The sequence below is a fragment of the Hibiscus syriacus genome, unplaced genomic scaffold (assembly GCF_006381635.1).
Source record: "Hibiscus syriacus cultivar Baekdansim isolate YM2019G1 unplaced genomic scaffold, ASM638163v2 tig00110328_pilon, whole genome shotgun sequence".
Lineage (NCBI taxonomy): Eukaryota > Viridiplantae > Streptophyta > Magnoliopsida > Malvales > Malvaceae > Hibiscus > Hibiscus syriacus.
The window spans coordinates 7809241-7870188 of NW_024062685.1; the positions used below are offsets into that span (position 1 = coordinate 7809241).

General features: G+C 35.3%; 3 protein-coding genes, 1 long non-coding RNA gene and 6 pseudogenes across 4 annotated transcripts; 5 read left to right on the forward strand and 5 right to left on the reverse strand.

The window, feature by feature from the left end:
- The first annotated feature begins 5606 nt into the window (after positions 1 to 5606).
- Positions 5607 to 10439, forward strand: LOC120118639 (annotated as a pseudogene).
- Positions 10440 to 10659: 220 nt separating this feature from the next.
- LOC120118640 lies at positions 10660 to 13859 on the reverse strand (annotated as a pseudogene).
- Positions 13860 to 34089: 20230 nt separating this feature from the next.
- On the forward strand, positions 34090 to 36728 carry LOC120118641 (annotated as a pseudogene).
- A 407-nt stretch (positions 36729 to 37135) lies between these two features.
- On the reverse strand, positions 37136 to 38467 carry LOC120118276. Its single transcript, XR_005515742.1, has 4 exons — positions 38356 to 38467; positions 37795 to 38271; positions 37493 to 37708; positions 37136 to 37356 (listed from the first exon to the last, which is right to left on the reverse strand). It is a non-coding gene; the product is annotated as an uncharacterized LOC120118276 (long non-coding RNA).
- Positions 38468 to 39120: 653 nt separating this feature from the next.
- On the reverse strand, positions 39121 to 41528 carry LOC120118261 (annotated as a pseudogene).
- A 506-nt stretch (positions 41529 to 42034) lies between these two features.
- Positions 42035 to 45260, forward strand: LOC120118365 (annotated as a pseudogene).
- Positions 42159 to 50187, reverse strand: LOC120118671. Its single transcript, XM_039138682.1, has 2 exons — positions 49672 to 50187; positions 42159 to 42170 (listed from the first exon to the last, which is right to left on the reverse strand). The coding sequence occupies exon 1, from the start codon at positions 49902 to 49904 to the stop codon at positions 49692 to 49694; it is 213 nt and encodes a 70-aa protein (XP_038994613.1). The 5' UTR covers positions 49905 to 50187; the 3' UTR covers positions 42159 to 42170; positions 49672 to 49691.
- Positions 45850 to 49381, forward strand: LOC120118673. The gene is made up of 2 exons (XM_039138684.1): positions 45850 to 46082; positions 48876 to 49381. Exons 1-2 carry the CDS (start codon positions 45882 to 45884, stop codon positions 49101 to 49103), a joined length of 429 nt encoding a protein of 142 aa, XP_038994615.1. The 5' UTR covers positions 45850 to 45881; the 3' UTR covers positions 49104 to 49381.
- Positions 47853 to 48312, reverse strand: LOC120118672. Its single transcript, XM_039138683.1, has one exon. The coding sequence runs from the start codon at positions 48207 to 48209 to the stop codon at positions 48003 to 48005; it is 207 nt and encodes a 68-aa protein (XP_038994614.1). The 5' UTR covers positions 48210 to 48312; the 3' UTR covers positions 47853 to 48002.
- Positions 50188 to 50296: 109 nt separating the features above from the next.
- LOC120118366 lies at positions 50297 to 53930 on the forward strand (annotated as a pseudogene).
- Positions 53931 to 60948: the final 7018 nt, after the last annotated feature.

The following is a 60948-nucleotide window of genomic DNA, read 5'->3' on the forward strand; positions in this document are numbered from 1 at the left end:
ATTTTCCATGTGTTCTAAATTCAATTATATCACATCTAACTTCTTAATTAACCATTTGACAAGTCAAATCCATCTTTAGAACTTCAAAAACCTTTCTATAACAAAAGTTCATTTCTACACCCTTCATATGATTTCCTTTTTAATTCTTTATTCTTGATGTTTAAAACTTATATAAGTTTTCCTTAAGCTTATATAATACTCAAAGAATCAAAATCAACTTATAAATCCAAGAATTAAACAGCTGAAATTAAACTCACCTTTAACTGAGGCTTACGGGGAGGAGAAGAAGAAGCTGAAGAATAAGACTCTGGATAGATTTCCTCATTTCCCACGTTTTTATATTCCTTAAAAAGAGAGAATAAAAATCTTCTCTTAGAAAAGACCATAATACCCTTGTTACTTTCCAGCTTTACTATTAAATCCATGAACTTTTATCTTGTTTTGAAATCAAGCACATAGTTTTCAAAATTTGCAATTTAGTCACTGACCCTGAATTTCGGGATGTTACAACAATTTTCTTTTGAAAGCAAAAATAGACTTTGAAAATCAAAATGAAATTTTGAAAAAGGATTTAGAGCTTTCAAAAATAAAAATTAAAAACTTTGAAAAAGAAAGTTTTGATTTAAAAGTTAAGCTTGAAGGCTAACAAAAGAAAAAGAAATCATTTTAAATAATTCATATAGTTTCATAATGGCAAAATGCTCACATTGACATTATCATGGTAATATGGAACACACTTGTCATTTAAAGAAAGTAAAACATTTTAAAATTAGACAAGTATGTGTTCCTAAGAGAACAAGGGGCATTAAAACTAATAATCAAAGATCCAAAGCAATTTGGATACCAAAATCCACATAAATGTCTCTTGTAGGTGTGAGAGAGCAATGGTGATGAAAGTGAGGATATTCAAATGCTCTAGCCACACTTGAAAATGAATGGGTAACCTCTATGCTTAATGTTTTTGTTTTGATTAATTGGTTGCCTATTTGTTGCACGCATACATGAGTTTTGAACTTAAATGATTTTGTGTTGATTTTCTATCTCATGTATATTAAAAAGTGTTGTGATGAACATTTTCTAAAGTTTTAATGATTTTTCATAAATGTTTGTTCATCAAAATTAATTTTGGTCAAAATTGGTATTAATGCTTTGTTTTTACAAATTTTAAGTTTTAACATTAATTTAAATGTTTATGCATGTGATTTATTGCAAATGATATCTCTCTAACAATTAATATCAATTTTTCAAATGCATAACATTTTTGGATAGCTTTATGCACATGGACTTAAATACAATAATTGGTATTGCATAAATTATATTAGACTTGGATATATTGAATTTCATGTACTACTAACATGGTTGTTCATCTTTGTTGAAATTCAATGTCTTTTAAGTGTTAAGCTTTTAAAGTCAATTTTTTGTTTGTAATGCATTTGTTGAGGGGAGTTTTTGATTTTTCAAATGATTTTAATGTTAAAATTACTACTTACTCTCCATTGTTATTTTGTAACTTGAAAGTTTGAATTATTTTTGATATAACAAAAAGTGGGAAGAAGTATAGGTTTGAAAAATTCAATTTCAAGAATGAAAAAGGGGGAGCTTTAATATTTTCCTAATAATTCTCTTTTTCATTAAATGTTTTATTAAGGAGAGTTTTTGCCAAAAACTATTTTTCAAAGGTTTTGTTATATCAAAAAGGGGAGATTGTATAACTTATATTTTGATATAACATATAAGGGCAAAATGTATGTTGGACTAAATTGAATATATTCAAAGTTTTCAAAAATAGTTTAAAGTCCAACTAAATTTGAAAGATATGTGTTCAATGTTTCTAAACTTTATCAAAACTTTAAAATGAGTCTTTTAAGTTCAAATTATGTTAAAAATGTCTTTCAAATACTTTAGAGTGTTTTTCAAAGTCTTGTATTTCTCAAAATGTCAAAAACTATCTTTTTAAACAAGCTTTGACCAGAAGTTTTGAAACTTTCCAAGATAGTAGTCCAAAAAGTTTGGATACTTTTCAAGAGTTTCGAAACTATCTCAAGAGTTTTGAAAATTTCCCTAAAGTTTCGATATTTTGGCTCCGATGGTCATATTTTTCCAACGGCTCTTTCAAAGAGTTTCGAAACTTTCCTAGATTTTTGAAACTTTGTGTGCAAAAAGTCTTCCAACAGCTCCAAACCTTCCCAAATGGCTAATAACTCATTCCAATATATAAAAACAAGTTCAAGACACTTGAAGAAGGTGAACAACACTTATCCAAGCAATCAAACACAAGAGAAGAGTTATTCAATCAAACACCTACCTTGTATGTGTTTTCTTGTTTACATCTCTTATCCTTTGTAAAGGGGTTTTGGTTATAGTTTAGCCAAGTGAAAAACTAGGGAGTTTTAAAGGTTACTTTTGATCTTTGAAAAAGGAAGAACAAATTAATGGATTTCTTGGAAAATCCTAAGTGAGGAGCTTAGTTAATGAATGTAGACTTGGTTGATAAGTCAAACCACTATAAATCATTGTGCAAATTTCCCTATCTTTATACTCCTTACTCCCTAAACTTTAAATTGTAATTCACCCCCTCTTGGCACATTTTCGGTTGATCAATCGAGCTTCATCGAACCCTACAAAAGGTTTGAAACTTTCCAAGACAGTAGTCTAAAAAGTTACGATACTTTTCAAGAGTTTCGAAACTATCTCAAGAGTTTCGAAACTATCTCAAGAGTTTCGAAACTTCCACTAAAGTTTCGATACTTTGGCTCTAACGGTCATATTTTTCCAACGGCTCTTTCGAAGAGTTTCAAAACTTTCCCAGAGTTTCGAAACTTTGTATGCAGAAAGTCTTCCAATGGCTCCAAACATTCCCAAACGGCTAGTAACTCATTCCATCATATAAAAACAAGTTCAAGACACTTGAAGAATGTGAACAACACTTATCCAAGTAATCAAACACAAGAGAAGAATTCTTTAATCTTATTTTTTTTTCTCTTGTAAATATTAGTGTTTTAGTGAGCTTAAACTTTGTAAACATTTACATTGTAAGGGTTTTCTTGTTTACATCTCTTATCATTTGTAAAGGGGTTATGGTTATATTTTAGCCAAGTGAAAAACTAGAGAGTTGTAAAGGTTACTCTTGATCCTTGAAAAATAAAGAACAAATTAGTGGATTTGTTAGAAAATCCTAAGTGATGAGCTTAGGTAGTGGATGCAGACTTGGTTGATAAGTCGAACCACTATAAAACATTGTGCAAATTTTCCTATCTTTATACTCTTTACTCCCTAAACTTTAAATTGTCAATTCACCCACTCTTGGCACATTTTCGGTTGATCAATCGAGCTTCATCGGACCCAACAATTTCTGTTATAGTTTGGGGCATAAGATTAGTGTATCCAAAACAACTATTTGTTTTTCTCAAAATGTAACCCCTCATGTTCGGTTGGATATTAGTGTTGGATTCCAGTACACTTGTGTAGATGAGCTTGAAAGTATTTAGGGGTTCCGTTATTACATAATCGGATCACTAAAGCCACCTATTATTATATTGTGCAGAAGGTTAGAGATAGACTGAGTGGTTGGAACTTGGAAGACTCATACTCTTTAATTTGTGGGTCGTGTTACTCTGGAAAAAGTTGTGCTTTCGGCGCGACCATGCAAACATGTTATCTTCCCAAAGGCATCTGTAATGAAATTGAGCATTTAATTCGGCAATTTATATGGAGTGGTACGGATGAGAAGATGAAGGTTCATTTGGTCCGATGGGAGGAAGTGTGTTCCCCGACTAAAATAGGAGACCTTGGATTCAAATACATGCACATGCCAAACGAGGCTTTCCTCATGAAAATTGGTTTCCATCTTATTTTCGATAGATCTCGTTTATGGGCACGAATGCTCCGAGCAAAATACAAACTGGAAGATATTGTACATTTAAACATTAAACACACGGATTGTTCACGGCTCTGGTTCGGTTTGACATTAGTGTGGGAGGATGTGCGAATGGGCATGGGCTGGAGCATTCGGAATGGCTCATGTGTGGACTTCTGGAATGACGTATGGATAGAAGAGCTAGGACCGTTGAGGCATTGGGGTTTGGACTCGAGTATATACAACGGGACTTCTTGTAGGGTTAAGGACATGGCAGTGCATGGGGAATGGAAGTGGAATATACTCGAGACTTTATTCCCTCCTACGATCCTATCCTATTTCGAGGCAATGAAGGCGTCTATTTTAGGTGAAATGGATGATGTCCGATCTGGAATGGGGGACCAAATAAAAGGTTTACTGTCGGTAGTGCGTATGAAATTCAAAAGCAAGCGATGTCAGTTAGCACTCGGGCAGTGGACTGGGGGCCGATTGGGCGGTATCAAGGTACTCCCACAATCAAGTTGTTTCTTTGGATTTTGTTTCGTGACAAGTTACTCACGAATTAGGAGCGAGGAAGACGACATATCACGATGGATACCCATTTTAATGTCTGTGGTCGGGGACTGAATCGAGTTTGCATATTGTTCGGGATTGTTTCGCTGCGCCCATGGTTTGGCAGGTAGTGATTAAACCGAGCAGGATCGGGGAGTTTAATACACTGCCTTAGCAGGATTGGATTATAAAGAATATTGCTCAACCAAAGTTTTGCATATGCTATACTACAATTTGCTTTCTAATTTAATACTTTTAGAAAATAATCCTGAAAGAGTATAAATCCCTGGGGGTTAAATTTTTACCTACATATGCAACACAGTTTTGCTTTTACTTGGTTTTTTCAAGCATTTTAATACTTAGTTTCAAGCATTTTGATTATGTAGGTAAAAACCAGATTGAAGGATGAGATGGTTAATGCATTGGCTAATCAACTGAAGATCGTAGGAGAAGTAGCACAGCCACTGATCGTGCCACTCCCTGAAGTTGCCCGCCGGTGGGAATAGTGAAACTAAACACGGATGGGGCGTGTAGGACCGATGATGGGATCGCTCCTTGCGGGGAAGTCATTCGAGACCATGAGGGATCTTGGCGAATTGACAATCCTCAATATCATATTGTTACTGTGAGCCTTAAATAAAAAAGTATAGTAGTTGAGAAAGAAGAGTAATGATATTATATCATGAAGAATCTATACTACTGTTAAAAGTAATATCGACACTGTATAGGATATTAATACTAAAATTGCATACTAAAACAAATAAAAAGAAAATATCGGTACTACTACGTGAAGTATCGATATTACTACTATAAATAATATTGATATTACATGTAGTATCGATATTGCCTTGAACAATATAGATGCTATTATATATTTTTAAGCTTTTAGCATCGATACTACATGAATAATATTAATATTATTTTCGTAATATCGATACTATGTTTAAAAATAATTTTGATTTGAAAAATTATTTCTATTATTTGACAATATTTTTCAAGAATGTAACGAGAATAATGGAGTTGTTTACTTTAGAAAAAAAATATATGCGAATAACTTGTATTAGAGTAATTAAAACTTAATTTGTTCACACATAGTTCTCGAATCTATCCTTAAATAAAATCATAGTGCTCGAATTTATCCTTAAATAAAATAAGTGTAATAATGAAAAAACGAAATTTCAATTCAAAGGAGAAAAGAAATCGTTAAGAAGTTGTAGCAGTTTGACCGAGAGGGAAAATTGAGTTAGCGGAGCGCAGCCTCTCTACCTTACTGTATATCTGTTTCAGCTGTTGAATTGAAATGTCAAATCTCTCTTTTCCATTTTCGATTTCTATAAGCATATATTTTTAAAGATGCCGGAGGAATCGATCTCCATAGATTGCGATATGGAGAAGGCATCGGGACCTCACTTCTCCGGCCTCCTTAATCCGACCGTCACCTCTGCTTCCTCCCCCGCCTTCTCCGACGACAACGCTCCTCGTCAGCCTTTCGTCATCGGTAGCCTCATTTCTTTTTGAAGCAAATAAAGAAAAAAAAAAGAGAAAAGAAAACTATTTTTCTTTAGCTCCTTCAAATAATGTTTCCACAAGTAAATGAATTTCGCGCTTTTTCCTTTTTATTTTTAGAAACTCAGTAGATCTGCTGTTTTTTGTTTGTCTGCCTCTAATTTTTCTTCCAATTCTTAAAATTAAATAAAAAGAACATTGTTTTTTCTTTACAAAAATAGCAAATTTTTTTTGACATTTTCTGGTAAATAAGCAGGGGTTTCAGGAGGCACAGCTTCTGGTAAAACGACAGTCTGTGATATGATCATCCAACAGCTTCACGATCACCGCGTTGTTCTAGTAAATCAGATTCAGATTCAAGTTTATTTGTTGCTGTGATTACCTGAAATTTATCGAACTCTTAGCTTACCTTTCTTTTCTATGAATGCAGGATTACTTTTATCGTGGTTTAAATTCTGAAGAGTTAAAACGTGTTCAAGAGTATAATTTTGATCATCCTGGTACGTAAATTTGATGTTGTTTGCTGATTTTGTTGTCTTATGTTATATTCAATGGCATTTTTTTATTGTGCATCGTTTTCTTTGTTTGTATAGATGCATTTGATACTGAACAGTTACTGGATTGTGTCCAGAAGCTTAAAAGTGGGCAATCCGTTCAAGTCCCTATTTATGATTTTAAGCTGCATCGTCGATCTTCTGATAGTTTCCGTCAGGTTGTTAGTTTGTTTATTGGTGAAATTTGTTTAATAATTCTAGGAGAAGCACCTTGAATTCAGTTAAGAACTAATGATCATTGTTTCGGGCACATGTATTATGCATTTTCTTTCTCCTTTCAGTTATTCAGTTCTTTACCTATTTGCAGAATATCTATGAAAGTTCATTGATGATAATTCAATAGTTGTCATTTTGCAAACTTATTAGGATCTGTCCGTGTTTAATACATTATCAGGTGAATGCCTCTGATGTCATAATTTTGGAAGGAATTCTTATTTTCCATGACCAGCATGTCAGGAACCTTATGAATATGAAGATCTTTGTCGACGCAGGTTTGACTTCTTTTATCTAGTTCTTACCATTGTAGCATCTCCAGTGATTGATCTAGACATTGGTACATTTACATTCCTAAAAATCTATTATCATGAATAGCTATCAAGGTTAAACAACTTGCAGCTGGTACCAACCGCTAAAGACAAAAGTCGTGACTAAGTTTCAATCACATGAAATATAAGACTGATAGAAAGTAGAAACAAAAGTATAATTAAATGTATATCTAGAAAAGGGTACTGATCTGGAAGCCCATCTATAAAACATGCTCAAAGTCAAATTGTGAATTAATTACTCACTATAGACAGCTTTGCGTTTTAAATAGCCTATGGACTTCCAGCCAGCAAAAGAGGAATTCTTAGCTACAGTTGTTTTCTGAAAGCCAACCAAATCAGTTTTAGGAATTTCAATTTTGGGTTCTTCTATCCTGGGGGATTGTCACTGACAAATTACTCTAAGAATATTATGGTTGGCTGCACACTTAGACAAGCTGAATGAGTTTGCTTGCAGTTGTGTGTGGCTTGAGCTTGTATTTCAGTGCATCTGTTGCCCCCCCCCCCTTTTTTTTTTAACTCTGAGCATGTTTTCTTCTTTCTTGCTTTCATGGCTTGTAATGCTCACTATTTTAATTGGCAATGTGTTTTAGATGCTGATGTGAGGCTTGCTCGTAGAATAAGACGAGATACAGTTGAGAGGGGGAGAGATGTAAATTCTGTTCTTGAACAAGTAAGCCTAGCTATACTACAATTTGCTTTCTAATTTAATACTTTTAGAAAATAATCCTGAAAGAGTATAAATCCCTGGGGTTAGATTTTACCTACATATGCAACACAGTTTTGCTTTACTTGGTTTTTTCAAGCATTTTGATAATTACATTGCAATACTGTGTTATTTCTGCAGTATGCAAGTTTGTCAAGCCTGCATTTGATGATTTTGTGCTGCCATCGAAGAAGTATGCTGATGTCATTATCCCTCGAGGAGGTGATAATCATGTTGCTATTGATTTAATCGTGCAACATATCCGCACTAAGCTAGGTCAGCATGATCTCTGCCAAATATATCCAACGTAAATGTAATTCAGTCCACATTTCAGGTATGTCTCACGGTCTATCTCTATCTTTTTTCTGCTATAACTTTTTTCATCATGTAGAGTAACTCAGTCTGTTATTTGCTGCCATTGCTCATTAATAGTAAGCGTAGAACTTTTCATCTGTTTTATGTTCATCTCTTAATTTTCATGTGTCGTTTACCCTTGAAATATTTACATCAATTATCAGTTAACCGTGATGACAGAAAGTTGCCACATTTATTGTAGCTAGGTAATGAAGATTGGCACGTCTGGATAGAAAACAAAATAAAAGATTAAAATAAGAAAATTTCCCTCAAATATAGTTTTTCTAATTATTTGTATGATATCCCACTTATATACTCAAACTCATTCCTAGTTTAATGTGTAATTTGTCCGTAGCTTTATATCTGGTTTATTCTTTTTCCGAAACTAAATAAAAATCACGTGTAATACTTATGGTGCAGATTAGAGGAATGCATACGCTGATTAGAGACCAGGACATTTCTAAGCATGATTTTGTCTTCTATTCAGATCGGCTTATTCGTCTGGTACATTTTGCTTTAGTCTTACGAGTAAACCGTGTTTTATTTCTGCAGGTTTTTTTAAAATGAATCATATAATAGTTTGTTGAATTTGATTTAGGTGGTGGAGCATGGTCTTGGACATTTGCCCTTCACTGAAAAGCAAGTAGTAACACCTACAGGTATGATTAATCAAATAACAGTGTCACTTTTTCTGTCATTTATGGAATCTTCCAGTTCTTTCTGAGAACGTACAACTGGGAGATGTCCAACAAGAATGATGGAATTCTGTTAATCTAAGATGTCTTATCATGGAAACAATTAACATTCCGCTTACCTTTGAAACTTGCTACTATTTCTTTTCAGCAACGGTATATACTGGGGTTGATTTTTGCAAAAAGTTGTGTGGCGTTTCCATTGTTAGAAGGTGAGCTTTCAATCAGGTATTGGTTTGGTCAGTATTATTATTTGACAGCAGACCTTGTTTAATCAAAATGGGGTATCGGGCTATCTTCTATTGCATATGATAAAGTTATTACGAATCTTATTTCAGGTTTTCCTATTATCGTCTTTATCTGGATGTTTGTTACATGCTTTGATGTTGAAAATTTTGATTTACTTGTGTACCTTCACACCATTTTTATGTTTTTATTCTTTATTTCTGTGACAGTGGTGAAAGCATGGAAAACGCATTACGCGCGTGTTGCAAAGGAATAAAAATTGGAAAAATTTTGATTCACCGTGAGGGAGATAATGGCAAACAGGCTAGTAACATCTTTGCAATCTTCAAGCTATTAAGTATTACATGTAATTAATTCTCAACCATTAATCTGCTTTCTTGAATTTGCTTAGCTTATATACGAGAAGCTTCCCAAGGATATTTCAGAGCGGCATGTTCTTCTTCTTGATCCAGTTCTCGCTACAGGTAAGCTTGTTTCTTGACCCATTCCTCATGCCTACTGTAGTTAGTATACTATTGCAAGAGTAAGCCAATGAAAATAAAGTCGTCCGATTTGGTTAATGAGTCGGCTCGAGTGGAAAGAATTAGTTGAGATAGATCATAAATAAGCAATTTCTTCTGGCTATCAAATTTAAGAACATTGCTGAATATTTCTGAAACAGGATAGTTGTCAATTTAAGTCCCCAGATATGCAAATAGAGTCTTTGTTTCTCTTCATTTGATAAACTGAATTATGCTTTCCAATTGGAAACCAATTGAATGACTTCTCTTGTAGGGAACTCAGCTAACCATGCCATCGAACTACTCCTACGAAAAGGAGTTCCACAATCTCACATTATATTTCTGAACCTCATCTCTGTGAGTTCATGTTGTTGGCTGCAAAATCATCGGCCAGTCCTTTCGCATTTCTTTCCTCAATTGTACTAGTCCTGATCCTAATTTGCTTTTATCCACAGGCACCTGAAGGAATCCATTGTGTTTGCAAACGGTTCCCATCGCTTAAAATTGTTACTTCAGAAATCGACGTTGCACTAAACGAGGAGTATCATGTTATACCAGGCTTGGGTGAATTCGGCGATCGTTACTTCGGCACTGATGACTAATCCACCATGGTCTGCAAGTTGCAGTTATAACCAGTATCAGATGGACCAACAGCTTGAACAAGTAAATTTCTAAAACATATACATGTGATTAGCTTACCCGGCTCGGATCATTGTACTTCATCAAGCATCTCGAAAGAAGTCGCAATGATCCCGAGATCTTTTATTTTGGTTTCATGCTACCATAATTGCTCAATTTTTGAGCTCGGATTGAAAGAATACTCGGACAAAGTCAAGTCCTAGGAGTTTGTTTAAAAACTGTAAAGCCGTACGAGTACCAATCATATGCAGTTGATTAAGACAGTTACTGCTAATAATTGTTCTTTGAAGCTGTTAAATTGAAGTTCTCAGATCTCCACTAAGCTTCTACCATAAAACATATGTATTCATTTTATTTCAAAATTATTTAATAATAAAAAATATTTAAATTTAATTATCTAAATGGAAATTTACTTATTATTTGACTGTAATTTAATGTAAAAAGAATACATGGTCGTTGCTTCTCTTTTATAAAAAGTGCCTGTGACTTAAATCAAATTACCCCTTTTTTCCCTTTGATAATGAGACATTAATTAATTAATTATGTTTCCCTTGCTCTTTGTGACTTGCCAGATGAGGAAAGGCAGTCAAAATGTTGTATGCCCTTAAGTCCTGCCTTGTCAGGATCCCAACTACAGCAGGCACCTGCAAATGAACCATGCAACTCGTTACAAAAATGGCGTTATAAGCAGATTCCATAAGGTTGTTAAAACGTAAACTCACCCCTGCGCCTTGATATTTCGGCACGATGAGCATATGCCGGAGTCCGACTTGTCGGAATAGAACCATGGCTTTAGCCACTGACATGCTTTCTACAACCGTGTAAGGTGTTGTATTGGTGAGGGGATGTAAATCGACGTACATTTCCATTTCTTGACGAGTCACGGCCACCTGCTCGATTTTCAGTTCCCGTTCCGATAACTCGACCCAGTTGAATTTCTCCCTCACTTCCCATTCCTCGGTTCTCCGTTTCTCAGTTAGGAACCATTTCTTCTTCAGGGCTTGTACCAGGTGAGCTCTGAGGATCAGTCCATGCAGTTCTGTTGCACCAGTGGCCACAGTGCCTGGCACTGGTACATCCTCATCGACAACGGGGAATGCGTTATGCGAAGTGTTTTTCAATACATCGACGATACGGGACACCTTTTCGATCCCACAAAGAGTGATCACTGGTGGCTTGGCATCAGCGAGTTCAGCTACGGTGAGATTTCGCATCCAGGGCTCAGGATTTGCATCCAGGAAAGGAAGACCTTTAAGTTCTAGTATAATCTCATAGATGCTCGGGTTGAAACTGTCGCCGACGGTTTTCGCAATGAGAAGGACTATCATTGTTATTGGTAGCAAAAGAAGGTTGTTTGTGAGTTCGAGGAAGATCACACAAACCGAAACCGTCATTCTCATCGAGCCTGACATTAGAGAGGCTGCACCGAGAACAGCAAAAAGCCCTTGATCTAAGTTTGTATACGATCCCATGAGCATGCCGAGAAGTCGGCCATAACCCGAGCCCATGAGGATGATAGGGAGGAAGAGACCAGAAGGAACTGCAATGCCAAAAGTAATGAGTCCCAGGATGCAATAGAGTACAAAAAAGATCAAAATTGATGTATGGTGGAATTCTGAAGAGGTGTTGCTAGAGAAAATGTTTCGAACAGCGTCGTCATTCGTAGTAAGGAGGAGGGTAGCTAGATCATTGTAGTGACCAGCTGGACAGTTGAACTGCTTGAAGTTCCCAGCTCGATCATTCGTAGGACATGCCTCCGGGAAAGAGGGGTCACAAGGTCTGCATTGGGCTAGGAATGGGAGACAATACTGGCAAACCGAGGTAAACAGAGAGACGCCGAGAGCTAGAAGTAGTTTATGAAATTTCCCTTTCCTGCAACAAAACGAACAAAATATGTCATCGCTAACCAAGAACAAAGATCAGATTATCGGTTTCGAATTTGCTCATGAACTTACTGATTAATGAGATTGTAGAGCCTAAGGACCTTATGGAGAACATGATTGTATAAGCTTCCCAAAAGTCCTCCAATAACTCCAATGATTATCACGGGGATTAAATCCATGGCATGGTAGCTCACTTAACATCACTAACATCAAATATGATCAACCCTCCCGTTCCGAAGAGGCCACATTTCCCGGAATTGCAGATTTCGATGAACGCCCTAAGCACCACAACCACGACCGCCATACTACAGAAAGTTCTCCATAGAAGGGCACTCCTCCACCATGTTGCAACCTCTTCAAGAGCGAATAGGATGCCTCCCACCGGAGCACGGAAAGCTGCACAAACACCCGACGAAGAACCACAGGTGATAATATCCCTGTGGTCACGATCGTTGTTGAAGTAACAAAGCCAATGCCACTTAAGACGGTAGTTGTCGGGTCCGCCTTGCGCAAGTAAGGAAGCGATGCAACTCGCAATGTGCACTAAAGGTCCTTCTTTCCCCAAATCTAGGCCAGCAGAAACAGCTCCAATGCTGCCAACAATCTACAATTTATTCAAAATTCATCAGCACTGCAATTTATAATAAACAAAACAAAGTGAAAACTGTCTCATGCTTTTATTTAACAGCTTGTTTGTCTATGTTCTTGTCTTAATTGTCAACCGGATCCAGTTTTAAAATAAAGGAACTCTTCGGACAAATCAACACAATAACAAAAACACTGCAACTGGAGATAACTCTCAAACATGTCTTCAAATTTCAAACTGGATCATAGAACGAATTTCGAATCCAATTGACCGAACCTATGGCACTCAAATTCAGAGTATAGCCATGCATACATCTCCGAATATGTGTTCGATACCGATATCGGACATAGGGAAAAACAAAGAGTCGGATCAAGCTTTGACCAGGCACATAAATTGAAAAGCTAACCAACCTTTACCGGCAATGTTGTAGCTCCAAACATGTTCGGAGTGTCGACTCCATTGAGATAAGCCTTGATTTCGGGAATTCCGGGACCGGCAGCGGTCGGGGCGAAGAACACACACAATACTGCAGCACTCAAGGTCAACAAAAAATTGACGCAGGTGAAATAAGCTATCCCAGATAAGTACCTGCAAACAATTCAACTACTGAATATCAAAATCCAGTTCAGATTGTCTTCAACATAAGCCAAAAGCTTTGATTTTTGAACTTATTATATCTTCGTCCTCAAGCAAAGGAATTAGAATAAGAAAGCTTTTACCTTTCCTCTTTGATGAAACCGACAATGGCTAGAAGCTTGTAGCCAGCAATGTTCTCAATAGCGAGATTGATGACAGTGGCAATCAATCCGGTTAACAATCCAACAAGGAAAGCCAGTAACTATTTCAAGAATATGTATTGAAGAACTTGTACTCTGGATCTGCTCCTCCAATCATGCTTGAAAAGATCATTCTCATTTATCCTGCATCATCAACCAAACAAAAGATCAAAGAACTCGATCAAAACTCACCATGAAAAATGAAAATAAAAAAGTTGCCTTTTTTCCTTGAAAAATCATTACTCATAATCCAAGCTTTCTATATGGGAAACAGTGGCTCCAACCAATGCTAAAGGACTGGTAGAAAGGGTTCTGTTTCTCTTCAAAAGTGGCTGATTCAGTGAATTGCTTTCGGGGTCTCTTTCTTCTTCGTGAACTACAGAGTCAGCTTCAGCTTCCATGGCGGTGTTGGGAGTTTCTGGTTTTACCAAATGGCTGGAACCATCCTCCATTGTTATACGAAAGAGAGAACTTTTGGAGAGACAAGAAGAAGAATTAATGGAGATTTTGTTGTCAGTTTTGGATTGATTGATAGTTAGTGTTTTATGTTTACATAAAGCTGGGAACTTGGAAATGGCTTTTACTCCATCATCATGCTTGCTGCACCTTAAACGTCTCCGTTACATTTGTCCTACCACATCTATAAGGTAACAATATTTGGTAAACGAAAGTCAAGTCTGTTATTTTCTTTTCCAGTATCTCAATTATTTTACCTTCACCTACTCTTTTTTTATGTGATCATTTTATTTATTTATATGATTTATCATTTCAATTACGAAATAATTAAAAAAAAATCTACTCATATCTTCTAAGCAACTATAATTTTAAATATAGTAACGAATTTAATACAATTCAACTTTAAACATTTAAAGTGAATTCAATGATTTTAGGGATTCAAGCAGTTGCGTTGCATCTTCAAGATATATGAAGATTAAAAAAATTTGAACATGTACTATCTTATATTCATATCAGACTACTAAAAAACACGATTTAACTTCAAACTCAATAAATTTATCTTTTATGTATATATTATATTTTTTTCTATACTTTTGATGGTCTTGCCGACTGCTGTGACATAGGTATTTATAATGACTCTAATTGAGATATCATATATAAAATTATTATGACTACTCATACATCAATATGCTGAATATATCAAATTCTTGAATTTCGTCATGATAAATCACGTGAATTTGTCATGGGTTTTATCCATACACTATATCTGACTTCAGAAGACGTGGACTTCTCGAAGGCTTTAATCGATCCATAGGTGTTTGACTAACAAAGGACCGATAGTTTCTAGAGGTTATTTCCAAATATATAACAAGGTGTTTTATTGGTGGAGGATTAACAATTTTCGAATGCATCTCTAGAGATATAATAATACTAGTATACTTCCTCCGTCTCATAAAAGAGGTCCCTTATTAACTTTTTAAAAGTTAAACTTTTTAAACTTTAACTATAATTATTTTTAATATTTTAAATAATTAAATTGTATAAAATATATATTTGAAAACTATTTGATTATACATTTTTAAAATATACTTTTACATATTTTGTTCAATAATAAATTTTAAACTTTAACAAGGTATGGGACAGGTGGAGTAATATTTTTTATTAAATCTAATGTTAATCAAATATACACAAGAACAAATTAAAATTGAACAAATAAAATATAATTAAGGGTAACAAGGTCTTTTACTCTTTTTGTTGATAATTCTACTCAATAAGAATGTCTATTTGATTTTAAAATGTAGCATTAAGCACGAACCAAATTATTTTGGTGGTTAAAGAAATAAATATTATTTTTAAAAGTTTAGATTCCAGCATCAAAGATTACGATGTATTTAAATATTCTCCGTCAAACAATTGAAAGTTTTTATAACAGGTATCATCACTCGTAAGCACTATAAGTTAATAAAAAAAGACGTAGCTTTCTTTAAACCTATTTTAACTCTCAAATCTTGAGCAAATCTAGAAAAATAATAAAGAAGGAAACTTTAATAGGTTAGATCATCTTTATGCGGAGTAAGTATCAAAGGTGAAAATTTTAATAGTCATTATTGTGGTGTGATGAAGAAAAGGGTTGGTTGTTTTGTCAAATAAATATGTTGAATATTATATATATATATATAAGCTGGACTTTTAGCCGCAAATGATTGAACCCACCGGGGACCAGCAAGAACCAAGGAATTTATGTATATCGTCACATGGTTTTAATCCTATCATTTTCATTCTTTTTATTTTATATATTATATATTCTTATAAATTTTGACATATTATGAATTTATTTTTAATATTTTTATTATATTTATTGTACGCTATTTTTTATAAAAAAAAACGATATAGACAGTGTTAATTTTTTTATTTTATAAAATCATATGGCTAGCGTTATAAATTTATACGATTCAGAGCTAATAATTATTTTAACGTCACGTGTCATATTTAGGATTTAATATTTTATGTTTTATAATTTAGAGTTTATATTCAAGATTTAAAATTTAAGATTAAAATAAATAATTGCGCAAAATAATTTGTATTTTATATCCATGCAATGTCTCGTTAGAGATTGATTAAAAAAAGTCAACGATGTCAAGTAAGCACGAACCTGAAAAGCCATTAGTAATCGGACACGTGTAAAAAAACCGGAAAATATTATAAAAGTCAACGGAGGGGAAAAATCCATTTCAGACAAAGTTAATTCATATTTAATCAGCCAATAAACAAAATCTCTTTGTAAAAGAAACTGTAATATTTTTAATAAATATGAATTTTATTTCATTTTTTCTTCATTTAAACAAAATACGATCTGGATATGGTTTCAATCATGGGTCCAAATAATTCAAAAACGATGCGGTCATAATTATAACTTGGGTTTTCTTTGTCCTTTTGGTCCCCACAGTTTCATTTTGTTGATCATCTGTCTGTTCAACCAAGACTTCATTTTTAAATGCATTAAATTATTAAAAAAAAAAGCTCATTTTTTTAACTTGGTCCCCACAATTAGGGGGGGAAATGAAACAGGATTAATTAAAACGAAAAGCCACGTGGCAAACATCGCATGGGCCACCGGCAGGCAGGTTAAACCCATCAGACCAACTGGACAGTCTCGGACCATGTTTTGTCTTTTGGACATATCCGTGTGTTTTTTATTCATATTTATAGTCTTATTATGTTTTGAAAAAATAACCTCAGTGACAAAAAATACCTTATAATATATGATTTTAATCAACTTTTTAATTAGTTTTCAGATTCGCAACACGATTCTGACCATTGCATTGCGATTTTCCAAATTCGCGTTACGATTTTTTGACTATCGCAATGCGAATATGTAAATTGCAATGCGAATATGTAAATCGCAATGCGATTCTGACTATCGCAATGCGATTCTGACTATCGCAACGCGATTCTGACTGTCGCAACACTGAATTTCAAATTCGCAACAGGTTTTAGTTTCGCAACACAAATATTTTGGGTATATAACTACGCAGCAGAAGCAATTCATAACCTAAATCCCTAAATCGCAACTCATTCCATCTCCATCTATCACTCTCTCCGGCGACATCCGTTCTTATATCCAACGACATCATTCCCCATCCGGCAACAGATTTTAGTTTCGCAGCTCGTTTGTTTAGTAAATTAATTTACAATAATGAAATCATCTAATGTTGATCATGTTTGGATAGATTTGTATTTTGGAGTGTCATGGGAGAATGTTCATGGTGTTTTACAATATATGCCTTTACCCATGAATCTTCAACTAAAACTGTCATTAAAAAAGTTAACTTATGAAACTCTAATGTTACGTGTTGCAAATAAATTGAATTTAGAGCCCTAAAGTGGATTTAGGCTATCTTATCAGAGAAAAGGTAAAGTTTATTTGTTAACCGACAATGAAGATGTTGAACGATTCATTGCTTACATTAGTGTTTCGCAAGATGATGTTACATTGTATATTGTTGAACCTAGAAGTATTGAAGTTGGGTCAGTAGCGGGTAGTAATCAACTAAGTTTTTCAACCCCAGTTTATGGTGCTCAAAATTTAATGGTTCCACAACAATTTCATCACCAAGAAAATTTTGTTTCACCACATTTCCAATACCAAACACAATCTCAAAACCCACAACATTTCCCTAATCCAAATCCCAATCAACTTTCAGCACCAAATTCCGGTTTTCGTATTAACCAGTTAGACGATGATGAGCCAACAGAAAAAAGTGTGAGTACTAGTAGGTATTCGAAATTTGATCTTGGTCAATACCCTGACTTTGATCTTGGTCAATACTCGGATTTTGATGATGTTTCAGAAGAAGAAACAGACCCTACGTGTAATGATTTTGATATTGGTCAATACCCGAATTTTGATGATGAAACAACCGTTACCGAGGAAGATGTTGTTGATGATAATGAGGAGGAAGTTATGACTGTGAATGAACATGTTGAACATCCATTATGTAATTCATATAACCCTGAAGAAGAATAAGAAGAATAAGAAATCCCCGAAGAAAAGTCCCCGAAGAAAATGCCACGGGAATATAACTGGAATATGCTAGAATTACTTCAGATACCGGAAGAAGAGTTGGTAAAAATAACAGTTAATTGTTACACAAAAATTATTCGTATCAAGAAAGATGATTGTTTTGATACAAAGGAAGACTTGAAGATAGCTTTGTATATGAAATGTATGGAAGATGACTATCAACTAAAAGTTAACAAATCAAGCAAAGATCGTTTCGAAACAAGGTGTATGATTGACAAAAATTGTACGTGGCGTATGATTGCAAAGAGGATAAAAGATTGCGAAATGTTTCAAGTTAAGACTTTTATTGATAAACATACATGTTCAAGAACCCAAGTTTTTCCTCACCATAGACAGGCAAACAAAAAGGTGTTGGGTGGTTTTCTGGCTGAGTTAATGTTTTTGAATGGCAGGGTATATCGGGGACATGAAATTATGACTGACATGAATACTCGGTTCAAGATTAGTATCTCATATTCTCAAGCTTGGAGAGCCAAATGTTATGCTTTGGAATTGTTGAGGGGGTCGCCAGAAGCATCGTTTGCCCAACTGTCGGCTTATTGTCACAATTTAAAGATGAAAAATCCTGGATCGGTAACTCATATCAAAACAGATTGAGATGGACGCTTTGAGTTGTTGTTTATCGCCATTGGTGCTGCGGTTAGTAAATCAATATAATTTTGTTGACTCATTTTTGTTAGTTACATGCATTTCACATTTAAATGATTATATTTCTTGTGTATATGATTTTGTAGATTCGTTCGTTTATTACTTGCATGCGCCCAGTTATTATAGTTGACGGAGCACATTTAAAAGGTCGATACCTTGGAGTAAACTTATTAGCAGTAACCATGGATGCTAACAATGGGATACTGCCAATAGCTTACAGGGTTGGCAAATCTGAAACCTCTGATTCATGGACATGGTTTATGGGGCATCTTAGGGATTGCATAGGTCCTATTAGCAATTTGACAATCATATCTGATAGGGCAAACTCAATTGACAATGCTGTTAGAAGGTGTTTCCCAGATGTTTTTCATGGACTTTGTGGTGTTCATTTATATAGAAATCTAAAATCAAGGTCTGCTGGTATAAAAAATCACAAATAGACATACTGGAAGGCTGTAAAAGCTTATCGGGAAGTGGATTTTAATAAGCATATAAATTGTTTAAGACGTGTTTTGCCTCAGTGTGCTCAAATACTAGAAGATGTCGGGTTTGAAAGATGGTCAAGAGTACATCAACTTGGAGCAAGATATGATTTCATGACGTCTAATAGTGCAGAATCAATCAACGCTCTAAGTCATCATTCCCGGAAATTACCCATTACTATGTTAATGGAGTTTTTTCGAGCCTCTATTCAACAGTGGTACTACAAGAAAAGAAACCATGCAGGTATTATTTCTTTAAATTCGTAACTTATCATATATTTTACTAAATATTATTTATTTAAATTTATAGGAACATTGGAACATCGTGTTACACCATGGACTGAAAAAAGATAACGAAACGTTTTTGTGAAGTCAACGTCATGGAGAGTTGAACCATGTTCAAACACTTTGTTTGAAGTACTGGATAATAACTTAAATGGGCTTGTCGATCTAAATGCAAAGACGTGTAGTTGTATGAAATGGCAAACATCTGGTTATTTGTGTGGGCATGTTATAAAAGTTGATCTTCATCTAAACCAAGATGATTCAAGCGCATACTCTATGGATTCCTACACTACAGAAGTATATCGACAGACTTATGCCGAGATTATCTACCTTATTCCACATCCTTCTGAGTGGGACATATCAGATGACTTACAAACAGTTTTACCACCAGCCATGGACAGAAGGTGTAACACCCCCAACCCGTATCCGACCCGGATACGAGTCCGAAGTGTCACATTGACTTTTCAAACCTTGACTCTTAAGAAAAATCCCGGGAAATTTAAAACTTTATTTAGAACAAAATACAGACTTTATCAGAGTGCTCGTACTTAATGACTTATTACATGCCAACACTTTATACATAAACAAATACATACTTTGTCAAATATTTCTGATTTTATCTTTTGGTAAGGAAACTGACCTGTCTTGCTCCGCATCACTCTTTACTCTTCTCGAAACCTACGTGTGAAACAATCACACGCTAAGTCGAAGACTTAGTGAGGCATAACGACTTATAATGCACTTTAAAACATATATCGATACATGCATGTTCTTTTCTATCATGTTATAGCAATTCCATGCATTCTTCGTATCATATAAAATCATATCAGATTAATTACAGTAAATACATACAGACACATAATTCATCATTAACAGTTTATCATGTAATCACATACTTTTATTGTTAACATTTTCAATCAAACACTATACACACACAACATCATATGGTTCACGTAACACATTTCAAACCACTTATAAACCCATCGTATACATATCACATTCAGTATGATTGTTTAATCACTTTATTAGCCCATGTACACTAGTGAGAACTTAAGGTATGCGAGTACATTGAGGTTGTGCACACATATGCTGTCACCACAGCTCGATAAATGTCCCGAAGGACCAGTCCATAGATTCCGAAGAACCTAGGTAATCAGTCCATATGTCCCGAAGACATAGGTAACAGTCCATATGTTCCGAAGAACATAGGTAAACAGTCCATATGTTCCGAAGAACATAGGTAACCCTCGACCCTTGGCTGCCAACTATACCCCTAGCTCTCATATCACATAACATGGGCATATCATTTATAACAGTTCACATTACTTATTCATATTCTTTCTCTTGTAACCACATATCTTTCTTTTCAGTCACGTATCACATGTACGTAATCATTGATCTCATAACCACATGTTCCTTCTTTTCTGTCACATACCACATGTATGTGTAAACATATATCTAATATCATATGTTGCATGCAATCACATAGATCTTATCTCATAACATATACTTGTAGTCACATAGCTTCTTTTCATATTCTCATAGATCACATAGTTCATATCTTATACTTTGTTTTCTCATGTTCACATATATCATGTCATATGGCTCATATCTTTATCATGCAGTCACATAGTTCAGTTTCACATATGTTCATATATATACATTACATAGCACATACTTCTCATAACATTACATTCAAAAGCATGTTAACACATAATCATGCATACATACAATTCATGTCATTCATATACGTATAATCATATATTCATGCATTCTAACAGAGGAAATAGACTTGTCGCAAGTCTTGTTTCCATTTAGCACCATAAACTAATTAATATGCACTCACCTGGCCTCACTAGTCAATTCCAATCTCTTATCTTTCCCCTTGATCGATCTTACTTGCCAAACTTCCGGAATTCTTTATGCGTAGAATCTACATAAATGTACATTTCGAGGTAATCATTAGATACCTACACCTTGTACTTGAATACTAGCAACTTAAACGAACTTATTAAACCAATATTAACATTTTTCTTTAGGGGGAATCGGTTCCCTACCATGGGGGTATCGATTCCCTCAAGACATACTGAAAATTCTTGTTCGTTTGAAGGGGTATCGGTTCCCCTTGAATGGGTACCGATTCCCCTTGCCCAGAAATCATATTTTGAGCTCGAAAATCCTTCATTTTCAGCTCAACACATCAAACTTCATTCCCTTTAATATTCCTAACTTTCATACACATACTTAAACTCATTTCTACTCCATAATCACTTCTTTAAACTCAAAATTCTATCTTCCATATAAGATTCAAAATCATACCAAATTTTCAATGTGTTCTAATTCCAATTCTAACACTTCCTACTTCTTAATTTAACCATTGACAAGTCAAATTTAACTTCAAATTCTACTTATCAATTCTTTTCCAAAGTTTCATATAAAACTCCAATCTTTAATCCCTCATAACCTCTCCATCATTTGTTTTTAAGATGATTTAAGCTTTCCTTAAGCTTAGTTATCATCTAATAATCAAAACCCAACCTTAAAATCAACAATTCATTTACAAACAAAGAACTTACCTTTTGAAGCTAGCCCCACGTGAAGAAGAGAAAGCAAGAAGAAGAAAGCTTCCAGATAGCTCTCTTCCCACGTATATAATTCCTTAAATGATCAAATGACCATTTACCCTTTATTTCCTTTAACAATTACAAAATAATCTTCATCATATGCATCCAATAATCATAGAGCTATTTCATTCTTCTATTTTAGTCATCAAATTATGAAACTTTACGATTTGATCACTAACCCGGTATTGAGGATGTTACAAATCTCCCCTCCTTATAAGAAAATTCGTCCTCGAATTTTCACTGCACATCTTAATAGGAACATATCTTCTAATGTTCTTATGTTGCTTCCCTGACTTATTCTTTCTTGTCATCATCAGAAACTTACTTTTCAATCCCTTAGTTTTTCGACTATCTTTTTCGTTTATACCTTCATCTTCTGTTGTTTATCATATAAGCAATAACCAGTAATACCAATCCATTGTTGTCTTTTCTCTCATTCGATTATGCATTTTTCCTTTGACCTTTCTAAAATTCCATATAATATCACTCATCACGTTGACAGTAACCTTCATCTCATCACTCTATATCAAAACTGTCCTCTGTACTTCCATACTTATCGTATCTGATTCTTTTAAATCAATCCCCTTTCATATTCACATACTCTTGTCTTATCACTTATACTCATCTTTATGTATCAATCTTCATTGCATCCTCATTACTCTGATAACCCTTTTTCTTATACATAACTTCATTCTTTATCATTTCTTATACTTGTATTTTCCTTCCTGAAGGTTCTATGCAAATACTTATCTCTGTTTCTACATCATAGCTATCTTCTCAGAATATACAATTATATTCAAATTCATATCATAATCAATTAACTCAACTTTATCTTTCCTCCAATCTTATAACTCTAGTACCTTTACTCTGACAGCTAGATAATAACTTTGGTTCAGTCTAGGGCACAAGCCCTCTTATACCAATCATATACATTCTTTCCAATCTAAATTATCTCAACATTTGCTTACTCATTTATCAATTCACCTCAATTCTCATACATCCTGAAATTTCTTTTGCTCAAACTCAACATTCGGACTTCCTGTGTCTTATAATCTGATCATTGATATACGCATTCTCAAACTCTTCTTATCAATCCTCAGCTTTACTTAAATATACAAATTCTTACTTCCTTTTCCTTTACTATACCACATTCTATAATCCAAATATGCAACTATATCCAGATCCATTGCAGATCTGGTTATCATATCCTGACAATATCTTATAATCTTATAATCCAGTACATTTTTATCACATACTCTGGTTAGCCAACGCTAACTCTTTCCATCTAAACTGCAAACCCTTATCATAAACATACTCTTGTTTATGCGCAATACTATCACTTCGTTTCAAACTCATAAGCTCTGACTTTATACATCTTATACACTTGTCACTGATGCACTTATCCTTGAGTTCTTCTATACGTACTCATCACGTCGTTAGATCTTTTAACATTCTTATGGTGACACCCGTTCACCATATTCTATCTTATCCACATAATAACTCTATATCGTTTTTCCGATTCCAAACGATGAAAACTTTCTATCATTATTCAGATATGATTTCAGCTTTCTGAAATCAACTTTTGATCTTACTAGGCATTTCCTGAGGTGTCCGCTCTTCATCCTGCCTGGCCAGGGCAAGTGAATAGCTATCACAATCAGGAATATCACCTTTCACTTACTTTGAAATTATCACGATCGGATTTCTACTGTATTAAACTATTCTTATTCTATTAGCAAAACAACGTATTCCTTACACTATCAGATCAGAAATTTTTCAATCTATGTTGGCATGTACACTTTTTATGACACTTTTGACTTCGGTTTATGCCGAGAATCGGCTAAACCTTAGCTCTGATACCATTAAATGTAACACCCCCAACCCGTATCCGACCCGGATACGAGTCCGAAGTGTCACATTGACTTTTCAAACCTTGACTCTTAAGAAAAATCCCGGGAAATTTAAAACTTTATTTAGAACAAAATACAGACTTTATCAGAGTGCTCGTACTTAATGACTTATTACATGCCAACACTTTATACATAAACAAATACATACTTTGTCAAATATTTCTGATCTGATCTTTTGGTAAGGAAACTGACCTGTCTTGCTCCGCATCACTCTTTACTCTTCTCGAAACCTACGTGTGAAACAATCACACGCTAAGTCGAAGACTTAGTGAGGCATAACGACTTATATGCCTTTAAAACATATCGATACATGCATGTTCTTTTCTATCATGTTATAGCAATTCCATGCATTCTTCGTATCATAAAATCATATCAGATTAATTACAGTAAATACATACAGACACATAATTCATCATTAACAGTTTATCATGTAATCACATACTTTTATTGTTAACATTTTCAATCAAACACTATACACACACATCATATGGTTCACGTAACACATTTCAAACCACTTATAAACCCATCGTATACATATCACATTCAGTATGATTGTTTAATCACTTTATTAGCCCATGTACACTAGTGAGAACTTAAGGTATGCGAGTACATTGAGGTTGTGCACACATATGCTGTCACCACAGCTCGATAATGTCCCGAAGGACCAGTCCATAGATTCCGAAGAACCTAGGTAATCAGTCCATATGTCCCGAAGGACATAGGTAAACAGTCCATATGTTCCGAAGAACATAGGTAAACAGTCCATATGTTCCGAAGAACATAGGTAACCCTCGACCCTTGGCATGCCAACTATACCCCTAGCTCTCATATCACATAACATGGGCATTATCATTTTAACAGTTCACATTACTTATTCATATTCTTTCTCTTGTAACCACATATCTTTTCTTTCAGTCACGTATCACATGTACGTGTAATCATTGATCTCATAACCACATGTTCCTTCTTTTCTGTCACATACCACATGTATGTAACATATATCTAATATCATATGTTGCATGCAATCACATAGATCTTATCTCATAACATATACTTGTAGTCACATAGCTTCTTTTCATATTCTCATAGGATCACATAGTTCATATCTTATACTTTGTTTTCTCATGTTCACATATATCATGTCATATGGCTCATATTTATCATGCAGTCACATAGTTCAGTTTCACATATGTTCATATATACATTACATAGCACATACTTCTCATAACATTACATTCAAAAGCATGTTAACACATATAATCATGCATACATACAATTCATGTCATTCATATACGTATAATCATATATTCATGCATTCTAACAGAGGAAATAGACTTGTCGCAAGTCTTGTTTCCATTTAGCACCATAAACTAATTAATATGCACTCACCTGGCCTCACTAGTCAATTCCAATCTCTTATCTTTCCCCTTGATCGATCTTACTTGCCAAACGTTCCGGAATTCTTTATGCGTAGAATCTACATAAATGTACATTTCGAGGTAATCATTAGATACCTACACCTTGTACTTGAATACTAGCAACTTAAACGAACTTATTAAACCAATATTAACATTTTTCTTTAGGGGGAATCGGTTCCCTACCATGGGGGTATCGATTCCCTCAAGACATACTGAAAATTCTTGTTCGTTTGAAGGGGTATCGGTTCCCCTTGAATGGGTACCGATTCCCCTTGCCCAGAAATCATATTTTGAGCTCGAAAATCCTTCATTTTCAGCTCAACACATCAAACTTCATTCCCTTTAATATTCCTAACTTTCATACACATACTTAAACTCATTTCTACTCCATAATCACTTCTTTAAACTCAAAATTCTATCTTCCATATAAGATTCAAAAATCATACCAAATTTTCAATGTGTTCTAATTCCAATTCTAACACTTCCTACTTCTTAATTTAACCATTGACAAGTCAAATTTAACTTCAAATTCTACTTATCAATTCTTTTCCAAAGTTTCATATAAAAACTCCAAATCTTTAATCCCTCATAACCTCTCCATCATTTGTTTTTAAGATGATTTAAGCTTTCCTTAAGCTTAGTTATCATCTAATAATCAAAACCCAACCTTAAAATCAACATTCATTTACAAACAAAGAACTTACCTTTTGAAGCTAGCCCCACGTGAAGAAGAGAAAGCAAGAAGAAGAAAGCTTCCAGATAGCTCTCTTCCCACGTGTATAATTCCTTAAATGATCAAATGACCATTTTACCCTTTATTTCCTTTAACAATTACAAATAACCTTCATCATATGCATCCAATAATCATAGAGCTATTTCATTCTTCTATTTTAGTCATCAAATTATGAAACTTTACGATTTGATCACTAACCCGGTATTGAGGATGTTACAGAAGGCTACCTGGCCGACCAAAAAGTCACGGTCGTAAACCGTCTAAGGGTGAAGAGAAGAAGAGATCGACATGTAGTCGGTGCAAGGAAAATGGTCATACAAGGTTGACATGTGGATCACCAGTGCCATCACAATCATCTTTTCCTCTACCAAAATATGGATCCTCATCAAAATCCAAAGCTCATATGGTGTCAAGAAAAAGGCAATCAAATCGCAATCAAAATCAAATCCCAATCACAACCGGCTTCACCTTTTGGGACTATTAACTTAGGTGATTTTTAAATGCAAACGTTGTATTATGTGTAAACTTTTAACATTTTCAGTTATGCATGTATTAGTAACTTGAGTTTGAACATTGCTATGATATGTTCAGTTGTTATCACTTATTACACATTCATTTGAATATCGCAACGCGAATTTGACTATTATGTGTATTTTATGTGTAAACTTTTAACATTTTCAGTTAGGCATGTATTAGTAACTTGAGTTTGAACATTGCTATGATATGTTCAGTTGTTATCACTTATTACACATTCATTTGAATATTGCAACGCGAATTTGACTATCGCAACGCGAATTTGATTATCGCAACTCAAAAATCGCAACGCGAATTTGACTATTGCAACACGAATATGACTATCGCAACGCGAATTTGACTATCGCAACGCGAATTTGATTATCGCAACGGGTATTTGACTATCGTAACGAGAAAATCGCAAAGCGTATTAGACTATCGCAACGCGAATTGACTTTCGCGTTGCGATTTTGTCTTTCGCATTGCGATTTTGAGTTTAGCGTTGCGAAAGTGTACCTCCAACAGGTCTTTTGCCTTTAATATGATGCAGATTGAAATCAACAAATCAACTTTTACATTTCAATCAATTAAACACGTACAAATAAGAATTATTTACACATCAATATTAAACAAATCAACTTTTACAAATCAATTTTTATAAATCAATTAAACAAGCAAAAAATGATAATAATTCTTATTTTCCTCATCAATTAAACAAATCAGACTTTTAAGAATCAATTAAACAATCAAAAAAAGTGTACCCCAGACAGTTGTTTATGCACCCATACATCAATTTCACGCAGCTCACTTCAGGATTAACCTGCAGAAACCAAACATTTGCTCAAATAACACTTTCTACACATCTAAAACCAACAAACCACAAATTATTATTAAATTCTAGGTACTTAACAACACTTGTATTTGACTTACAAATTGTTTATGGACACTTTCATAACGTGGATGCAGGTAAGCAACGTCTCGCATATATCCCTCTAGCCATAAAATGCCGAAACCACAAGCCTACTGCACCTCTATCTCTATCGGTGGGAGGTAGAAACTGTGTACTTCCTATCGTCAAATGCTCAAAGCACATGCATACGAGAGGACCACAATCCCCTCTGGCTTCCGGCGTTTTTTGTGGCGTGGTCTCGTCTCTGATAACTGTAACATTGAACTTCTTTGGCTTCTTGTTTCCAGAATAAGTCCAATAATTAATTGCATCCAAGAATTTAGTCAAATGAGAGCTCAATCCCTTAATAATATCTCTCAAATCAGACAATGATATGTAATTTATCATGCTGTCATATACTATTGTCTTTAGGGATGTGAGATGAAGCTCGGCGAGAAGCCAATGAGTACGTTCCAAAACAGGAATAAACACCTGCATCTAAATGTAATAATTCAAATTGCGCACTTATTTATGAACACCTTTAAAATATTTAAACAAATAAATACTAACCTTATCGACCTCCCACCATGGATGATAAAGTTTAGCTTGTCCATTAGCCAACACATATGATTCTTGTCGTTGATTCTTCAAGTGAACTACGTGAAAAGACGTCGGCATAATTGTATATCGCGTATTTGTTTTTATTTTTCTTCAATTTCCTTACTATTAGAAGACGTGACACCCATGCATCAATATGATGTTTTACAAAAAAAGACATATATTAGTGAATTACATAAATATAAAAAAAAATTATTCAAAATGAAATATAAGAAGAAATATAAGACTTACCCCCCATCGAAATAGCCATTGTCTTCAACCCCTAATAACACACCCCACCAAGATCGTTCAACTAACAAATGCATATCATCGTTGAGTTTGTATATGTCAGCATAAAACCCTTGGCTCCGCTCATGTAGATAAAAATCAACTGCGGTCTTAGCCCAAAGGGTATTATCCATAATTGTTTCCGGTAGTTGTTTCCTCTCCACTTCATCTGCCGGAATGGTACTGGCCGGTAACTTATATAAAAGCCAACAGTCATCCATCATGTCCGGCACGTGAGGGGGTTTCTCAATAATTCGATATATTACACCGTGTGAATCGAGCTCTAGAATATTAGGAGGGACCTCTTCAACGATTACAGTGGCCTCTTGAATGGTGGGAGGGGACTCTTGAGGGATGATAGGGGTCTCTTGAACGATAGGGGAGGCCTCTTGAACGATGACAGGTGAGTCGGGCTTTTTCTTACAGATTCTTCGCACTATTGGGGTGAACGGAGACGTAATGGCACGTGCATCCACCTTAGCGGGCCGCTAAAAATAAATTAATACATAAATCAGTAAATAAACAGACATGATATTAAACAGTGAAAACAAAGACAAATATATTTCAAACTTGCATGGTATTCACCCAAGTCATTATTCTATCATTGTTCACAAAATGCATCAGATAACATTCCAGAAGTAATCACTTATATAAACATTTAAAAGGACAATATATAGATTTAGTGCAGGTTCAATGACAACATAAAGAGTAGTAGTTTATTCTTGAAACTTAAATTTTCAACACTGTGAAGTTAGTATTTGTCTTTGTCTTTTGGTTGAAGTAATGCAATTCATTCAAGTTTCAATTTGCAGAAGAAGAATATAATCTGAAGAAGAATAAACAGTTTAGCAGTATTGGCAGCAACCGAATGAATTTACTAAGCAATCCATTCAAGTTTCAATTTGTAGAAGAAGAATAGTTTACTTTCGCAACGCGAAAATGACTATCGCAATGCGAAAATGACTATCGCAACACGAATGTGACTATCGCAACGAGAGAATCGCAATGCGATTTTCATTTTGCATTGCGATTCTTTCGTTGCGATAGTCAAATTCGCGTTGCGATAGTCATTTTCGCGTTGCGAAAGTAAACTATTCTTCTTCTGCAAATTGAAACTTGAATGGATTGCATTACTTCAACCAAAAGATAACCAAAAACAAATACTAACTTCACAGGGTTAAAAAATAAACAGTTTAGCGGTATTGACAGCAACCGAATGAATTTACTAAGCAATCCATTTAAGTTTCAATTTGCAGAGGAAGAATAGTTTACTTTCGCAACTCGAAAATGACTATCGCAACGCGAATTGACTATCGCAACGAGAGAATCACAATGCGATTTTCATTTCGCATTACGATTCTTTCGTTGTGATAGTCAAATTCGCGTTGCGATAGTCATTTTCGCGTTGCGATAGTCATTTTCGCGTTGCGAAAGTAAACTATTCTTCTTCTGCAAATTGAAACTTGAATGGATTGCATTACTTCACCAAAAGACAACCAAAACAAATACTAACTTCACAGGGTTAAAGAATAAACAGTTTAGCAGTATTGGCAGCAACCGAATGAATTTACTAAGCAATCTAAGTGAAATGGTTAATCTAAGTGAAATTACGAGTAAATTTATCATCAAGTTAATATGAAAATATTAAACTTACCTCGTTGCTAGAGTATGAACCTCATTCTGCAACGATGCTACCATCTCACGTAGAGCGGCTACCTCACCACGTAAAGTAGACACCTCAACACGCCATGCACCATTGTCATCGCGTAAAGTACCAACCTCCTCACGCAAGGCATTGACCTCATCACGTAACTCCCCTAACTCATCCCGTGGAGGTGGAGGTGGAGAACAGGGAGATAAACGTCGTAGCATCTTTGCCGGTCGCCTATCATGAGGTGATGGTGGAGAAGAGGCTCGATGATGTGACAAAATAGGTGATGGCTCTCGTTGTGGAGGTGTATAGTCGGATCGATCAGGTGATGGCTCTGGGTGAGGTGATGGCTCTTGAAGTGGAGGCTGCTCATCATCCGTGCCATCAAAAAAATGCTTACTAGCTTGCCACCAATCAGTGGCAAGCTCAGCTTCCGTGGGTGTCAGCCTCTGTAATGGAGTGTTGGCCTCCTAACAATATAAAAGCTCAAACAAAGTTAAACGTATACTAGTAATAACTTGTTTATAACATATGTAGTATTTGTGTTAACTTACATTATTTATTGTCGTATACGGTAGTAAATCTTCCCATTGCTGCAAGGTCTATTTCCTCTTCCAGGAAATAGCCATAGGAATATCATTAGAAGTTTTTAATGCATATGTCTGCATGGCGGGAAAGGCCTCAAATATCCAAATCTACAAACAATATAATAACAAACATTAGTAATTGTTAAATAATTAATTATAATTTTAGAAACATTATATAAAAATTCTTACCTTAAAGGCCCAAATAAAGCCTGACAAAGTGTATTTGGAACCATCGCCACGCAAACTTTTTCGATCATCAAAGGCAGACGACAACTTATTCCATGTAGCTTTCCATAGATACGAACCCCATGGAAACAGGTTCCATGCATTTATGTCCTCTACCAATTTAATTAGATCATTAAGAATAGGTTATTTGGCCTCTCTACCTAAAAAGCTGGCATGCAAAAGTATTAGAAGGCATACTCGGACAACATCGACGTCATCCATCCGAGTAAAACCATCTTTCTTATTCAATAATCTCGTCAAGTCTTCCACGTGTAAATTCGTCTTCTCCATTGACAGCTCAGGGAAAACCCGAGATAACCATGATAGGCGGGTAATATGTCTAGTGTACCGACCTACATCATCGTGTCCGAAGCGTAGACCGGTGATTAAGCAAAACTCCTCCTGCCCAAAACACGTATACGCCGGTGGAAAATCAAACCATATCTCTTCATCACGACGTTGTATAGTCTCTGGTAGATCGCTAGTCATGGTTTAAAGAAACAGATGGGTTAACATAGCATCTCCACCTGGATGTTGTACTTTCAGCCATGGCCCGAAGCAAGTATCCTCAAATATTTTTCTTTGTGCAAGTGAAAGCTTCGACGCAATTATTTTGGCCAGGCTTACTTTATTTCTTAAGGTCAATTGAGCTGAATAAAAGTTCTACAAAAATAATAAACATACCAAGTTAGATATACCAAAAACTACACTGTGAAGATATACCAAGAACAATAAACATAAAGAGTAGTAGTTTATTCTTCAAACTTAAATTTGCAACACTGTGAATTTAGTATTTGTCTTTATTTTTTTGTTGAAGTAATCAATTCATTCAAGTTTCAATTTGCAGAAGAAGAATAGTTTCTGAAACTTAAAATCGCAACACGAAAATGAAAATCGCAACACGAAAATGACTATCGCAACGCGAAATGAAAATCGCAACGCGAAACTAAAATCGCATTGCGATTCTGTCGTTGCGATTTTCATTTCGCGTTGCGATTCTCGGTTTCAAATACTAAAATTGAAACTTGAATGGATTGCATTACTTCAACCAAAAGACAAAATAAAGACAAATACTAAATTCACAGGGTTTAAAGACTAAACAGTTTAGCAGTATTGGCAGCAATCGAATGAATTTAATAAGCAATCTAAATGAAATGGTTAATCTATTATTGAAATTACCAATAAACTTATCATCAATTTCAAATATGAAAAACCTAATAATAATGCAAAAATTTCAAAATAAAAATAATTAAAAAAATTAACCCTCGGTGGTTGATTTGGTTGATTTTTCATTTCTGACCGTTAATGATTGTGAGGGTGGCTTTGAGATATGGAGATAGACGGATTTCGCCGGAGATGGGGACGGATGTCGTCTTAGAGAGTGAGAGATGGAGATGGGATTGAGTTGTGATTTAGGGTTTTAGGTTATGAGTTGCGATTACGGGATATACTGTGGACGGTTCAGTATTCCGATATATTAATATTCGTGTTTGGAATTTAAAAAAAAAAATACGCGTTGCGATAATAATGACGCTTTGAAAATCGCGTTGCGATAGTCAGCATCGCGTTGCGATAGTCAGAATCTCGTTGCGATAGTCATAATCGCGTTGCGATAGTCATAATCGCATTACGATTTACATATTTACATTGCGATAGTCGAAAAATCGCAATGCGATAGTCAGAATCGCGTTACGAATCTGGAAACTGATTTACGATACCGGAGATCGCGTTGCGAATTATCGATCGCATTGCGATTTAGTTGGTCATTTTGGCAAATCTAAAAAAAAAATGATTAAAATCATATATTATAAGACATTTTTTGTCACTGAAATTATTTTCTCTTATATTTTTCATAATTGATATAAAAGAATAGACAAAAGAGTACACGAAGCTCTCCATTTTTCAAAAGGAAAAAAAATAATGTGGCTCTCTACTTTTCTCATTTAAAGTGACCATTTGATTAAAAAAAATATTTAATGTGATTTTTTAATCAATACTTTTTATCTTTGACCGATAGAATTATTAGTTTATACTAACATGAATGCCCTATTTTTTTTTATCTCAATCCGACCCCAACTAAAAAAAAATAACACAAATTAAACAAGTAATCATCTTATTTTTTTCTCTAAATCTAATCCTCCCAGAAATAAATAATATCCAAAATCTGACGAAACCACCTTAGCCGGCAACTCACTACCCCTAGATTTGAGGAATTAAAAAATCAATTTTTTTTTAAAAAGAGATAATTAGAGAACAATATTTAAATATTATAATTAAATTTTATTTCAACAGATAAACATTTATTCCGGCCCAGATCTGGCGGTCCAAAGTTATATAGAAAATTGATTAATTAATAATGTTTCATAATTAAAATGTGCCCTACTTTTTCCTCCTTTTTTTTAAAAAAAACCAAAAAAATATTTTATTTACGTGAAGTGCGAATCACATGATCAATTAAATACTATTAGTTTGGTCAATACTTCAAGCTTTCACAAGAACATATTCGAAATTCTCTCGAATTTCATATCGTTAACAATAAAAATAATTGTACCTTGTTCCCATATGTAATGGGATAAGAGGAGGTAAAATATCGTTAACAATGATTTATTAAAACCATCAGATGTTGATTTAAGTAGTAAGTAATTTAACACCGTACAATCAAACCTCTAGGCTGTTGGCCTAACACTTGATTTGCTAAATCTTTCTTTTTCCTATGGCCACAAGAGAGCGTTTAGGCGACAATTTAGGCGATGATTCTGGTGGTTATGATAGTATTGATTTGGTTTTTGTGCTGAAGGTGAGTGTATGCCCTTACATTCTGTTGTGTGATTATTTATAATATCTGGATAAGTGTTGATTGAGAAATGTCGTGATGTTGATATTGATCGGACGTCCTAGGAAGTGATGTCATTGACTAATCAGTCATCATATGAGACCACGTGTATTGACACGCGGTCATCGATGATCGTACACATGATGCATTCGCGAGAATCACAAGTGCTCGACACATAATTGCTCGTAGGATGCGCTTCACATGTCTGAAAGTTCACAGGACTAGAGGTTCACAGGTAGTAACAATATCTAAATAATATTATAAGTGTTATTAAAATTGTAGTCCAAAAAATAATAATAAATTAGAGTTATTATGAATTTGACATAGGAAAAAAAATAAGATAAGAACAAATAGTTTATTTGTATGTAATGATTGTAGCAGGCTAAGCCCAGTCCTTTATTGGTCGGGTCAGGATCAAGGCCCACATATTGATGTTTGGTAAATGGGAAAAAAGACTCAACATGAGAGAGAAGAGACGAACTCTCTGTGTAGCTGCTGATCGTGGAAAGCCAGAGACGCTTAAAGTCTTTTCACTCTTTCGTAAGATCATTGCCATTTTTTCCCTTTCTGTTTTCAATTCAACGTTTTAATTCTCTCTTTCAAGTTGTACTATTCTTCGTAATCTCGTAATGTAATTGAATTTCTTCATTTCTTGCACTTTTCATCTTTATTCCCCTCAATTTCCCCTTGTTACATATTAGAAGCTTTTTTTTGGGGGGGGGGGTAAGATTTAGTTCAAGTTCAGCGCTTTTGGGAGATTTTTTGTAGATTTAGGGCTTTTTTTTGGGGGGGTTTCAGGTGCCGTTTAGGGTTGAACTTCTAAGGTTTGGTTTTGAAGGGAATTATTGCTTTTTCGGGTGTTCTTGGTTTGTGGATGTTTGCTGAGATAGCTTGCAATTAACTTTGTTGCAGATGTTTTAGATCTTGGTGGATGTTTGAGATTTCCGGGTGAATTAGATTAGTAATGTCTATGAATGGGAATAATCCCCCAAAAGGCATTGGGGCGTCTTCGTCTCCCTTTGGTAACACGGGGATGGTGCCTGCTTCTATGCCTGGAAACCCTGGATTCTCACAAGCACAACTCAGTGCTGGTTTTCAAGCTCAGTATCAGCTATCTCAAGCTCAGGCCCTTGCTCAGGCTCAATCGAAAGCACAGGCTCAGGCTCAGGCTCAACTCCAAGCGCATCTACAAGCTCAAGGTTTGTCCCTTAACCAGGTTCAGAATGCTGGCATTGGGAATTTAGGTTCGTCTTCACCTTCCATATCTACCCCTGGAGGTGCAAATGCAAAAGGATCCTTCAAAAGCCCCCCATGCACCCTCCTGGCGTCCCTATGATGAACACAGTATCACCATTGAGAACAATGGAACTTACACCCGCTGCGCGTATAAAGAAGCAAAGCTTCCTGACAAACAACTACAAGATCGGGTGGCGGCAATTCTTCCCGAATCGCTTTGTATACCCAGCTTCTTGAGTTTGAGGCACGTGTTGACACCGCATTAGCTAGGAAAAAAGTTGACATTCAGGAAGCACTTAAGAATCCACCTTGTATTCAGAAAACTCTTCGAATATAGTTTCAACACATTTGCTAATCAGATTAAGACTATCCCACAGAAGCCTAATGCAGAGCCTCCTACGTGGACCCTTAAGATAATTGGGAGAATCCTGGAAGATGGAGTAGATCCAGATCAGCCTGGGTTTGTTCATAAACAAACCCTTCATACCCAAAGTTTTCATCTTTCTTCAAGAGAGTGACAATTTCCCTGGACCAAAGACTATACCCAGATAATCATATATTATATGGGAGCATGCTCGATCACCTAACCCTAATGAAGGTTTTGAGGTGAAGAGAAAAGGGGATAAGGATTCACTGTGAATATAAGGTTGGAAATGAATTATGCGCTTGAGAAGTTCAGCTTTCTTCAGCTTTGATGGAAGTCCTTGGTATTGAGGTTGACACCGCCCCAGAATTATCGCTGCAATTTGGCATTACGTGAAGGCTAGAAAACTTCAAAACCCAAATGATCCGTCTTTCTTTAATTGTGACCCACCACTTCTTAAAGTTTTGGGAAGAAAAATGAAATTTATCATGGTTCCACAGAAGATATCACAGCATTTGTTTCTCCACCACCCATCCATTTGGAGCATAAGATCAAGCTTTCTGGGAACAGTCCTGTTGGGACTGCATGCTATGATGTGTTAGTGGATGTGCCCTTTCCCATACAGAGGGATCTCTCTGCTCTTTTGTCAAATGCAGAGAAGAGCAAAGAGATTGAGGCTTGTGATGAAGCAATATGTGGCGCCATAAGGAAAATTCACGAGCATCGTAGAAGGCGAGCATTCTTTTTAGGCTTCAGTCAATCACCAGTGGAGTTTATTAATGCATTAATTGAGTCTCAAAGCTTGGATGTGAAAATGGTAGCTGGGGAAGCTAGTCGAAGTGCTGCAAAAGAGCGACAATCAGATTTCTTCAACCAACCATGGTAAACTCATTTTTCTGTTTAGATGAAGTTGTTACTGCTGAATTTTGGATTATTTACCTCAGGTTTAAAATCTAGCCTGACACTTTAATTCAACTAATGAATGATAATATTTTGCATTGTGATTGATCTGTTAGAAACCTCAGTCTTTGATTGACCCTTCCATCTTATTGTATCTTCTCTCTAATTGCGGTGTAGTAGTGATACTGTTCCTGTGTTTTCTTTCTTTTTCTGGAGACAGCTGACAAATCAGTCATTATATGTTTAATTCATACTGACATCTTGTTTAAGATTTGAGATTTACTGATAAAAAATTTTGAGTAACAATTTTCAATACTTGAGATAAATTTGTTAGCTGGTCTGAGTAGTCCGCTGTTTTGTATATATTACACATGCTTGGATTGGATTACATTCACATGCTTCTCTAAATTAATTTCTTATAGAAAACCTTTGGAGAACAATAATGATGATAATAGTATTTGTGAAGGATGAAGATTAATCAAGTTTCTCTTTGATGACTCTAACAGGGTCGAAGATGCTGTTATCCGTTATTTGAATCGCAAGCCAGCTGCTGGAAGTGATGCACCGGGAAGCACTTGAATCATGATTCCAAACCTCTAGTTGGCACCCGGTAGTCCTTCATTGATTTAATTCATGTATCACAGTAGGCATTGGAATAGAATTGTAATGTTGTTGGATGGCAATTGGGAGGGATGTTGAGAAGGAAGTAGCTTGTTCAGGCATAAATATCATCAAACTTTTTTTCCCTACAAATAGTAGAAATTAGCTAGAAAGATAGTTTCTATCTTGTGCAAAACTGTAATTATGCATGGTAGATTCATGGCTCTGCCTTCTTGGTTTGACATCAATGTTTCTTCTTGGTTTATATCATGGAAATGCAGTATTCATAAATGCCGAATGACCACTGAAAATACCCAGTTATTATTTGGTCGATTATTATCATGGCCGAATAAGAACGATGTTTTAAAGATTTATGTTTCCTTGAAAATACACAAGAACCCATTAAAACAGTACCACGAATAAAGCCAGGGGATACTATTCTTTTAACTAAACAAACGGTAAAGCGTGTGCCACATATCTCAGGATGCTGGCCGAGTTATTAAACTGTCCCATTAGGGTTCATTTTACATATTTGAGTGGCCGACGCGGACATGAACTCGATGCCATGAAGTGTTCAGAATCCCCCTTAGGTTCCAAATATCTTGCACCTTTTCAGGTTGGACGTTTGCAGCCGAATCTACCTGCAAATTAATAAAGGGGAGAGACACATCAACGGAAAATACAATTCACAATCGGATAATAATAGGCTCATTGTGCAACCTTGTGAGGTGAAAATATTTCGGAAAGCGCGATGTTATCAAATGAGAGGTGATTTACCGCTTTGGCCACAATCTCAGTACTGTGTGGGATATCAACTGTGACCTCAAATAACACCCATGCCCATTTGTCACTGCTTATGTGATCTGCTATGTAAGGGATACCGGTTTTCTGAAATATATTAGCTTACATTCAGGTTTTTCCACCATCAATAGATACATCTACTCGTTCGATCCCACGGCCACCTCTGGCTACTGCATATCCGGCAATTGTTACCTGCATCAAATTTTGTCAGCTTATAACTGTATTTACACACACAAGCAGACGGAATTTATAAATCCATTCTCGCAATCGGAACAAACCTTTCCTGGTTTTATTGACTGAACATCTTCCAAAGAACAAATCACAGACTGCCAACAATGAATTAAACCAATATTAGTCGGACCGCATTAAAGCAAATTCAGTTTGTAGTACAAGTTTTCTTGATAATGGAAAGGTAGAGAACCGCAACATTAAACATAAGTTATTGATGCGTAAAATCCACCCAACAGATGCAGAACCAACTGAAACTAGTATGTAAAAGAAGCTTCTCGGAATCTCGGTGTGTGTTAAATCATAGTCTTCGTAGTTATTCAGATTATTGGAGAACTTGGAAGTAAAGGTATTAAATATCCTGCCTTAGAACATTAACATGCAATTTAAGAGAAAAACCAATCCAAGCAAAATCTAGTGAACTCCTGAACTGGGAAATTCGTTTGTGGTTTTCTCGTATTCCAGTCGATGTTACCCCAATCCACGGATGGTAGGAACATCTTGTAGTCCTTTTGCATGAAAAAGCCCTACCAGGTTGCAAATGGAAACCAATCAGATGGAAATGCAGAGCAATAAATCAATTTTAACATGAAGTTGAAACATCCTTCAACCTGGCATTCTTCTGCTATTATATTGATAGAATCCAGCCACTTGACAGAACGAGCACCTATAACTCCTGGCACAATTACTCTTTAACGGGAACCCGTGATCCCTGTTGAGAGGCTTTGGCATGATAGCAAGATAATAAAGAAGTTGCATCATCATCAATGCAGATCGTAGAAATATCAACAATCATGAAGAGAGTTGGTTGTACCAAGTCATGTCGGACTAATCAAGTTGTTGTTTAGACTTTATGTAAGACGTCACCATTTTAGCGTTGAGTTTGGGGGTTATCTTGATATCATCTTTGCTTCAGCTTGAGTCGACATTAGAAAGCTAGAAAGCTTACATATTGTCAAAATTCCACTATAAATCCATAAACATTGCCTGCAATGGAAGATTGAAGAAATAACTTGCCATTTGTGAAGATTGTCATCTCTCCGGAATTCAAATTGGTTCTGGTATGTTTTTCTTGTCACTTTCTGAAGATTCACATAACCAACCAGCACCCGCTTCTACAAAGTTGATTAGCCTGCACTTTAGGCGATTTGTGAAGAATATGGTCTATGGGAATTTGGTAACTCCCAGATTCCATAGCAACAGAAAGAAGATAGGTGACAGTCATAATAAGCACAAATGAGCATATGGAGGCCTTCATTTCTTGACTTTTAACATTACACAGCCATATCATTCTGTACAACTACTTGCAATTCTATCTAGAGGGTTTTTGATTCATAGAAAGGTTAACAGAGCATCTTCACAAGATACTAATGCATTCATTCAACTGGCCAATGTCATTTCCCACTTTCTTTCCCAATGATCTCACCAACCAGACTTAAGCCCATAGCTAGAGCGTTCTATGGAAAGTCTTTGAAAAGCGGATAGCTGATTTGCACCATGAACCCTACTACATTTGCACTCAGCTAAGGTTTTGCTTATGGGGAGCCTGCTTGTTCACAAAGGTCTAATAGATCCAAAGTCTGCAAGAATTCAATACAAAAAAATCATTAGCTTTGGCTAAAAGAACAAGTAAAATTACATTAATTATATCAGCAATAGAATAATATGTTGTGGCAAACTTATAATTGTTTGTCATACCTCAGGAACTGAGAGCTCTAGACGAAACTTAGGACCATCATAGTGGTGCAAAACTGGCCTAAAAGCATCCTCTTCCAAAGCTTTGCATAGTTTCCTAATACGGATTCTCACCTATGTATTAGAGTAAAAAGTTAAAAGGATTTGGGTTAGTGCATCTTCCATGTAATAATAATACAGTTCATACAAATGATTAACCCGAACTTCACCTGAGAAGGAAACCTTGACTCGCCTTTACACTTTTTGTCTTCCAAGCAGTTGAATCAATATTAGAACCCCCAAAGCTTGCTGCCTGCTCATGTAAAAGACGGCATAGAAGATGAAAATGCTCACATCTATTTCTTCTATGATACATAAATTGACACGAGTGTCCAATCACTACAGTATAACAAACTTAATACATCCAAGACCTTTCTCTTCCTTTCGGGATTGAAGTGGAGGGAGAGGTTAGCGGAGAGATTGATCTCATGGTTATAAAGCTTCATGGATAAATCTTACACAAATTTCTAGAAATAACATAATTATAACTTGCTCGAAAAGAATCTTAATCAGGAAAAAGCATGGCAAATGCAAACATTCGGAGAAAGAAACTCTAACAGGTGAAGAGCAAAACATTGCCTAACCAACCAAAAGCATCAAGCATTACAGAGTAAATGAAAGGAATGCTAGATAATAATGAAATGGGTGAACCAACCTCAAAAATACCATGCAATTGATGAGTAGTGTAGTTATAGAGAAAGAGAGGCAAGCCAGGTGTAATTGCCCGAACAGAATCCCTGTATCTTGGTGGTAAACCTATTAAATGAGATAACAGCAACTTGTAAGGACTAAGAATTCCCACTTAATAAAGCTAATAATAGGAGATAATGAACTAACAATTACATCCATGATTATACGAGTCTTACCAAACAACTGGCGCTTTAAATCTTCCTGCATTGTATCATTGTTACAAACAAATATGTACCCTCCAAGCACTTCATTTCTCGGGAGTGTCTCGGAAGCAGGCAAAGTCTTGAATCTCTTGTCCACAGCGTTGTTAGCATTGCTGTTGCTATTTTTATTGTTGACGTTGCTGTTATTGTTGATTTCTTTGTTGGAATGATTGTTGCCCATGTATTTGTTGCCAGTCAGGTTTCCAAGGCTGTTGCTGTTGTTTTTCTGGTAAACAGCATTCATATTGTAAATACCATTTTTGGAAGGAACTGTTGCTTACAGTATCTTGAATCTTGGAGTTCAACATATTAAAGTTAAGGTTCTCAAATTTTTTGTCTTCCTGGAACCCAAATTTATCCCTTATCCTTATTTCAGCTGGACCCTTTGAAAGATCTATATTGTTCATTCGTTCACCCTTTGTTCCCGTCTGTTCAGCCAACTTTGATGCAGCCATCAACCATTTTTGATCCTCCGCAACTTTCGATTGTCCCCGGAGATCATCTCCGAACTTCCAAAAGTTATTAATGTTCTCCATTTTGCAAATCCTAATAAGAGAGGACAACACAAATTGTAAAGAACTGTTACAAAAGAAGATATAGAAATAGCTCAAAACCCGAGGGGGAAAATTGAAGGTATTCATCATTTGATTCTGTAACTAACAATATAAAATCAATAGAAACAAAAATCTTGAACAGTCAAGAGTCAAGACTCAATATCCACTCATTTCCACCCAATAACACACATAAAACCTGGAGATTTGAACCGTAATTCGATCCAAAGAGAGAAATATCCACTCACCAAACAAGAAAACACTTGAAAGTTCACGTTTCCTCAAAACGTAAGTTCAGAAATCCTAAAACTTAGGAGTCAACTGCACTTGACTCGAAAAGCAAACAACATTTCTCCAAATCCGAACCCAATACAACAAAATTAAGCTCAGAAAAGAAAACCCACACATATAATCAACTTAAAAACAAGACTCGCAAAATCAAATCATAAAAAAGATGAATAATTTTAAAATAATATTTTAGAATAAACAAAGAACTAAAGAAAGAGATGCAAACCTTACCAACTAGGAAGAGTGAACCTTCTCTCGCCTTAACAAAGACCGACTCAGAGATTTAGGAACCAAATTAAATAACCATAGATTTGGGGATCCTATGAAGAAAGAGAGGAGTACCTTTATCCTTTTATTATGTAAATGAACTAAACGTCCAGCGAATCGTTCATGAATCGTGCGGCGGGAAGTTCGTTTATGTGCGTTTATTTATTAAATGAATGAACATGAATAAGATTTTGTGTTCGTTTAATTAAATGAACGAACCTGAACATAGGTCTCGTTCGTTTATTTATGTTCGTGAACGTTCGGTTATGTTCGTTCTGTTATGTTCGTTTATGTTCGTTCGGTTATTTTCGTTTATGTTCGTTCGATTATGTTCGTTTATGTTCATTCATTTATGTTCATTTATGTTTAACCAAATCTTCTTAAATCAATTTTGGTGATCAATTTGTAAGTATCTTAAAAATATTAATTAATTTGATATTATGATGACCAACTCTATAATTAATCCAATTTTATTTGGAAAACTCAACAATATTAACATGGTTTAGTTCATTTTGATCGATCCATAAGCTGCATATCCAGCACCATCAACATCCACTATGCCGAAACCCTATGTGACTGCACCACCAGCTGGTTATCTGATGAGCAAAGAGGAGTTTCAGAAACCGGTTGCTTTCGAAACCAAGTCCAAAGGTGATGGATTCTAGAAGGGATGTTAAGTATTAAGTACCGTTTCTTCTACTCAAATAATCTTTTTTTCTTTCATTTATATTGGAATATTCGAATTTACAAGTAAATAGTTATCAATTAGTAACTCAAGTCAGTTTACTTTGAACTCAAGAACCCAATAATGGTAAGGCCTTATTCCATAGGTTGAGAAGTTCTTTAACACGTTTCATCAAACAAATTTTGTGCGCCATCCGAATATGAAAGTTTAGCCAACCTACTTCTCTCATTTCCTAATTTTCAACTTCTACATAGCACGAAGCTAAGGACATGTTTATTTGATCCCCAAGGATTAAGGTCGACAATCACATAAAACATAATCTGTGTTCATCTCGACTGTTGTTAAATGAGATTGGAAGAAAGAAAGTGGAGTAACATTATGCAATCCCACATCAGTAGCAAATAAGCAACTCGGGGCAATGTCGAGCTTGAATCGAGCTTGAATCGAGCTCAAGTCTCGAGTTTTAATCGAGCTCTTAATTGTTTTTTGAGTTAGAGCCTTTTCGAGTTCGAGTCGAGTTTCAATATTATATTTCGAGTTCGAGTCGAGTTTGATAATTTTAAGCTCGCGAGTTTTCGAGTCGAGCCGAGCTGACTTTGAAAGTTTTCGAGTTCGAGTCGAGCTCAGCAATACTCGAGCTCGACTTGACTCGTTTAAACCCCTAGGTAGGGTCTCCAACGTTTATGTTCGTGTTCATTTATGTTCGTGTACGTTTATGTTCGTGCGCGTTTATGTTCGTTTATTTATTAAATGAACGAACATGAACAAGTTATATTCCTTAATAAACGAACATGAACAAAAAAAAATTTGTTCGTTTATGTTCGTGTTCGTTTATGTTCATTTATTTTTTAAATAAACGAACATGAACATATCTCTATTCATGTGCGTTCGGTTCGTTTACGGGCCTACCTTTTATTTATGCCTAGCTGCCGTTCTGCAAACTGTGAAGTGGATTTTTATTGTGTTTATACAGATCCATTTGACGGTAATGCCCCTTGATAGTTCTAGTATTTTCAGGCTTTTTGCCCTTTTTTTAAAATATGGTGTGAAATTAAGCACGGTTAGAGTTTAGTTCGTTTTGCTATACGCGCCTCACTGGCCGCGTGTAAAACAATTTTCTTTTATGAACGTTTTAAATATATATTTTATAAGTCAATATTTAGCCTGTCAAATTAAGAGGATGTTTGAACCACTTATATTAATAAATTTTACATTCAGATTAATTATTATTAAATTATATTCATAATAAACTAGTAATTTTCACAAACCACTTATATTGATTTTTTTTCGACTGATCTCAATAAAATTCTATTTGAATTTAAATTTATTTTGAATTTGATTTAAAATTTTTAATTGAAAGTTTAATTTGACTTATGTGAAATTCATTGATATTTTAAAAATAACGATTAAAAATATTATCAATTTATGATAAATCAATAACTCATTGTTAATATTTATTATTGGTACAATAAAATACTGATGTGGTGCATTATATCAGCGAACCTTGCACGGTTTGGCCAGGCCATTTCCTTTGCTTCGCTTCTTGCTTCCTCTCTCTCCACTATCTTTGGTATTATACTTCACCAGAGATGAGACCTCCAAGAGGTTGTGGTTGTGGTGAGCTCAGAGGAAGAGATGATGAGGATAAAGGGAGAGGAAGAGGCGACGATAAGGACGGTAGTGCCATGAAGTCCCGTTGAAGTGGTTGTAGTCAGAGTTGACTTAAAAGCTTCCAAGGTCTATGATCCTATAAAAAAAAGATATATTCCTGTTCGACTTAGTTCGGTCCGCATAAGTCAGGATGAAACTCTGAAATTAGTAGGGCAACCAAAAAAAAAATAATCAAAGAAATAAGGCAATTACAGCTTTTTATCACTGCAAGGAGAGAACTAGCATGTCTTCTCCACCAAATTATAAGACTTACCACTTCTCACCTTCTTCTTTATATACAATAAGCCAAGTTGTAAAGGTAAAGACAAGAAATAGCAGCGAACAGGACAGTGTTGATGATATTGTTCGTAGGGACAGGGACAAATATCTGAGACATTTTACAGTACTAGTTGTCCGAGAGTGGAATCCATGTAAGACAAGTGGTGGCACAGAAGATTCAACGGACATTCCTCACAGTACGTGCAACCCTGCGTCTGTTCTTCCATGATTGCTTTGTTGAGGTTGGATTTTGCTTTCATATCTTACATGTGAACTTTTGTATGTAACAGTTGGAATAAGCCTGTATAGTTTTTCTTTTTCTTTTTTTGTAGGGTTGTGATGGATAAGTGATGATAGCTTCACCGAATGGGGATGCCGAGAAGGATGCTCCGGATAATCTTTCACTGGCCGGAAACTCATTCTATATCGTAATAAAAGATAATGCGGTGGTCCAAAAAAAAATGCCCTCGAGTAGTCTCGTGCGCCGATGTATTGGCCATTGCTACCAGGGATGTTCTAGAACTGATTAGGAATAATGCCTTTGATTCATTGTTAAAGTTATGGTAAAACAAAACTCGTGTGTCCTAATTGTAGGCCGGTGGCCCTTCATTCAAAGTAGAATTGGGTCGAAGTGATGACCTTATTTCAATGGCATCAAGGGTAGCAGGAAATCTACCAGAGCCTAATTTCAATCTCACTCAACTCAACACCATTTTCGCCAAGAACGACCTTAATCAGACCGATATGATTGCACTCTCAGGAGCTCATACTTTAGGCTTCGCTCACTGCACTCGCTTCGTGAATCGGTTATACTCGTTTACTCCGTCGTCCCCCGTCCATCTGGATCTCAACGCGACCTACGCACAGCAGTTGATGCAAGCTTGACCTTGAGATGTCTACCCTCTAATCGCCATCAACATGGATCCTGTAACGCCACGAACTCCCGATAATTCGCATTTCAAGAACCTAGTTAACAAGATGGGGTTGTTTACTTCAGATGAAATGCTCTTCTCTAATAAAGCATCTCAAGCTACTGTGGTTGATTTTGCTAATAACCCTGGGAATTTCATTGGAGCTTTCGTTGCAGCAATGAGTAAACTTGGAAGGGTTGGAGTCAAGACCGGTCAAGCAGACAGATAAAGGTTAACTGCATAGCCTTTAATCCTTGAACAAGGAGCATTTGGCAATAAAATAAAAAAAGTTACCCAGGTTCTTTCTTTGTCTTGTTGTTCATCTCTTCGTTATCTAGTGCCATTGTTGTCGCAAATTATACAATAAAAAGCTTTAATTGACAACATCTTATCTTTGTATGTCTTTCGTGTGAGGAAAAGAATGGAGGTTTGCTTTCTTGTTTACGATGATTCTCAAAAAGTCATCCATACACATGTATTCGAACTTTAATTATAACAACTAATTAAGTGGCATCGGTGGTAAAAGTTAGTGTTGTTAATCCGAACTCTATACGATATGTCATATGTCAGAAAAATGAAAAACAGATTTCCATAATCAAGAGATGAAAGCATTATCCTTTACAGCAAAGTGCATACGATAAAAACAACAAAAAGCAAGAAAAATGTGAATCCTACCAGCTTGATTCGCTAACCTTAACTTTCCTAGTCATCAAACCATTTGTCTCTTCTTCCTAAAGCAAAACTCCCTACCATTATAACCATCTTTTTTTCCTTTTTCCCTTTTCCATCTCCATATATTCATCATAATCGGATCATACCACCAACTCCAAGTGAATAACAGTAAAGGGTTGCCGAGGGAAATACAAAGGGAAACGAAAGATGTCCGATTGGGGGCCGATTATCGTGGCGGCGGTGCTGTTCATACTGCTAACACCGGGGCTGCTGATTCAGGTTCCGGGAAGATCACGGCTCATCGAGTTTGGCAACTTCCAAACCAGTGGACTATCCATCTTGGTGCATTCCGTAATTTACTTTGCACTCCTTTGCTTCCTACTCTTAGCTGTTGGTATCCACGTGTATGTTGGTTAATAGCCGACCAAAATTCAAGCCTTCATCTATTTACTTTGCACTCTAAATTTCTGGAAGGTTAGTTCTGTCGATTTAGTCTGGTCCTTCTGTTTATGTGCCAAACTCATATTGCAAAGATATTTTGTTTGTCATGTGATTTTGTTCTTCTCATTAGCCTTGCAAATTCCTTTCTGGTTTGGGGATCTTCTTCTGTCTTACTACATGGTTAGCTGATATAAAACTTGTTTAAGATTTCTTCAGCTTTGCTTTGTTCCTGTAAGCTTTCATAGTTTATTAATCCTGTGGATACTTGATAACAAGCTATGTTGCTTCAATTTTCATTCCCCCCCCCCCAATATTTGTGTTTTATGCATACTTCAAATACACTTATAAGCATATATGACCCTTCTCAATTATTTTTTAAAATATTAAATATTTTATATACAATGCTATATGTTTAGGGACGTGTATTTTTCTCTAATCTAATAGGTTTTGATTCAACCAATTTGATTAGGTTGATCTTTTATTTTGAGAAATTGAATTCGAGTCCAGTTAAGTAATTTTAAGGGTATGATCGGGTTTAGGGTACGATCAGGTCATACCTAGACCTTTAGGGTGCGTTTGGTTCACGGAATATAAGATTACCAGCGGGAATATGATTATCGGCAGAAATAAGATTACTAAGAATGTTGTATTTTGTGTTTGATTTGTTTAGCATGAATGTAAGATTACAATGTTTGATTAAAGGAATAAAAGATTATTAGAATGTATATTTTACCAAATTGTCCTTATTATATATTTGTTTTTTTAACAAGTTGAATTCTACTATAATTTTACTATAATTAATTTATATATTTTCTTTAAAAATTTTAAATTCATAAAATTTATATAATTTTTTTTACAAAATTAAAAAGATAAATATGTTTAATGAAAGGGTAAAATTTTATTTTTAATCCCGAACTTCATATAAAATTCTAATTATGGATTTTTTTTGTAAATCTAAAATAGTTTAAGGATAAATTTGTAATTTAACCTTCGTAGAATTTTTTTATTCAACGACAGAATAATGATATTTTTGAAGAAAAAAAATTTAAGAGCATTTTAGTCCAAAACGCTGATAATCTAACAATACCTTAGGGAAGAAGGTAATCACATTCCCGATAATATACCCCCAAAATATTATTGTTGGGAATAAATGATTATTGGGTGCTGAGAATGTTTGCCAACTAAACGGAAGAATGACATTATATTCCCCCGATAATGTGAGATGACTGGAACCAAACACTCCCTTAAGGTAAAAAACTTGACTCCATTTAGCATTATAATGATCTCTTATATATTTAAGATAACCGCAATAATAACTCTTCCTATATTATTTTTTCAATTAGATATTATTTTATCTAATAAATTATTATTTATATATATTCAGATAAAGTGTAAGTAAAAAAAGTTTAATTTTCAGATATAATTAAAGTAGATCAAAAATTCGATCCGACCGTATCCATCCCGTATATGTTAAGCGACCCGGTTGGTAAAGAGGAGATATGGGTTTCCTTTAATTTCCCATTATCCTATGTATTAATCAGCTGATTTGACATGAGAGAGAACAGTGACGGTAGGTTTATATAGCTGATTGTCGACTTGATTATTATGCTTTTAAAAAAGGACGTTTCACTGCAATAATTACCCTGATTCTTCAAGATTAAGCAAACATGTCTCCAGGTTATCGAATTCGCATGCCCAGTCTTGGAAAATATCATCAACAGTTCATAGATATACCATAATCTGAAACCGATGAATTTACACACGCACTTGAGAGAGCAAAAGCAAAAAACATATTAGAACTTACAAACGACACAGGAACGAAACGAAAATTTCATCCTGAGAATCAATCGAGAGGCGCAGCACTCCTGAGAAACCCTGTTTGTAGTCTTAGATATAGAGGCGGACGTGAAGAACAACGAGGAACAAGATGAGGACCAAAGCATAGAGAACTGCATGCACAAAAATGGCGGCCGCGCTGGTCTTCATGTTCATAAAATGGATGGGGTGATGCTTCCCAGGGATTTGCAGCAGTAAACCGGGTGAAAGAAACGCAAACAGCGCTGCTGCTATCAGTGGTGCTGCCCAATCATTCATTTTCTATATATGAATGTTTCAACTTTCTGGATATGAATGGAGCTCCTCCAGCGCCCAGAGTTGGTACAAGTATTGAAGAATCAAACGAGCATAAACGGAATAAAAAAGGCATACTTTATTGGCGACTTTAAGTCAATTATAGAGGGAATGAGAATCACATAAAGCTAATTTAAATTATTCCTATTTTTATGTTTTCTTATTTTCTTGCTGTTGTAGTTGGATAAGGGAAGGCATATTTTTTCTGTTGATGCCAATCCTTCTCTGCTATTAATTTCAGTACATTGTATTCAACTATTTATTGGTTCTAATTGACGCTCCCCATCACCGTTCATTAAAGGATCAGTTTATATCGCATGCTTATATAATGAAACGCACCATGAATATATGAAAAATTGATTAACTTTAATCCTAATCCCATCTCCATTAGTCAAGAAATGGACAAAACCTAATCTAACGGCTAGAATTGGATTTCAGCACCGATCCCAGACAAAGCCACACCCCATTACTGTCCAATCCTTTCTTGTGCTTGCAAATTGCTCCCACTTACCATCACTTGCCACCTTGAAAGTAACCTCATCTTCTTCACACTTGTCTCGCACAAATTCACCTCAACTAATAGAACTACTTTCTGAACCTCTACAGGCCTGGTCGAGTCTAGATTTTAAGCGAAGCAACTCTCTTGTAATGGCAGATTGGGCACCTGTACTCATCGGGGTGGTGTTATTTGTGCTGCTACCACCGGGGCTTCTGTTTTCATTTCCGGGGAACAAGAAGCAGCTGGAGTTTGGGAGCATGAAGACTAATGGCAAGGCCATTGCTATCCACACTCTTCTTTTCTTCTCCATCTATGCTGTTTTGATCATAGCCCTCCACCTCCATATCTACACCGGCTGAGTCCCACCAGTGAGATTCAAGATCTGTGTTGGGTTCTACTTGCTTTATCAATCTTTGTATTAGCTTCTTTCAGTTTGTGGCACATAACTTTATTACCCAAAGCTTACTTTTTTTTCAACTCTTTCAAGTGAAGGACATTAATATTGGGATTTGATTGATTATCTTTGTCCCATTTCTTAAGCTTACCATCTGAATAAATTAAACGCCGGCGACCTGTTTTTGGTTGCTATATTATGTTAAAAGCTTTGTTTTTTTCGATGCTGGGATTCAGTGCTTTTCTATTGGTTGATAATATGATAATTCATAAATATTTGAGCTATAACTAGAAACTGTGAAGTAAAACAAAAATATTTGACATACAAATTTTGAAATGATCAAAGATGTTTAGCATGAATAAATTTCATACAAATTGAACCACCTTGTCATGAAATAGCTTTCATTATTACACTGGTGTCAAGATTTCTCTTGCAAGCAACAATGAACAAAATAGTGAACTAAAAGAGAAATTTGGTTTATAACATGGAAAAAAATGAGATCCAATGGAGGAGAAAAAAACAAACAAGTACACTTTTTGCTTGAGAGTTTGGATCAGTTGATATGTATGTGAACACCGATGGCAACGATCAAGATAGTGATTATGCAGAAGTAAATTACTGCGTGAACCAGGATGGAAATACCACTTGTGCACATATTACCGAACTCTATCACCCTTGTCCTGGATGGCAGCTGAAACAGCAACCCTGGTGACAAGAGTATGAACAAAACTACCGAAACGATCACCGGTCCCCAATCCGCACTCATTTTCCCCGCTTTCTTTACTGTTTTCCCGTCTCTGGTTCGACTCCGGTAGTGCCTTAGCGAAGCGAAATTTATGAATATGTTTGAGAGCTTGTCTTCCAATGGAAATTGGAAAATGGAGAGGTGTTCATTATATTATGTAGGGGGTGGAAATGGAAGTGATATGTTTTTCTTGGTGGCGAAGGAGGAGGGGATGATGCTAAACTTAGTGAGAAAGAAGGGGTTAAGTTCAATGGTGAGGTAAGGTATGGAAACTTTAGTGGGTTTGCTTTATGGAGAACGCCATTGTTTTATTTTCAATGCTTCTTCTTTTAGTTTGCTTTATTGCCTTTTATTAAAGAAACGAATTGTAAAGCAGCTGCGCCTTCATGTGTAAAGTTGAACCTTTGCTTTGAAATCTTGTTGCCTTGTGATTATTTTTGCAATCTGTGTAGGTGCTATGCACCATGGTAAATGCGTGTTTAGAAATTTCAAAACCTAGGAGAACTTTCACAGGGAGACAATTTGGTTTTAGAGAAGAAACTTTTAAAGCCATCTTCCATGGCTGAGTCTATCATCATCCTCAAGTCTCGATAGCGTTTTCGTCGTGTTATGGTTTCGACGTAATCGATGTTAATGTTATCGACTATAATAAATAATGAAGAACGTCAGGTTATAAAGTTGTTGAACGTGTTATTAGTATTGTAGTAAGAACAAGCGAAGAACATAGGCATGTACACGAGAGATTAATTTCTTGGGAGTTTAATTCGTTCAAAGTTGTTTTTCAAGCTTGAAACGCTCTTGACAGAAGAGATGTAAGTTGCAGCCTTAAGATTAACACTCTCGTCGCCGACAACGCCAAAGAAATTGTCGATATGGCTTAAATTTTCTCGGTTCTTGTCAGCAGGAACAACAAATGAAATCCTCTTTGGTTGCGAAATCATGTAGTCCTGGCGAACTTGAAAATCAACCAAAGCTGTTGTAGAAGAACCCTGGTGATGTATTGAATGGCGGATGCTGCCGGCTTGACCGCTCGGTACAGCGGCGTCGGCTTCCCCTTGATGAACCCTCTGCCTTTGCGGTCGGACTCCATCTTTGTACCTCTCTTGTTATTCGATTTCAGATCACTAAATCAAATGGCGAGTATCGAGTATGAAGAGTAAGTGGCTTTATATATGCATGAACCGCTATCCTGCAAATGTGTTTTGGGGGAATCAGCATCAAATGGCAAAGTGAATTATCAGTTAGGCAGAAACAGTGGAACCTACCTATAGTATATGTTTCTTCTCAGTGATTTGCTCTTTGATATTACTTTCGAGATCAGCCTCTCTGGTCCAGCTAGAAGCTCTTTAACTTAGTTTATTCTAATAGTTAAAAGTGATTACAGGATAATATCTATTTAAAATTTAAACAAACCTCATGAACCCAATAATATTCGATTAGACAAAACATTAATTACCCAACACAAAAGGAGGCCCAAATTTATAGGCTCTTCCACAACTTCGCAAGACAGGCTCAAATATGGATGAATCCAGGGCTGGCAATGGATCGGAGATGTGTCGGGTGGAGTTTCATCCGCCCCATCACCCGCGGTCCAAACCTCCATCCACACCATCCATCACCTACAAAAAATTTCATCCATATCCGCTCCATCCATCATCCGCGGGTGGAGCGGATATGGATAATACTATGAACAAAACATATTTTTACATCCTAAACTCAAATTCTTCTAACATTCATAGAAACCAAACATTGATACTCAAACATTCATAGAAACTAAAACATGAACAATAAATTTTCATCAAATTCAAACAAAAACAAAATGGAACACAGTTTATATAGTATTGTGCACTATGTTTGTGATACATTTTTCAAGTGAATAGATGCATCATGTATAATCTTATACACCAAATAAAATCTTCAAATCTCAATCAACAAACTATCACTTCTCAAAAGTACTCTCCATCCTAGTATTAATAGGGATAAACCAATATTAAAAAATTAGACATATTTTCAATGAAATAAAAGTCAGAATTAAGAGAATAAGAATATTTACAATCATCCCACTACAACAAAAATATTCTACAGTGGCGTTTTTAGCGGCGTTTTAAGAGTAAACGCCACTAACTTTAAACATATAGCGGCGTTTACATTTCAAACGCCACAAAATGGTAACTTTAGTGGCGTTTTTTATATAAAACGCCACGATAGAGTAGTACTTTAGCAGCGTTTTTATACAAACGCCGCTATAGACTCGACTTTAGCGGTGTTTTTATACAAAACGCCGCGATAGAGTAGTACTTTAGTGGCGTTTTTATATAAACGCCGCTATAGACTAGTACTTTAGTGGCGTTTTTATAAAAACGCCGCTATAGACTCGTAATTTTGTGGTGTTTATGTTTACAAACGTCGCTATAGGCTTGTACTTTAGTGATGTTTTTATACAAACGCCGCTATAGACTCGTACATTAGTGGTATTTTTATACAAACGCCGCTATAGACTCGTACATTAGTGGCGTTTTTATACAAACGCCGCTAGACTTGTACTTTAGTGGCGTTTGTTTTTTAAAACGCCGCAAGTTTAAAGTTGCTAAATCTGGTGCCTCTTTAACCCTATTTCATTTTCCCCTTCACCTATTTTTCCATTCCCGCTCCCCTTTCTAAAAAAATAAAATGTTTCATCTTCTCTCCTCCCTCTCGACTTTAGACTAGTTTCAGTGTGCATTTTGGTTCATAGTTATGCTTCTCCTTCTCAAATCTCCGTCTCTTTCCCTTTCTCCTCCGTTTCTCAGCATAGCTTGGGGTGCTATCTTGATTTCAGTGACCTTGATTCTTCTGTTCAGTGAGGTGAGTATCCACCTTGGCTTATTTTATTTGAAGCGTTTTTTAACTCGGTAGAGCTAGAAATCCTTGTTAAACACTGATTAGTTGTGATATGAAAATTTTGATATGTTACTCGGATATTATTTGCTAAACTTTTGGCTGAGCAGCTTTTTCCCAGAAGGTTGCAACCGTTGGTTTATAAAATTGTTTTCTGACCATTATGGCTTTAGACTTGCTCTTAGAAAGTGAAATTACTTATAGCTGTTAAAAAAGGAATCAAGTTCTTTGAATGCCCTAAATCCTAATTGCAATTTAACTGTTTGTGCAGATAATACCACAATCTGTTTGTTCTCGATATGGTTTGGCAATTGGTGTAAAGTTAGCTCCATTCGTTCGAATTCTTGTTTGGATATGTTTTCCTGTTGCCTACCCAATAAGCAAGGTGATGAACGTTCCTAGTAATGCTTTTATGACAGTGAGAAAGACAACCAAGCATGTAATTCTTGTAGATTGCTCTTGTGGCTGACCTTCTCTGTTTTTTTTCCGCTGTTAGACTTTCTGTTGGGTCATGGACATATAGCACTTTTTCGAAGAGCCGAGTTAAAAACCCTTGTAGATTTGCATGGAAACGAGGTTTGCATCCAATCTTTTCCCTATAGTTGTTTAATTTGCTTGTTTCTATAACTAGTTATTATCTTGGTTGTTTTTGTTTATCAAATCAATATTTGTTTTTGACCATTAATTAATCACTGTTGTACTTTCTAACTTCTCTCATTTTGAATTGTAAAATTCTTGATGTGTCTTTGCCTTTTGAAGTGCAATGCCTTCTTTCATTCATCATAACTTTCAGATTTACGATCCTTTTGTTGGACCTTTATTAGGCTGGCAAAGGTGGAGAGCTGACCCATGATGAGACAACAATTATAGCTGGAGCACTTGAGCTCACTGAGAAAAAAGCTAAAGATGCCATGACTCCCATATCTGAAACATTTGCAATTGATATTAATGCCAAGCTTGACAGGTATGGTTTTCTGTAAATTACCAAGAAAGATGGCATTTGAATATCTACTTCAACTTTCATTTGATTTTATAAACTACCATTACATGCTTGCTATGGGCAGGGAATTGATGAGTTTAATTTTGGAGAAAGGGCATAGCAGAGTTCCAGTTTATTATGAGCACCCTAAAAACATTATTGGACTTATTCTGGTAATCATTTTTCTATGACTAAAATTGATGAGTGTTTGCGTATTGCAGTCATGTGATGACATGTTGGAGTTGAAATTAGATCAGCTCATTATCCAATTGAGAGAGATTGGTTGTTTAATGGATGATTGGTTAACTGATCATGTAACTAGTCGATTATCATCTTTATCATCGCCTGATGATCTGTTCAATTTCTTTAATGAGTTGCGAGGTTAGCTTTTTTTATTTGTTTGTTGTTTTACTCACTTTAGCATCTTCATTTCCCCTGTCATTATTGTTTTTTTGGTAGAAACACTTGGAGGGGTTGATTCAGGAGTTATGGACGATGATCAGGTTATTTTGGACCCAAACAGTAACCTGGGGATGTTTCTTCGCCGTTAAATACATGCTTTCAACCTCCTGACTTTTGAGGTATTTCTTTATTGCCTCGTAAACTATAAATATCATGTATTGAATTGTAATTATATGCTTTTGTTGGAATAATCATTTGTTTGCTATGCTTAAGATGTACATTAAATTATGGGCAAGAATCATTATAGAGATAGAGCATTATTGTTGGTATCATCACCATATGGGCTTCATGTTGGACATTGAATTGAAGTATAAATCTGTCGTTCTTTACCCTGATATTGATGTTTGGATGCATATGTTTATAGAAGAATTTGGTAATTTAATTAACATTATATTCACTACTGGTCAAATGAAATGATAGGTATGAAATGAAGTACATACCTATCATTCCATATCCTGATATTGATAGTTGGATGCATATTCTTAGTAAAGAATTGAACGGTTGGGAATTTAATCAACATTTTACTGCTGCTGTTCAAGTGGAATTTAATTAACATTCTACTGCTGATGTTCAAGTGGAATTTAGTTACATTCCTCACTTATGTTATACTTAAATGTTAGAAGCCCTTGTTTTATGCTTTTCTTTTAAGTATCTATAATTTTTTTCCAGTTAATTTTGATTCACTTTAGGTGTAAACGGAAGGTTGAATATAGAGTATGATGGGCTTTTGTTTAAGCATAGATTATATTTATGGCACTAACCTTGTCATGTAATGTAGGGTGTCTGCCATCTTTTGACTAATATAGGGATCTATTGTAAAGAAGGCATTTCAAGTTCATTTTATGAGCGTCGGTTAGACGACTCTGGAAATGACTTGGAATCTTTCCGAAACGGTCAGGAGCAATACTCTGAAAGTCATTTTGTAAACGGAAGGTTGAATGTATAGTCAAGTTCCTATATTTTATTTGCATAAAGTAAATTAACGCAATGGACCAATGGCACATCAACAATTAGAAAATCTTACTGAATTTGGGTCACTTTGCCCTCTTCTTTACCAAGTTATGTTTGCTCTCAAGATTCTAATTTTTCATTATTTAATATCAGGTGGCATTTCAAGCTTTGAAATTTGCTCCACCAATCCTTGAACTTGGTAAGATCTAGTTCCAAGTTATGCAATGCCATGGATGGGGCCTTTTCAAGTAGCATGCCAATTGGAGTAAGACCTCATTAAGCAAAAATATTTGTGCAAGAAATGACAGGACGATACTAGCTCTGCATCATTGTTTTCCCATATAAACTGGATTTATCTCTTTGAATTTAAGCGTCTCATTGTGACGAAGAGTTTTGAAGAATGTGTAAGATTAGAAGCAAAATATCTTAGATATTATTGTTTATTATAGTTAATAATGTTGAACTACATTATATTTTACGTTAATGTAAACTTTGATTTATTATTATGGATTTCATTTTTCTTGTTATGGATTTTAAGTTTGTTGTTATGGATGTCAAGTTTATTGGAAAATGCTACAGGTTAAATTTGGGTAATAAAAGAGTAGAAAACAACATTTGACAAATTAGTTTTAATTTGCAAAATCAATTTCTTTTAGCTATAGAGAGGTAATTAGCGGCGTTTGTATCTTAAAAAGTCGCTATAGATATGACCTTTTGCGGCGTTTGTTCTAAAAAACGCCGCTATATACCAGATCTTTTGCGATATTTGTAACACCCCCAACTCGTATCCGACCCAGATACGAGTCCGAAGTGTCACATTGACTTTTCAAACATTTATTCGTATAAAATAGTGAGTAATTTAAAAAAACTTTGATAACATTTAACTTATTCAAAACGTTTACAAAATATATCAGAGTTCATACAATTTATATCTTTAGACTACATGCCAACTACACTCTATATACAGTACCTATATTTTCTGATCTGACATTTGGTAAGGAAAACTGACCTGTCTTGCTCCGCATTACTCTTTACTCTTCTCGAAACCTACGTGTGAAACAATCACACGCTAAGTCGAAGACTTAGTGAGGCATAACAACTTATAATGCACTTTATAACATATATCAATACATGCATGTTCTGTTCTATCATGTTATACCAATTCCATGCATTCTTCGTATCATATAAAATCATATCAGATTAATTACAGTAAATACATACATACACATAATTCATCATTAACAGTTTATCATGTAATCACATACTTTTATGGTTAACCTTTTCAATCAAACACTATACACACACAACATCATATCATTTCTATAACATTTATCATACCACTAACATATATTTGTTCATATCTCTGGATTAGCCCATGTACACCTGTGAGAACTGTAGATATGTGAGTCTATTGAGGTTGTGCACCACTATGCTGTCATCACAGCTCATATAAATGTCCCGAAGGACCTATCCAGAGGTCATAAAGATCCTCGGTAACTATCCAGAGGTCATAAAGATCCTCGGTAACTGTCCATAGGTCCCGAAGAACCTAGGTAAACTGTCCATATGTTCCTTAGAACATAGGTATACCATCCATATGTCTCGAAAGACATAGGTAAAACTGTCCATATGTTCCGTAGAACATAGGTAAACCCTCGACTCTTGGCATGCCAACTATACCCCTAGCTCTCAAGACACATAACATGGGCATTTTCTTTTATACTTATCATTTCACCTAACACATAGTTCAATTACTCATAGAACATTTTCATATGAGTCACATTTACATGTCACATAGCTTATATACTTTCTCGCGTAGTTACATAGATCCATGTCATATAACATATCATATAGCTTAGTTCATTTCTCAGATATTCATATAAACATACATATCATATCTTGTTCACATATGATCATATATGCTTCATATAACACAAGAAACACCTATAACACTTTCTCATAGCTTATATCAATTTTCAGAGTCCTTTCATATTACCTGATGGCATATATCATATAGATATATAATAACTGATATCATATTATCTACATGATGCTTCATTTCTTTGTATTCCCTTTTTCATATCATCATACATTTAAATATTCTTATATGTCCTATCAATATCCTATAAACTTACTCATATTCTCATATATCATATTTTAATATAATTTGTATAGTAATACTCTATAATTGTATCATATAATGATTTTACCCAATTACTCCTTTATAAAGTTTATATTACATGTTCAATTAGTCTCATGCTATCTTATAAATAATTTCCATTTATTTTATATCATTTTCCTTTTCCACTCACATAAACCATCTATTTATTTAGTTCCATTTCTCATGACTTCCCCAATACTCTTTAATAAAACTTTGTAGCTCTTCACTATAATACATAAACCATAGTTTCCTTTAATTTATCAATCTTCCCTATATTACTTATGTATCCTTATTTATGCCCTCGAATTCATACTATTCTCTTAGAGTCTCCTAACATTTCTCGTATAATCACTTATACCATATCATATAACTTATACTTGATTATCTTATTCTCTCATGTTCATTTCATTTCTTATGACTCTATCATATAACTTATCTCATGTTCTTCCATTATTACATATTAAAGTCTTACATACATCATATAGCATATACAAAGCATATCATTATCTTTAGTCATGCATACATACAATCAATGTAATACAGATAATCACATATAATTATAACCACACATAATCATGTCCATGACTTCATGCATATTACTCTAGGAAATAGACTCATCGCAAGTCTTATTTCCATTAAACACTACATATCACTAGTATGCACTCACCTTGCCTCACTAGTCCATTCCAATCTCTTATCTTCCCTTGATCGATCTTACTTGCCAAATGTTCCGGAATTGCTTTACGCGCAGAATCTACATAAATGTACATTTTGAGGCAATCATTAGATACCTACACCTTGTAGTTGGATACTAGCAACTTAAACGAACTTATTAAACCAATATTTACAATTTTCCTTTAGGGGAATCGGTTCCCTACTAAGGGGGTATTGATTCCCTCATGACATTCTGGAAATTTTGTTCGTTTGAAGGGGTATCGGTTCCCCTTAAATGGGTACCGATTCCCCTTGCCCATAAATCATATTTTCAACCCCAAAAATTACTTCATTTCCTCTCAAACACTTCATATATCATCCCCTTTTCATTCTTAACACTAGTACACATACTTAAACCAATCTATATTCATTTATTTCATCTTAAACCTCAAAATCCTATCTTCCATATGAGATTCAAGAATCATACCAAATTTTCAATGTGTTCTAATTCCAATTCTAACACTTCATACTTCTTAATTAGATTGATGACAAGTCAAATTCATCCATAAAACTTCAACAACCATACCATATCAAAATTTCATCTTAAAACTCATATTGCTAATTCCTTCATAATTCCTTTATCTTATTGTTTAAATCCCATATAAGCTTTCCTTAAGCTTATTTAATACCCAAAGAATCAAAACTAAGCTTAAAACTCAAGAATTAACCAACTGAAATTAAACTTACCTTTGCCTTGCTCTCCCACGTATGAAGAAGAAGAAAGGAGAAGAGAACTCTGGATGTTTCTCACATTTCCCACGTTTATATTACCTTTAAAAGGAATATAAAAATCTTTCTGGTCAAATGACCATTTAACCCTTAATTTCCTTTAATAATTACTAAATAACCTTCATCATATATATATCCAATAATCATTGAACTATTTCATTCTTATACTTTAGTCACCAAATTCTGAAACTTTACAATTTGGTCACTAACCCGGTATTGAGGATGTTACAATGTTTGTGGGAAAACGCCGCTAAATCTCAACACCTATTGCGGCGTTTGTGGGAAAAATTCCGCTAAATCTCAACACCTATTGCGGCGTTTGTTGGAAAAACGCCGCTAAATATCAACACCTATTGCGGCGTTTGTTGCTATATTTCGTTACCTATTGCGACGTTTTTTGTTACCAAACGCCGCGAACTTTAGCGACGCTATTTTCAGCGGCGCTTTTTGCGGCGTTTGTTATAGCGTCGCAGGTGTTTTTTGCAGCGCTTAAAAACACCGCTATAGGTAAAAAAAACGCCGCAAATGTACAGTTTTGCTGTAGTGTCCGTTTATTTTTTTAATATATATATATAATATATATATATATATATATATATATATATATATATATATATGGATAGATGAATATATTAATGGGTGGATGGATGCTGCGGGTGATGGGTAAAAAAAATTCAACCTTATCCGACCCGACCCATCACCTGCCAATCATCCGTTTCACAGCGGATTTTCATCCATTTATTCGGGGCGGGCGGGCAGGTGGATAATCCACTCACCTATGGATAATTGCCAGCCCTAGACGGATCAAGTCTAACACTATGGTAAACAGCCTGCGTGTATTTATTACTCCTATTCTTTTAAAAGTAGAACTATAAAATATTATATATATATATATATATATATATATATATGGATAGATGAATATATTAATGGGTGGATGGATGCTGCGGGTGATGGGTAAAAAAAATTCAACCTTATCCGACCCGACCATCACCTGCCAATCATCCGTTTCACAGCGGATTTTCATCCATTTATTCGGGGCGGGCGGGCAGGTGGATAATCCACTCACCTATGGATAATTGCCAGCCCTAGACGGATCAAGTCTAACACTATGGTAAACAGCCTGCGTGTATTTATTACTCCTATTTCTTTTAAAAGTAGAACTATAAAATATTTATTTGTCAAAAGTGTCACCAACAACGTCTTGTTGAATATAGATTGAACAAATATAATTATGATGAAATGACCATCCAGCTCAGTTGGTAGAGCACAAGGTTCTTAACCTTGAGGTCGTGGGATCGAGTCCAACGGAGGGCATTTCATAATTCGGAGGTCTCTTACGGAAGCTGCTCTCAACCTGGTATTGGGGGTAGCCTACTATCTTACCTCCCCCTTACCCCATACATATGGGAAAAAGGGACAACCATTTTGAGAAATGACCATCCAACTCAGTTGGTAGAGCACAAGGTTATTAACCTTGAGGTCGTGGGATTGAGTCCCACGGAGGGCATTTCATAATTCGGAGGTCTCCTACGGAAGTTGCTCTCAATTTGGTGTTGGGGGCAGCCTACTATCTTACCTCCTCCTTACCCCATACATATGGGAAAAAAGGGACAACCAAATATAATTATGATTATCATAAGTAAAATATAACAATGATCGACTTGTGATAGTTGTAACACCCCAACCCGTATCCGACCCGGATACGAGTCCGAAGTGTCACATTGACTTTTCAAACATTTATTCGTATAAAATAGTGAGTAATTTAAAAACTTTTATAACATTTAACTTATTCAAAATGTTTACAAAATATATATCAGAGTTCATACCATTTATATCTTTAGACTACATGCCAACTACACTCTATATACAATACATATATTTTCTGATCTGACATTCGGTAAGGAGAACTGACCTGTCTTGTTCCTCTTTACTTTTCTTTTCGCTTTCCAAACCTACGTGTGAAACAATCACACGCTAAGTCGATGACTTAGTAAGGCATATAAAACATATAAAATTTCATATAGCATAAAGCATACATAAACATATACCATCATTATCATAATCTCTATCATTATCATTAAGAAACACACATAACATCATATGGTTCATGTAACACATTTCAAACCACTTACCTTTGATAACCATTTATAAACCCATCGTATACATATCACATTCAGTATGCTTGTTTA

Bases quoted from the DNA above. Each gene is read 5' to 3' on its own strand.
- LOC120118672 (XM_039138683.1), bottom strand. From the start codon at position 48,209: ATGAATGATTGGGCAGCACCACTGATAGCAGCAGCGCTGTTTGCGTTT.
- LOC120118671 (XM_039138682.1), bottom strand. From the start codon at position 49,904: ATGAGTGCGGATTGGGGACCGGTGATCGTTTCGGTAGTTTTGTTCATA.
- LOC120118673 (XM_039138684.1), top strand. From the start codon at position 45,882: ATGTCCGATTGGGGGCCGATTATCGTGGCGGCGGTGCTGTTCATACTG. The intron at 46,083-48,875 runs GTTGGTTAATAG...CTAGATTTTAAG, and splicing joins CTGTTGGTATCCACGTGTAT to CGAAGCAACTCTCTTGTAAT.